The sequence below is a fragment of the Heteronotia binoei genome, chromosome 21 (genome assembly GCF_032191835.1).
Source record: "Heteronotia binoei isolate CCM8104 ecotype False Entrance Well chromosome 21, APGP_CSIRO_Hbin_v1, whole genome shotgun sequence".
Classification (NCBI taxonomy): domain Eukaryota; kingdom Metazoa; phylum Chordata; class Lepidosauria; order Squamata; family Gekkonidae; genus Heteronotia; species Heteronotia binoei.
In genome coordinates, this window is record NC_083243.1 from 109,197,344 (window position 1) to 109,269,432 (window position 72,089).

Consider the following 72,089-nt stretch of genomic DNA (forward strand, 5'->3'; position numbering starts at 1 on the left):
GCTTGAAAACTGTTCGTTTTGGCTGCTTTATGTGTGTTCAGTTTCATTTAGTGGAAGTGCAGTTGCCTGGGGAACCTTTTGAAGGCAGAAAAGGAGGAGGAAATGAAGACTGTATTCAAGGAGACCACATTGCTGTATGTATGTATGTATGTATGTATCTAGATATGTATGTATTTTAGGGAATAGGAAAGTTTCGAGGCTCCACCTCCAAAGTTTCCTGGTATTTCCTGAGATGGATCTGGCAACCCTAGATCCAACTGAGACCTGAACTTGGATATCACAGGGCTAGCAGAGAAGCATTTTCCACACAGGCAAAGATATGACCTGACAGCTCAGCATTGTAGAAAGCAATTTTGTGATTTAAAAACAGAAGCTGATGAGATTTATTGCCAATTTGAATGCAGACTAGACAGATTATTTGCAAGGTAGTTGGAAGAAAGTGTGGCTCTAACAAAAAAGAATGCTGCAAATCTGATTGGATTGGAACAATTCTATAGAGCCATCCCTAAGGAATACAGATCGATAGAGACAAGAAACCTGAGGATGTGGCTAAGGCTGCTGAAATAGTGGACACTCTGATGGATGATCCAAATTTTATTTCAGCGTATGCCAGAAAATACACTTGGCACCCTGTGGAAGAATCTATACTTTAGAAAACAACCTAGGCAAGGCAGGCCTTCCAACCAGGAAACAACTGGAGGAGCTTCATTGTCACAAAAGTTCATTGTTTCAATTAACTGCCGCAAGTTAAGAAAACCTCAAGACCAGGGAAACCTGTAAACACAGTTCCATAAGTGGAGGTAGTGGTGAATGCCCAGGAAAGGAAATAGGAATGCTCCGTGAGATGAAAACCTAAAGATAGTCCTATGTGTATGGCAAGTGACTGGGAGAATAAACACAGAGTGTGAAGCTTGTGAAGATTCTAATATCTCAGTCTCAGGTTCTAATATCAGGAAATTCAGGTGCACGTATGACTCTTGTAAAGCCTGAATTCATGAAGTTGAATAATATTTCCCAGAGAAATAGGCATAAAAGCCTTGTGAGGGCCACAATTCAGCACACCTTTGAACATACAGGACTGCGAAGGAGAATGAGAGGTAGGCGTTTACTCTGCCTTCTCTTTCTTTCTGGGAAATGACTTGGCAGACCATATCCAGAAAGTCAGTGTGGTAAACAGAAGCCAAAAGGTTAAACAGAGTTCTAAGCCAGCAGAGTGGGCAGGCAGTGTAAGCAAAGGTGTCACAAGCCACCAAGAACTAATGTTGCTATGGAAACCAGATTTGGTTGAGGAGAATGCAACCCCTAATGACTGGAACAGCAGGCAGAAAAGACACTCAAAAGAACCATCTTAGAACAATGTCACAGATTGCTGCAAAGCATGCCATATGTGCCAAATTGTGGACAAGCCTGAAGCTAAGAGAAAGGCAAAGTTACAGTCTATGCCTATCTTAAAGATATGCAAAGGAGAGTGATCTGAACCTGACAGAGAATCCTCCAGACATGCATTGGGTGAAGACTGGCTGGAGAAGATCTGCAGACTGCCCACAGGAAGCAATAGAGGAGAAGGAGAACCAAATGTCACAGAGAAGAGCAAGAATATTATGAGAGGTGCAAACCCAAACTCAAGATCAACTGCTACCCAAACACAGCACCCAGGGGCTGCAGTCTGCAAATATTTGAAACTCTTAACTTTGAAAATGAAGGTAATTGCCCACTTACTCTGGGAAGTAAACAAGACATCATTCCAGTATCTACTGCGAACAAATATGCTAATGATTTTTTGTGCATAATTTGTTGATAGTTATTGCTCTTGTTAAACATTGGAACAAATTTTGTACAAAAGTAGGATTAATAGGAGATGATAATTAGTGCCTTGTTTGTTGACCACTGTCAAACACCAGCTTAGGAATTTTGCTTAACCTATCATATGCTAATTTAGGAATATCTAATATTTTATAGACAATTGTGGACTGATAAATTTGATTCTTTGCGATTTCAGGGCATTTTTCATTTACAAAATTAATTTTACTTACTGTAAATTTGGTGGAAGATAGCCAGACCAAATTTAACTAACTCACTAGAAATGGTGACTTAGTTTAATAGTCACTATTGAAAATGTATGCTCAGTCATATGGGTTAAGTTTGGTCTATCCAGTTTGGTGTAGTGGTTAAGAGTGGCAGACTCATAGAATCATAGAGTTGAAGGGACCTCAAGGGTCATCTAGTTGAACCCCCTGCACAATGCAGGAAACTCACAAATACCATGTGCCCCCCCCACCCTAAATTCAAAGAATCCGCATTGCTGTCAGTTGGCCATCCAGCCTCTGTTTAAAAACCTCCAAAGAAGGAAAGCCCACCATTTCCAAAGGAAACCTGTTCCACTGAGGAACTGCTCTAACTGTCAGGAGGTTCTTCCTAATGTTGAGCCGGAAATTCTTTTGATTTAATTTCAACCTGTTGGTTCTGGTACTATCTTCTGGGGCCACAGAAAACAATTCTGCACCATCCTCTATATGACAGCCCTTCAAGTACTTGAAGATGGTGATCCTATCACCTCTCAGCCGCCTCCTCTCCAGGCTAAACATGCCCAGCTCCTTCAACCTTTCTTCATAGGACTTGGTATCCAGAACCCTCACCATCTTTGTTGCCCTCCTGAGGGATTTGCCACAAATCCCTCAGGAAAAGCATATTACCCTTTTCCAAGAGATGTACCCCATCCCCTCTGTAGAGGTCAGGACATTCCACCTTGTCTATAACCTTCTTAAAATGTGGTGCGCAAAACTGAACACAATGCTCCAGGTGAGGTCTTACCAGAGCAGAATAAAGCAATACCATCACTTCATGTGATCTGGACACTATACTTCTGTTAATACAGCCCAAAATTGCATTTGCCTTTTTAGCCACTGCATCACACTGTAGACTCATGTTCAGCGTATGGTCCACTAAGATCCCTAGATCCTTTTCACACATACTACTACTAAGACAAGTCTCCCCCATCCTATAACCATGCATGGGATTTTTCTTACCTAAATGCAAAACTTTACATTTGTCCCTGTTAAAATTAATTTTATTGGTTTTAGCCCAGTTTTCCAGCCTGTCAACATCATCCTGGATCCTGTCTCTGTCTTCTACTTGTATTTGCAGCCCCTCCCAATTTAGTATCATCTGCAAATTTAATAAACATTCCCTCTATTCCTTCATCCAAATCATTGATAAAGATGTTGAACAAAACAGGTCCCAGGTCAGATCCTTGAGGCACTCAACTTGTCACTCCTCTCCAAGAGGATGAGAAACCATTCACAAGCACTCTTTGGGTGCGATTTGTTAACCAGTTACAGATCCACCTAACGGTTACAGGATCCAAACCACATTTTGCCAACTTGTCAACAAGAATAGTATGTGGAACCTTATTAAAAGCCTTACTGAAATCAAGATAAACAATGTCTACAGCATTCCCCTGATCCAGCAAGGTAGTCACTTTCTCAAAAAAAAAAAAAAGAGAGAGATCAGGTTAGTCTGACATGACTTGTTCTTGAGAAACCCATGCTGGCTCTTAGTAATCACAGCCATTCTTTCCAAATGTTCCAGGACTGGCTGTCTGATGATTTGTTCTAAAACTTTTCCAGGAATAGAAGTCAAGCTGATGGGCCAGTAGTTACCTGGATCCTCCTTTTTCCTCTTCTTGAAGATGGCGACATTTGCCCACCTCCAGTCTTCTGGCACCTCACCTGTTCTCCAAGAATTCTCAAAAATAATGGCCAGAGGCTCAAATCTGGAGAACTGGGTTTGATTCCCCACTCCTCCGCAAGCAGCCAGCTGGGTAACCTTTGGTCATCCACAGTTCTCTCAGATCTGCTCTATTAAAAGCAATTCTCTCAGTCACCCCCACCTATCTCATAGGGTGTTTGTTGTGAGGAGAGGAAAGAAAGGAGATTGTAAGCTGCTCTGAGACTGCAAGAAAAGGGCAGGGTATAAATCCAACTATTATTCTTAAAACCAGACAGCTTTGTTTAATGCTGGTTAAAATAAACTTTGTTCTGCATGAATTTATTTCAAATTTCTTTGGTCTTAAAAAGTACCATATTGTTGGTAGTGGGTGATCCACTGTCCAAAAGAAGCATCAGGCACTGTGTTTAAATGGTAAATGTAAAATAGGTTTGCACGACAGTGTTTATTGTGTAACCTTGTTTCCTTTGCAGAAAATGTTTGCTTTTCATTTTCAGCATATGTATTGGTATAGCAAGTTTTTTAAATGTTATGTGTACTTTAACTACTGCTCTTTGTCCAGGAGAAACCTGTTTCAAGTCTCCCATGATACAAGAAGTTATTGAACGTATTGTATCTGATGGGGAGAGCCAAGTCTATCCCTTTTTCATACCTGCCAAATCCCTTTGTGCCCTCATGGGTCTGGATAGAAAGCCAGCAACAGCCATTCAGGCTCTTGAAGCTCTTGGAATGTCCAATTACCCCCCCCCCCAAGTCAGAATAAAGAGGCGGACACAATTATATTGGTGAAACTATGGGCCACTTTATTGAATAACACTGCAACGGCAAGGGCAACGGAACTGCGGCCAGGTCAGGGACAGGGGTCTTCTCAGACCGCTCTCCTGCCTTTTTCAGCGAGTGAGAGACCCAGACCCCCGGCCGGAGCAGTGTGTCACAGCTCCTGTCAGGCAGGCCCAGCAGGGAGGCTCGCACCGAAGGGCCCAGACATCAGACGCGCGTCTCAGTGAAAGGCACCCATCCAATCGAATCTCCAGAACAGTCTGCATTCACACACCTCGGGCCATACCCAAAGGTTGATCCTGCCAGACCCCTAACTCCCCAAACGGGGAAGGCTAACCGGTCCTCCCCAGGCCGCATGGTGCCATAAACCCCGTAAAACCTGCCACAACTAAGGCCAAGTCTCTACTTAGGGCTTAGCAGCCACCGAAAGGCCCAAAGCCAACACAAGCCCTTGCCGCAAATCCCTCAGGAAAAGCATATTACCCTTTTCCAAGAGATGTACCCCATCCCCTCTGTAGAGGTCAGGACATTCCTTAGAAATATCCGGATGGGGCAAATAGTGGCCCAAACCACCCTCCAAAACCTTGCGAATCTCCTTATTCGCTCTGTAACGAGCCCTTTCTAACCCAGCTGGATTCCAAGCACTGCGCCACACCAAGCGCGGAATCATGGCCGACCAAACTATAATGGTACCAGGCCATCTGTTCCTTATGTACTTGAAATCATCTTGGGCCTGCAAGATCAATGCCTTGCCTTTATTCAGCCCGAGATCATTCCCTCCCAGGTGAACAATTAATACCTGTGGAGGAGGGCCCACACACCCATGGAACAAAAGGGGGAGCAAGCCAGTCCACTGAAGACCCCTGCGCCCCCTCCATTCTATCGTAACATGTTTGCTGAGCCCCAGCTGAGAGCCAACAGCAGTTCTCCGAGCTTGATGTGCCGCCCAAAACACATAACTGTGCCCGCAGATGAGAACTCTGCTCCTCCGGCCAGGAACAGCAGCATCTAAAAAGAAAAACAGACAAGTTATAAAACCCAAACCTTAAATCTCTTGAAGCTCTTGGAATGTCCAATTGTTTTGCCTGTCCACCATCCTCTTCAAATGGTTACTGAACACCTTTGCAGCTATGCAGTATCTGTGTGTCATGTAGGGTCACCAGGTCCCCTTACCTTGCCAATGGGAGCCTTTAGGAGGCATTCTGGGGGGTGGACAGGGATGGCCCACCTGCAAATGACATTTTGGACCATTTCTGATAAAACTGGAAGTGGTCCAAAAAACAGGTAGTGGGATGCAGCCATTTGGGTGGTCCGTTTTGCTAGAGAGAAGTGAAAGAGCACTCAAATGGCTGCCAGTAATTTCACACCCATTTTCACTCCCCCCCCTCCACTTCTAATCAGGGGGAGGGGAATACAACTGATCACTAAAAAGGCTTACAGCCGTTAGCCTAAACTGGCTGCAAGCCTTCTCAGCCATCAGGGTTATTGAAGATTTGCAACCACTCAAATGTCTGCTTTGGGGATGGCACTTCCAAGTTTTCAGAACACTTCCTGTTTTAGCAGAAGTGGCCCAAAAATGTCATTTTGGGATGGGATTCCCCCTGTGGCCAGCTAGCTGGCAATGGGAAAGCCCTCCCTAAATTAAAGGATCCCCTGCCTGGACCAGGGATCTGCGATTCCTAGTGCCATGGACCTTCCTGGAGTACCATAGAGGAGAGGAAGAAGAGGACAACCCATCCCTAAGCCCCACCCTGGCAAACCCTTCTTGTGAGGCTGGGGTCTCAGAGTCTCTCCAAAGGGACTCTAAGCCAGCACCAATACCGCTCTTTGAACCAGCAGGGCCCTCAGGTCTGGAGGTCCCAGCATGGGCCTGCCCACAACCTAATCCACCATGGTCTCCTGAACCACCCCAGAAGCAAAAAGAAGTGAAGGGTTAGGGCTGACTAAGGAGTGGGTGCCTCACAGCCTTCTTTTTCCTAAGGAAATGTTAGAGGAGACTGATAAAGTCACCTCATGATCTGGACCTGTGTTCCTTATGAGTAGAGCAGGTGATTCAACTTGTAGGGAACAGAATAACATGGGAACCAGCAGCACCTGGAGGGAAACTATAAGTCTGCTAAGAGGCTGCAGCCAGTATGGGATCAATTTGTCTGCTGTAGGGATGGGCACAGAATGTGAAAATTGTGAGTAATTTCATTTTGTGGTTTATTGATTTGCCCAATTCAGTAGTTTAGTTCATTTTTTTTTCTTTTATTTTCTGAATTAATCATGGTTTGAACCAACAATGACACAGACAGATCACCCAAAAGACAAGCCATTTTATTTTTATTTTGTGCACAGCACCATTTGCCAAATCAATTCCAATTCATAATGAACCATGAATCAGCCATTTTAAGCATGAATTGCAGTTTATCCATCTATTTATGCCCATCCCTAGTCTCTGCAGTTTTGTTGACAACCCCACACTTTTTTTTTTAGCTATTCTTTATACCTGACCCTCAGGGCTACTTACCTAGCCTGAGACCTTGAACTGTGACCTGAGAACCCCTGCTGTCAGACCATGTTAATGGGGCTTGCCTCCTGCCTAGTGGCTAAGACACTGTGGCATTAGACTTTCATTTTCCTGTTGTGATGAAGCTTCATTTCCTTGTTTGGAGGGGACTTTTTCCAAATGTGTAGTAAGTGAGATGATTCTACCTAGAGTCATGAATAGCTGGGCCACATAAACAATGTAAAGCAGGAGTGTCAAACTCATTTGTTATGAGGGCTGGAAACCTTGCTGGGCTGGGCCATGTGTGTCATAAGATGTAATGACAGGCAGCAGAGATATAAACTCTGTAAAGAACACAAACACAAAGAGTTTTTAAAAACCTAAAACATGCTTAAAACGTGAGCACTTGTTCATCTTAAAGGTGCTTTCTTTTTATCTCTCCCATGCAATCCAGGCTCTCTCAATTGCACAGCAGAGCTACTGAGTCAAGCCTCTCTTCCTTCTATTGGTTGAGGCTCCTCCCTCTCCTGGTCCCCTGGGGAAGGAAGAAAAGAGCCAGAGCTTCCTTTGAAGCAAGGTATCCTTCCCCTCCTTCCTCAACAAGGAAGGGGCCTCAGCCAATGGAGAAAATAGAGGCTTTGCTCTGTAGCTCCTGTGTGATTGAGCAAGCTTGGCAAAGCAAGCTGTGATGCAGAAAGAAGCAGATGACAGCCAGTTATTCAGGGAGTATAGGAGTACTTATAGGAGCCCTCTGGGGGCCTGATTTGGCCCCTGGGCTGCATGTTTGACACCCCTGAAAAGGGTGAAATAGGCTTCACCTAAGGCTATGCAAAAATGTGCACATGTGAAGTCACACTGATGACACCAACTTCAGTGAACACCCATAAGTAAGACTTTCTTCTTTAAAGTACAGTGTTCGTAGCTGCTGGCTAATTGATTTGCTCACTCGATGTGTGTGTAATATATACGGCTGGCTGTTGAGCTATGTGCCCTAACAATAGCTTTGTGGGGGAAGGGAAGGGAAACATGGAACATCCATTGGGCTAAAAATATCTATCTGGATGTATATTGACTGTCAGGTGCTTTACTATGCTGCTTGCATTATGAAAAGACTGGGCTTTTTTTAACCAGGAATGCACAGGAACGCATTTCTGGCTGGCTTGGCATCAAGGGGTGTGGCCTAATATGCAAATGAGTTCTTGCTGGGCTTTTCTCACAATATGCCCTGTGTGAAACAATGGTGACATCAGGGGGGGGTCTAATATGCAAATGAGTTCCTGATGGGCTTTTTCTACAAAACAAGCCCTGTGAAAAGAAATCTAATAAGGCCAGCAAGCAGCCAAAATATTGGACAACATCCCCCCCAAGAGAACCCCCCCCCCCGCTGTTTATGACCAGTGAAAAGACTGTGAGCTGTGAAGCATTTCTAGATTAGATCTTCAAAGCAAAGTTGTTTTATATTATGAGGAAAACTCTCAGTTCTCTTTTTCCTCTCCTGTGATTACTCATAGGCACTCACTTGTACTGATACTACTCTTTTAATAGCATATTTTATGTGTTGAAACCACATCACATGTTATCACAAGAATCCTTACACAATTCTTATAAGGATAGCCCAGCATTACTGCAGATTAAATAGCTAAAATTGCTTGTTTAAGATCACCTAGTGAGTTTATGATGGAGGAGAAACATGAACTCATCTCATAGATTACCTTCTTAGCTACTTTCTTTGCAATTGCCTGGAAGTGGTTCATGAAAAGGAGCTTGCTGAAGATAATATTATCAAGACAATATAATGATGAACAAATCACTAATAAGTTCACATTCATATGGGTGTCACAACTAAGCAATGAAATCAGGGAAATCGCTATTCTACACTTTCATTTGAAGGTTTCCTTTACTATTTCTTGTATAACATTAAGAAAACAAAAATCTGTCTTCTTGAATTGTTCTTCACATGCAATCAAAATGAAATACTACATTTTGGTTTTAGAAATAGCTCTTTGCCTGATTCATTTTAGCCTGTTACATTGCATAACCTTTTTGTCTGTGGGAGTTCGACAACTCCAGGGAAAGTGGGAACTACTAAGGGAAGGGGAAGCTATGAGATGATCTGCTTCTTGCACTCAGATTCATGCAACCCAATTGTGATGAATTAATATGAAGATTGCCTCATTTCAAACTCTCATTTATCCGCAAAACTTTCTTAGGAACTTTGGGTTGGTTTTCTTTTCTTAGGTTAATTTACCACACAGGACCAATGTCCTCATATGTCATATTCTGAATTCCTTGAAGGAAAAGTAGATATAAGTATGTAACACTGTGCGTGCATTAACTAGTAATGTATTATCCACTGAAACATGTTTCAGTCAGTTCCATTTATCATGAAATATAGTATAAGTCTTGTTCACACTATACTTCCAGTACCATACTCTTTGTACATTGTTTTAGAGCTTACCTTTAATATTTTTAGTGTGATAAGCAGTGAAAGCAAAGCCTCAGTATAACTGGTGTCAAAATTAAAGTGATTCTGGATTTACTCTGGAAAAGTCAGGATATAAAAAAAAATGCATCCAATCAATTTTGCATGATTTTTGTCTTAATTTTTGTTATTATTCCCTAAATATTAATATATGGATTTTATTTATATTGGTCATTTTATTAAGAGTAGGTTTTCATATTGTGCAATTTCCTTTGAATTGGGGCAGTATTAATATTAAACAAAGTTTTTTGCAACCTTTCCTTATTTTCTCTGCAGCCCGAGCCAACCAGCTTGAGGTGGGAAAAAGAGAAAGGAAAATCAGCTGGATTTCCGATTCCCTCCCTCAGCTGAATTTGCTTCATATCATCAAATATGGAAGCGCACAAAGTTTCCAGTATGGTAGATAAGAATCTATCTTCCAACTGATCAGATGGGGGGGGGGAATTTGTTGGGGACAGAGCAAAATTTCCCCAGCATAAGATCCAAAGACAACTCCCAGCTGAACCCTCATCAGCTGGGAGTTGACTTCTGATGGCCCCAAGTAGTCTGTTTCTACAATTACAGACAAAATCTGGCAGCTGGTTCATCAGTTGGCCGCCTGATCATCACTGGAAAACAGGAAGTGAAATGAATGGCAGGTGTTCAAGCATCATTACAGATAAATAGGGATGAGCACAAATCTTAACAATTTTTGAGGGTTCAGAGTGGCCGCCAAACCAAACCCAAAGGCACCCAGCCTAACTGTGCAAATTTGGTGAGTTCAGTTTCCCCTTTCTCCCTGCTGTGGCAAGCCACAATGGGGAGAAAGATAGGGATTGCCTGGGAAAGGTTAAATGGCTGGCAGCCATTTGAACCAAACAGATTTGAAGCAGGGATAAGTGGCTATTTAAAACTAACAGCTCAGCTATGGACTCTGTGCTGCTCAGCTATTTGGTTTAAATGGCCCTGAACAGCCAAACTAGTCAAAAGTCCAATAAATGTTTGGGGAAGGCTCCTTTCCTGATCATCGGTTTGGGGATTTGAACTGGCCCAAGTTCATGTGAAAATCTGGCTTGTGAGCTAGTTTGTGCCAATCCCTACAGATGAGTGGGTGAAAATAATAGAAAATAATTTGGGAGGAAAATCTTATGTAATATAACATTTTATCTTTTTGTTCCTTCAAGGAGTTCAGGATAGTATACATGTTTATCCCATCTGATTATTACAACATCGCTATCAGGTAGTTTAGGGTAAGACAAAATGATTGTTCAAAAGTCATCCAGAGACCATCATGGGCACATGACGGTTTGAATTCAAGTCTCCTTGATACTAATCTGATCATAACAACTATGCCATGTGTGACGGAACCGGCCCGATTCTGCCTTCAGACCCGGTCCCGTCAGCTCCCTATTGAGTCGCCAACTCCTGGAGGGAGCTATTTCTCCTCCTGCCCCTTGGGCGCGCTGCCACCACCTGCTCAGTCCCGGGGTTCAGATTGAGAGGAACAGGACTCCCAATCCCCCTCTCCAGCTGTGAGGCTAGGCCTCCAGGTCCTCTGCCACCCTGCACTTGGGTTTCACAGAGACCTCAGCGCTTCTTTGGGGCACCCCTGGAGGATTGGCACCTTATCCAACTGCATGCCTTCCCCCTTCCCCGGGGCCCCCTTCTCAACACAGCGTGGTCCAAAGCGGTCTGGGGATCTATGTGGTACAGAGTTTGACTGCCAGCATTTTAAACAGAAAAAACATTTATTTAAAAGAGAAAAGGATAGGAAAAGAAAAACAAAACAAAAACAGTTGCATCTACAAAATTAGCACAGCACAGCAAACAGCATGACAAAGGAAAGGTGTTTATAAACGCTTTCTACTGTCCCTGGTCTAAACTTGTCCTGTCTTGAGAATTACTTACTTGGTCTGCCTGCCCGGGCCCTCCCAGGCAGGAGCCTCCATGCTCACCACATGCTCGCTCGAGCCCCAGTTCAAATCTGCCTTCTCTTCCTGCCTAACACATGCAAGGAACAACAGCACTTCCTGCCTCTCTAGGAGATTTTCCCCCTAGTGTTGTTGGTTTGGCTCTGGAAGGGAGGGGGGGAGTGAGGGGAAGGCTACAAAGCTTGCTGAGGGATTTACTGACCCCTGCCAAATGAAGCACCACCACTGACTAAAATGGCGTTTCTCCACACTTCCCCCTCCTTAAATTCTGAGCCGGAGGGGTTGCCTCCTACAGAGGTGACCCCGTAGCAGAATCCAATCAAACAAGGAGAAACCCATTAACCAAAATATTACACAAACATTCGGGTATTTCTCCAATAATACACAAAGTCCCACAACCTAGGTGTCCATGTCCTTTCTGGACAAAACGTTGCATTGCTGCATGCAGAAGGAATGTGCAGTCTTTAAGATGTACTCCTCCATCTCCCAGGACCACCTCTGGAGTTTGGTGCTCTCCCTTCGTTGCTGCTGTTGCTGGGGTGAGTGGTCCATCAAAGGAGGAAATTCCTGGCCCCATATATGAGGTTGGAAACTGCCCAGTTCCCACAAAGTTGCTTCTTCTTTATCCCTCATTGGTGGAATATTCCCTCTGTCCACTCTGACCTCCCAGAAAACCACCTCTGGGGCTCCAAACAATTGCTGTCCCAGCTTCTTTTTGTCTCCTTCCTTCCTACCTATATGCAACACCATGGGCCTCGCAGAGAATGGCTGTGGTACATTCACCTGCACCACTTGAACTGCCTTTCCCATTTCCTCCATAGCCACCACATAAGTAGCCTCGTCTAGGTCATCCACAATCACATGGGGTCCCTCCCATTCCACTTTCCGTTCACCAGTATGAAGTGGCAGGACATCCATCACCCTATCCCCTGTCTCAGCTTCTGCGAACTCCACTTTCTGGTCCCTTGCCACCTCACACAGTGGTTCCAGCCTAGGGTCACTTTGAACCTCAGACAGGAACATTTCTGGCTCCCCCAGACTTCCTATCATCTGTTCCTTCAAGCCACCCCTAGTCCCACTGTTTCCAGAACACTCAGCCAAAGTTTGATCTGGGATCCCCGTCCCCTCAGTTGGTTTTTCAGTGTCAACCAACTGAGCTCCTTCCTGCCTGGAAGGCTCCACAGCATCCTGCTGCCCTTGCGGAAATTGGCACCCCTCTTCCCATAGGGCACACCCTCTTGCAGGGCTTGAGACAGGCTGGTCCTCCCCCTCCCTGGTTGGTGGTGAGGTGGCTTCCCTAAAGTTGCCTTCCTCCCCCCACCTTCCCCTGAGGGTTTGGCTTGGGTTCTCAGTCCCCTCGGTTGGTTTTTCAGCACTACCCAACTGACCCCCTTCCTGCCTGGAAGGTCCCACAGCTTCCCAGGACTCCTGTCTGCCCTGCTTCAAGACAACCTGTTCTGAGAGCGTCTCGGACGATCCCACTTCCTGATCCACAGCTACTTGGTGAACCGGTTCCAACCTAAGGCCGCTCCGGACCCCCTTCTGGAACCGCTCCCGTCCCCCCAAGCCTTCAGCTATGTGCTCCTCTGAGCCCACATTAGCCTTGCTGCTCTCAGAACCTCCCATGAAATCTCCACTCTCCACCTTGGTCTCTTCAGCATGCACATCCTTTATGCTAGACAGGTTCCTTTCCTTGCTAGGAGCATCCACAGCCTCTTGCTGCACTTGGGGAAAGCTACACCCCTCTTCCCCTTGGGAACACCCTACTCCAGGGCTTGAGACAGGCTGGTCCTCCCCCTCCTGGGTGACTGCCCTCTCTTCATCCTCAGTAACCTGGGCTATTTCCCCCTCCCTGGTTGGTGGTGAGGTGGCTTCCCTAAAGTTGCCTTCCTCCTCCCACTTTCCTCTGAGGGTCTGGCTGCGGGTTACAGCATTGATAGAGTACTGGCCAACCAACAAATCCCGGCCCAATAACACTGGAACTGTTTGTTCCTTCATTACCCCACATTCAGAATAGGATTTACCTTCTTGTGGAGCCAAACCCCTGAACTGCTTTCGGGAGTGGTCTGGCCCCAGTTTAAACCTTTTAAATACAGTGGCTTTATAGGCCGCAAAAGTTATCCCCCCATCTTCCATAGGCATGCTGTAATAGATGGCTGAAAGCTCTCCAGTCAGGTTGCTACAGAGGTAAGACATATAGTCCTCCTCTGCAATCCCCCACTGTTTGGCTGCCCTCTCAAAGTTGGAGAGGTATATGGAGGGGTCTTCTCCCTCTTGGTACACTGCAAAGTCCTTGGGGGTGACTTGGATCTCTTTGCTTAGTTCAGCTTCCAGACGTAGCACCTCAAGCTCATGGCGACGTTGCTCTTCCTGCTCCCGTCGGTGGATCTCAGCTCTCTCTCTTTCCTCCTGTCTGCGGAGCTCAGCTTGTCTCAGCTCCCTCTCTGCTTGTCTTTCCTCTCTCTCTCGTTCCTCCTCTCTGCGGATCTCAGCTCTCTCTTTTTCCTCCTGTCTGCGGATCTCAGCTCCCTCTCTGCTTGTCTTTCCTCTCTCTCTCGTTCCTCCCGTCTGCAGTCTCGGTCCGCCTCGATACGCATTCTCTCCAGTTCCATCTGTAGCCGCAAGGTTGCGTCTGACTGGGTGGGGTGCCCTTCTGCAGGTGCCCCTGCCTGCTGATGATACTCCAACAGGAGGACTTGCATATCTGCTACAGTTAGGTTGTCACACTCCAGCTCTTGTTTTGCGCACTCTTCCTGGAGCTGTGGCTTTGTCATCTTCAGGATTTCCCGCATCTTAGCACGCTCCATCCTAACTAGCTAAACTTTCCCTACTCCAGTTGACCCGAAAATAAAACAAAACCTCTGTTGCTTCCTCTGGGTGCTTGCACGCATCAAAAACCAAAAATGCCTGGCCAATAAAGTTCTCTGTTTGTTCTCATCCCACCGCTGCCACCAAGTGTGACGGAACCGGCCCGATTCTGCCTTCAGACCCGGTCCCGTCAGCTCCCTATTGAGTTGCCAACTCCTGGAGGGAGCTATTTCTCCTCCTGCCCCTTGGGCGCGCTGCCACCACCTGCTCAGTCCCAGGGTTCAGATTGAGAGGAACAGGACTCCCAATCCCCCTCTCCAGCTGTGAGGCTAGGCCTCCAGGTCCTCTGCCACCCTGCACTTGGGTTTCACAGAGACCTCAGCGCTTCTTTGGGGCACCCCTGGAGGATTGGCACCTTATCCAACTGCATGCCTTCCCCCTTCCCCGGGGCCCCCTTCTCAACACAGCGTGGTCCAAAGCGGTCTGGGGATCTATGTGGTACAGAGTTTGACTGCCAGCATTTTAAACAGAAAAAACATTTATTTAAAAGAGAAAAGGATAGGAAAAGAAAAACAAAACAAAAACAGTTGCATCTACAAAATTAGCACAGCACAGCAAACAGCATGACAAAGGAAAGGTGTTTATAAACGCTTTCTACTGTCCCTGGTCTAAACTTGTCCTGTCTTGAGAATTACTTACTTGGTCTGCCTGCCCGGGCCCTCCCAGGCAGGAGCCTCCATGCTCACCACATGCTCGCTCGAGCCCCAGTTCAAATCTGCCTTCTCTTCCTGCCTAACACATGCAAGGAACAACAGCACTTCCTGCCTCTCTAGGAGATTTCCCCCCTAGCGTTGTTGGTTTGGCTCTGGAAGGGAGGGGGGGAGTGAGGGGAAGGCTACAAAGCTTGCTGAGGGATTTACTGACCCCTGCCAAATGAAGCACCACCACTGACTAAAATGGCGTTTCTCCACACCATGCTATCATGCTTGTAGGTTTATTATGTTCAGAGTGGTTTTTTTGGGAAGATTATTCCTATCAGTAGCTTCTTATCGACAGTGATATAGTCTGGGATTAGCCACTTTATCCTAATAGTATTAGAATATCTCTTCTAGCAAAGGCATCTGGAATTGTACTTTTGACTATGACTTGGAATGAGTTCAATAAATTTCTCACAAAGTGCATATTGTTATGGATAAACACACTGCATTTGTGTAGCCATTAGGTTGAACTAGCAGCTACTTTTGTTGGGTGGTTGTAGCTACTAGGAACAGTGTATTCAGCGGCGTCACTAGGGCGGGGCCAAGGGGGCCATTGGCCCTCCCCCAGAGCTCCCTCCCTCCTGCGGGCTCTCCCCACCCTTCTATTAAGGAGGCGGCCAGGGGGAAGGCAGCTCGGACGGCCCGGCTCGGTCTCAGCCTGTTCCATTGGCTGCCCACTTCCCAGAGCGGCGCGCCATGTGGTGCGGGTTGGGGGAGACCCGGGCTGCCGGGCCTGCTTTAGCTTCGCGGGCGCTGCTTCTGGCCCAGTGGCGGCAGCTGCGATCAGCTCAATCGAGGCTGGCCAGCGATGGGGTCTCCCGTTGGGGAGCCTCCTCCTGCTGATCTGTACAGGGACATATGGGTGCGCTACCTGGGTGAGTCGGTGCCCCCTGGGTGCAGGGCGGGGGGGGAGGGTGACTTGAATCAGTTACACCCCAGGGTACTTGTCCCCAGGGTGCAACCCACGCACTTGGCCCCAGGGTGCAACCCACTCTAGTGAGTTGTATTCAACAACAACAGAGGCAGCTGCTGTTTCATTATATAAAGCAACTCAATGGCTGATAACAGACAGGCAGTTTGGAGTGGATGGGAGGTGTCTCAAATCAGGCCGACTCGAAAGAAACATCCTAACCGTCCACACGCTCCAGCATAAGATGCCTTTTTCTCGCATGCGAGGTGCCCTGGCACGGTCAGACAGCTGAAGCACACCATTCCCTTGGAGCAGTTTGGTTTTCTTTTTTTTATACATTTTTAGTGGTTATGTGCATATACGCACACATGCGCACATGCGCTCATGCACTCATGCATTCTGGGTAGTTTGTTTTTTAAAAAGCCGGAAGCGACTTGGGGTGGTTTGGTGGGTTCATACCACCAAAGGACCTCACTTGCACACTTCCACATCCAGACACTGAAGAGATGACTGGCATGTGGCTCAAAAATTTGCTACCATTTTGAAAGTGGTAGCTTTTTGAGCCACTCTGAGGAAACTGGAGGATGGAGTGAGTACAGGATGGGGACAGGTGGCAGATGTTAGTATTGGGAAGGATTTTTCATGTCGGTTTCTGAGGCGTCTCTGAGTTGACCCAAACTGCCTGTCTATTATCAGCCAATGTTAACCTTTCTCCATACAATTGTGTATCATATCAGAATATGTTGAAGAAATTTAGACAGGAAATTTGTCTCCTGAGAGCTTATGCTTCATTCAAGTATGCGGTTCCTTCCCGCCCACGCCGCTTTACGGATGTGGGCGGGGGCTGTTTTTGCCTCCCTGGATGGAGTGGAGGCAAACAAGCCTCCCTCATCCAGGGATGTTGGGGGGGCATGAATTGAGGCTTTTTAAGCCCAGACACGCCTCCTGTGGTGCAGTTTGTCCGGGCTTGGTCGGATCACGCTCCTCCGCTTCACTGTGAGATCGTCGGTCGTTGTTTTGCTTTGATTTTAGGCTGAGTTCTTCCTTTGTCCCCCTCCCCCCCTCCTTCAAATCAGCTGGTTGGCAGACCAGCTGGGATGCACGTTTTTTCTCTCGTCGTCTTGGAAGGGTGGGAGGAACGGGATTCATGTGGGGAAAGGGAGATGGCTCATTTTTTCGTTTGCTACAGCGTCTTGAGGAGCGTGCTTTGGCCCCTCCTGTAGTAGCCTGGGGCAGGCAACGGGACGCTGAGTCTTCTTTAGGAACTGGGTCTTGGATTAGAGCCAGCATGGTGTAGTGGTTAAGTGCCTGGACTCCTTGAGTGGCTGCTGGGGGGGCATGGGGGCAGCCAATACTTTTGGTAATTTTTAGTTGGCTCCCCTGGTTAATACATTGCTGCATTAGCTAGCTGATTGACTCTCCTTGGCCTCACACCCCCTCCTTAATTTTGTTCCTTCTGGGGGGTAGTTATGGGTCCTAAAAAGGGACAAGGGGGTTCCAAAAAGGGCAAACAGCCCCTTAGGGGTGTTAGAAGGCGTACGTCAGTGCCATGCCCTAGGGAAGAGGATGAGCCTCGCACTAGGCTTGCCATAATTGAACACTTGGGTGTGTTGGAAAGGCAGCATGGTTTGGACCCTGTTACGTCTGGGTTGGCTAAGGGTCGTAAAGTGTCAAGGACTTCTACCAGGGCATTTGAGCAGGAGGTTCTGGCTCGTCTATCTTTGTTAGAAAACATGGCCGCTCGGGATGATTCTGCTGGAGGGCCGAGCTGGGAGCCGGCAGACAATGAATCTGAGTCAGAAGTGGAGGGCAATTCTCCGGACAGGGCAGGCCCCTACAGGCCTGGTGGGGTTCCAGCTCCAGTGGTGTTAGCTGTCATTGTCGAGGACCCGGAGGGTAAGTGGAAAATTCAAGGTAACAGTGGTGGTTGGCCCTGGGGGGGTTGGGGCTCCCCCTGCATACAGGGTCCAACTGGCTCCACGGCTATGTTTGGGCCCTGTAGTGTAGGTGGATCCTCTTGCTTCTCTTGCAGTCCTGGGACTTGGGCATCAACGTCTCATGGGCAGCCTTATCCTTGGGGCCTTACTCAGGTCTCTTCACCAGCAGCAGTGCCTTCCACTTTGCAAGGGGTGCCGACGCAGCAGTCAACGGGGACATTGCCATGAGGTCAGCAGACCTATAGTCATTGGCTTGTAGGATGGCCTGCCGCCCAGTGGGGCGGTTGGGGCCTTGCCCCAACACATTATGGTTCAGTCCCCTTTCAATCCCGGCCTTTCGGGGGTATGGCCATGCCTCTTGGTGACCATTTGACAGTGGCTACCAGGGAGAAGATCTTGCGAGGCGACTATGTTAATGTCTTTAGCCTTATTTATAGGGAGCTTGAGAAGAAGGATAAGGACAAGATGGACGAGAAGGACAAGGAGAAGCTCAAAAGGAAGAAGGTTGACAGGAACTGGGCCAATTGGTTGCCTGGATTTTTGATATACGCAGGTGTGATAGCGCGGGCGCAACCTTTACGGGCCGCTCCGCTGTTACAGTACTGTGATATCATTTATAAGGCCTATACGGACTTCTCGGGTGCTGCGTGGCTGCAGGATGATGACGAGTTCAATAGTGGGGATAGGTCAGACAGTGGGCATTTGGTTAGCAAGCAGGCTGGTGTAGTTGGTCCTCGAGCTTCAGCGGGGCAGCTGGTTCAACCCCGGCTACTGTGCTGGGAGTATACATCGCAAGGCATTTGTAACAGAAAAATGTGCAAGTATAAGCACGAGTGCCTGCTGTGTGGGGGTTCGCATGCCTTGTCAGTGTGCAGTAAATCCAAGTCCAGGCCGGGGGGAAGCAACCAGGTGGGGGTAGCGGAACCCAGTCAGCTAACAAAGGGACCCAGCCCCATCAAGCTGAGGGTACTTAATGAGCTTTTGGCTGATTTCCCCAAGGCTGGGGATAGAAAGTATCTTGTAGATGGTTTTCTTTTGGGGTTTCATATTCCATTTCAGGGCCCTAGGGGCCCTTGTATGGCAAAGAATTTACGTTCCATCCAAGGGATGGAGCAGGTTGTTCATGATAAGTTAGGAAGGGAATGTGCGGAGGGCCGAGTTTTGGGCCTGTTTGATAGCCTGCCTATCCCTAACTTAAGGGTATCCCCTTTGGGCGTGGTGCCAAAGAAAGCACCGGGGGAGTTCCGGCTTATTCACCACTTGTCTTTCCCAAAAGGGGGGTCAGTGAATGATGCTATTCCTGACTATTTGTGTTCAGTTCGTTATACCTCCTTTGACCAGGCAGTCAAAGTGGTGTGGAGCTGCGGGTGGGTGCCAAAATGGCTAAGTGTGACATCAAGTTAGCATTTCGCCTTCTTCTGGTTCATCCCGATGAGCTCTCGGGGTTTATGTTCAAGGGCAAATATTACATGGATAGGGCTTTGCCTATGGGTTGCTCTATATCATGTTCTGCCTTTGAGCGTTTTAGCTCCTTTTTGGAATGGGCCCTCCGTAGGAGGGTGGGCTCCGGCAATTCAGTGCATTATTTGGATGATTTTTTGTTTGTGGGTGCAGGAGGGTCTGGTCAGTGTGCCCAGATGCTCCTTTCGTTTCTGCAGTTGGCTGAGGAATTGGGGGTCCCGCTGGCTCACGAGAAGACCGAAGGCCCTTCACGGGTGTTAACCTTCTTGGGTATTGAATTGGACACAGTGAGGCAAGCTTCACAGCTTCCTTCTGATAAGGTTCAAGACCTGTGGTTGAAGCTGGCGGCGTTGAGGGGAAAACACAAGATTTCGTTGTTGGAGCTTCAGCAGATTATGGGCCATCTTAACTTTGAATGCAAGGTTGTGGCTCCTGACAGGGCATTTTTATGGTGACTTTGTGATGCCATGGGCGGGTTACGTTTGCCTCATCATTGGATTAGGATTAGCCGAGGCATGCGTCAAGATTTGAAGGTCTGGGAGCAGTTTTTAGCCTCATCTAACGGTGTTTCATTTTGGTGTGAAGAATTGAGGATCGACGCTGATCTTCAGATCACTTCTGATGCAGTAGGATCTGTGGGGTTTGGGGTTTATTTCCGCGGCCACTGGTGCGTGGAAAGTTGGCCTAATGAGTGGTTGAAGACTGAACTGTGTTGCAACCTTACATTTTTGGAGTTTTTTCCAATAGTGGTGGCGGTTCAGCTATGGGGGACCAAGTTGGCCAATCATGTTGTGCATTTTTGGTGCGACAACTTGGCTGTGGTTCACATTATCAAAACTCTGACCTCCAAATCTGTTTCTGTTATGGGCCTTGTTAGGGCATTTACGTTACATTGTCTGTGTCTCAACATTTTATTTCTTGCTAAGCACGTCCCAGGTGTTTGCAATGGAGTGGCAGATGCTCTGTCTCGCCAGCAGATGGAGCGGTTTCGACAGCTTGCACCAGAGGCCGACCATCGGCTGGCACGGATGCCTCCGGAATGTGGCAGCTTGGAGAGTTGAGGCTGACCGGGCAATGCAATTAGCCCTGGCACCCAGTACCAGGAGGGCTTATACTCGGGCCATCGAACAGTTTCAAGTTTTTAGGGAGCAGGTAGGGTTGGACTTGCAGTGGCCCATTCCGGCTTAGCACCTCATGGAGTTCTCCATTCATTTAAAAGGTAAGGGGCTGGTTGTTAAATCCATTAGGGCAAAGTTGGCAGCATTGTCATTTGACAGCAAGATTAAAGGTTTTGCTGATATCACGGGTGATTTTTGGCTGCGCAAGATGTTAGAGGGTTGGGCTCGTGAGCAAGGCCCTCGGCCAGATACTAGGCACCCCTTTTCGCCTGCAGTTTTAAGGGGCTTACATGCGGTTTGGAAGAGGGTGTGTAAGTCTAAGTTTGAGGCTTTACTGTTTCATGCTGCGGCTTTAATGGCCTTCTTTGGGGCGCTCAGAGTTAGCGAGCTAGTTCTTAGCTCACGCCATAATTCCTCTGGTCAAGCCCTGCAGTCGGGGAATGTCAAATTTGAGGGCGACCAGGTGTCCATTAGGGTACGGAGGTCCAAGACTGATCAAAAGCAGAAAGGTATTGTGATCACCTTGGGCTAGTGCCATGAGCAGTGCATTTGCCCGGTGTTTGCTTTAAAACAGTATGTTGTAGTACGGGGTGAGGAGTTGGGCCCTCTGTTTTGTCATGTTGACAGGTCACCATTGACCAAGTTCCAGTTTTGGACGATCACCTCCAGGGCCCTGGATAAACTGGGGTTGGGAGGTGTCAGATTCGGTACCCATTCTTTCCAGATTGGAGCAGCTTCTACTGCTGCGGCAATGGGGTATCCGGGACCAATGATTCAGTGGGGGGGCCACTGGAGGTCCGCAGCATATAAAAATTATGTTCGCCCATTGGATGCCTGATTGGGTCTTACATGGGCAATTGTTTACTGATGTTCCGTTAAATTGGTTGTTTTTCTATTTCTTAGGTGCTGTGGTGCGGCCTGAACGGTGCAGAATTTTGATCGCTGGCCACAGCATGGTGTTTTGGGCGGCCCACCAATTGGATCCCAGTTGGGGCTCAGCGAGTGGGCCATCTTGAGTGGCAGGGCCGGCAGGGCCTGCAGTGGGCCGGGCTCCTGCCACTCTTGTTCCAGGGGAGGAACGGTCCTCTGCCGCATATTTTGGTTGTCCACCTTGGTGGCAACAACCTTGGTTTGCTGAAAGGGAGGGCCCTTTCGCTGCAGGCCATTGAAGATCTGCAGGTCATGCGGAGCAGGTGCCCCGAAATGCTGATTGTGTGGTCCGCCATTCTTCCTCGCAGGGTCTGGAGGGTGGCATGGGATCCAGCTGGGATCGAAAAGGCCCAGCGCAAGGCTAACAGGGCAATTAAGAAGGCCCTTTGTCAAGGCCTGGGCATTTATTTGCCGCACCCTGCGATAAGGGTTGAGGTGGCGGACCTGTAAGAACATAAGAGAAGCCATGTTAGATCAGGCCAATGGCCCATCCAGTCCAACACTCTGTGTCACACAGTGGCAAAAAATTTATATATATATATATATATATATATATATATATATATATATATATATACACACACACACACACACACACACACACACACACACACACACACTCTGTGGCTAATAGCCACTGATGGACCTCTGCTCCATATTTTTATCTAAACCCCTCTTGAAGGTGGCTTTGCTTGTGACTGCCACCACCTTCTGTGGCAGTGAATTCCACATGTTAATCACCCTTTGGGTGAAATACTTCCTTTTATCCGTTTTAACCTGTCTGCTCAGCAATTTCATCGAATGCCCACGAGTTCTTGTATTGTGAGAAAGGGAGAAAAGTACCTCTTTCTCTACTTTCTCCATCCCATGCATTATCTTGTAAACCTCTATCATGTCACCCCGCAGTCGACGTTTCTCCAAGCCAAAGAGTCCCAAGCGTTTCAACCTTTCTTCATAGGGAAAGTGTTCTAGCCCTTTAATCATTCTAGTTGCCCTTTTCTGGACTTTCTCCAATGCTATAATATCCTTTTTGAGGTGCAGCGACCAGAACTGCACACAGTACTCCAAATCAGACCGCACCATCGATTTATACAGGGGCATTATGGTACTGGCTGATTTGTTTTCAATTCCCTTCCTAATTATTCCCAGCATGGCGTTGGCCTTTTTTATTGCAAATGCACACTGTCTTGACATTTTCAGTGAGTTATCTACCATGACCCCAAGAACGGCAGAGGGGCTGTACAGCTCTTTGCTGGGATGCCCGCTATAGGGTTCCCTTCTCTGGCAGGCTGCTCTGGAATATGGCGCCTTGCCAGCGGAGGGTATACCTGGCCTTTTGTCGGCCTGGCATTAGCTGGTGTTAATCGGCTGATGCCGGGGGCTGGGTGGCTCGCCCTGCTGGACAGGGAAGGGTCAGGGGTTTCCCTTGGCCTGTCCGGCTATTTAGGTTGCCCCATGCCGTGTTACATTCAGTAAAGTTACCCTGTTTGTTACCCATGTATACTGTGTTTGCCTCCTTCTTCCTACTGGGAGGGCAATGCCCAAGATATTTTTGCAACATCTTCTACAAACAGATAGAGCGGGTATGCAAGAAGGGAGGGAGAGGGAAATGCTTGTTCTTCCCCAGAGTAATTAAAGAAAGCTAAAGAATACTGCATTGGAGGCAAAGACATCAGAAGGTTTCTGTTTCTCCCTCAGGACCATGAAAACAAGTAACAGCTCACCATTTGTGCTTCACAAAGGTCCCATGATTTTGGATAAATTGTAGTTTTGTTTATTATCTTCTGCTTAGTTGAAATCCCTGTGCTCTGTGTCAGCTTGATAAAATATGTTTCAGTTGCTGCTTCTGTAATGTTATTTTGTTTTGTTAGGACAGCTGTTGTGTTCCACCCTACTGATGACAGCATTTCCTATCTAAATTAGGAGATTGCTACTTATGTTCACTCTAAAAAGTGTTTTGGAATTTCTTTGGATGGCTTTACAGTCATCACTTTGGAGTGTTTTTTACTTAAATGAAACTATCACATACCCCTCCTATCCTAAGTTTCCTTTCTGCTCTCAGGGCCTATTTCCCACTCTGTTCTTCCTTGCACTCCAAGAGTGAGTACAAGATGGGAACGGGCGGCCAATGTTTTCCATTATTTTCTCTTTTCCTCTCTAGTCTCCCTGCTAATCCTCCCTTAAGACATATATATATATAATTTGTACCCCACCTTTCTGCACAATGGGAACTTGAGGAATTTTATATCACCTGTCTCCATTCTGTCTTCATGGCAGCTCATAGTCACTCAGCAAGCTGCCATGGCAGAGTGGGGATTGAGGTTTCAGCACTCAGCTATACCTGGGTGAATTAATCTCTGGACTACCCACAGGTGACACACATTTATTCTTATCAACAATAGGAATTATAATAGTGGTGTACAGAGGCTTTTGTCATATATTGTTGCATTTAAATTGCCTCTTCTTTCTTGCCTTTCCTATCCTCTTTTGTACTCTAGGAAGGTCATATTTTTGACAGAGGTTCTCCCCACCTTTTTTTGGCGGGGTGGGGGGTGGGGGAGGGATTTGCTGAACACATATCCATGTATATGAAGGACTGAGCAGTCTCATAGAGGATGCCTACACATGCAGGAGTTTCTTTCCCAGGTAACAATTCCCAGCGCATCAATCCCAGAAGCCAAAGAAGTTGGAACTCCACAGCCTTGAGAGAAATATGGATGAGAAGATTTTCAGAAATATCACTAGACTAGGAATAAGGCCTGTTGTGGGGGAAAATACAATGGGCTCTAGAAAGAGGCTCTGAATGGGTGCCCCCCCATCTTTGATGTCTCACCACCCATCCACCCAAGTGAAGGCATTCACTCTGCCCACACTTGGTATCTTCCCAACTACCTACTCCCCTCCAAATACCACCCACCCCAAGCACCTCATCCTCTCAACTACCTCCACACTCTTGGTACTCCACTACTCTTCCACACACATGAGAGCCACTTATCCCTACTCTTGATGTCTTCCCACCAACTTTCGGTCAAACCCCACCCTTGCTGTCTTCTCACCAACCCCAACCATTGGCATTCACTCACCCTCACTCTTGTCTTACCCCCCACCCCACAGCTGAAACAGATGCTGGCTTCCATCTCCACATGTGTTTCTGTGTGCCCCTGTGCACTATTAGATGTTAAAATATAGGACAGGCTCTTTAGTGTTGGATGTTTTAGATTTGTACAGAGTTACCATTATCTTACAGCTTCCTCCAGCTCTTCAGGCCAGCACATAGTTAATGTCTGCTTCCTCCAGACTTCAGTTGAGAGTTTCTGTCTGCTCTGATGGACTCAGCACCAAAGAGAGGTCTTCCTCCTTCCTTCCAGCAGTTTTATCTTCTCCCTTTCCCCTCCCACTGACTAGACCAAGGAAGCTTTTCCTGAAGTCTCCAGATATTTCTTCATGAAGCCTTTCTGGTCTTAATTCCTCCAAGTTTCTGTTTCCTGCCTGGGCTGGGGGCTGCGAGAGATTGATTATCCCATGGTCTAGAGTAGACCTATTAGCATTTGTATGAAGGTGGGCTGAGGATAATCTGGAAAGCAATTGAACTGACTTCCCCACTTCTTGCCTGTTCTCTGCCCAGAGAGGGGGAGGGGGGAAACCTTTTAAAACTCAAGAGTAAAGGTTTTGATTAATTCAAACCTCCAAAGGGAAAAAATGCATTTCTTCTCACCATATGAAAATGCATTTCTCACCATATGTTAATTTTAAGATTTTTCCAGGTGTAAGATCCTTATCTGTGAATGGGTCAAAGACCAGATGAGTGCCAATTATTTGCCAGACCAATCTAGTAGACTTAATTACAGGAAACCAAACCTCAGAATGATTTAAGTGAGCAGAGCTCAAGATTGCACACCTATAAGGGATAGAACTGTGCCATTTCTACATAGATGTGCATTATTGTTATGACTTCATAAAATATTATTTCAGGTGACTTCAAAGTCAATATAATGAAAAGTCTCTTGGAATATGGAATGGCTAGCCATGACTTATCCAGATATTTATTGGCTGTATTATGGCTCTGTTGCATAGCATATGCTTTGCCTGCAGAACTTCTTAGATTCAGCCCCAAGCACCTCTAATTAAATGATCTCAGAGGTCAGTGTTGGGGGAAACTTTTTGCCTGTCTGTGGTGACAGACAACTAAGGGCATCCACAGAAAAAATTCTGAGTGTACCGAGGGGGCAAGTTCTGTTAACTGCAAATCCAGAAGATTTAGGATTCTAGGTGGAGGTAAACACCCTTTCGCCTCTGTGGACACCAATGCAGGGAGCCTCTGCCAATTGCAGTGGAAACTGGTGTGGTTCAGGATAAGATGGACCAATGTTTAGATTTGCTACAGGCATGTTCATATATCCAGATGTTAATGATCTCAGGCCACCAATGAGATCCTTTAGAAAAACCTTCACCATGGCAATACATTCGGAGCTTTGAGATTATGATGATGAGTAAAAGGAATTATCAGAAAATAAAAGACAAACTCATCCAACATAAGGAACATAAAAGTTTGAATGTATTGTGTTTTCCCTCTAAGCCTCAATGAAGCTTATTTTTAATTCAGGAATTAAATATACATACTCATTAATGTAAATGTGAGTTTTCTCCAATTTTGTGGGTTAAATAAGTGGTACATTTAAGTAATTGTTCCTTTATATAATATTGAGATGGAAGATATGTTTCCTGGAAACAAAATACTCTTAATGTAAGTACTTTGTTTCTCTCGCTCCCTTTGAGTCACAAAACTGCACTCTATGGGACATGCCAAGAATGAAATTTCCTTTGTTCATTATGTATATCAGTAGACATGCTCAGCTGAAGAATATTAGCAGAATGGAAAATCTACACTCCGTGTGGTGTGGGGGAACTACAATTAGCTGAGAATCAAATATTTATGGGAGTGACTCTGTTAGATTCTATAGATAGAAAACATTATTTAGAATCCTTAGTTATATTAAATTTCATTATAAATTGTGGGATTACTAAATTGGCCAGAACAATTTATAGAGAATGGGCAGTGAATTAGCATGCAAAATAGTGAATGTTTTTAGTTTAAAAGAATACAAGTTAGGGCCTGCTAATCATCAATTTAAATTGACTGGGCAGAAAAAAACAGCAATGGCAATAAATGTCAGAATTGGAGATTTATGTCTATGTCATAATTGTGCAGAGTAATAAATTAGATTCTGTTGTAATGTTTCATTGGCCTCCTCTAAAGTATGGGTTAAAATAACGTTTTTCTGTATAATGAAGCTGGAATCTACTCTGTTCAAATACTAATACAAAAATACATTAGAATACAGTGGATGTATACCTCTCAAATATGGGTTGACCTAACAACACCCTTTTCTAGGAATAGTTCTGTCAGAGATTTCTACTCTGTTATATTGCATAATATCACATACAGTATTCTGATATATTATTCTAAAAGAGAAATCCAGTGGAATACAATGGATGTATAGCTCTACTTAGTGAGAATTGGTTTAGCATATGTAATGAGATAAGAAACCAATATCCCTGTTCGGTACCGGGGAGGTGCTTGTTCCAAGTTTCATAAGAACTTGTAATTCAGCAATTTCACTTTCCATTTTGTTCTTGAAGTTCCTTTGTGGTAAAGCAGCTACTTTGAGGTCACCCTTTGAATGTCCTGGAGGGATGAAGTGTTCTTCTACAGGTATTTCAATTTTGTAATTCCTTTTGTCATATATGTGTCCATTCATCCTTTGGCATAGGATTTGTCCTGTTTGTCTTATGTAGAGAACTGAAGGGTATTGTTGGTATTTAATGGCATACATAATGTTAGACGATGAGCAAGTGAATGAACCTGAGATGGTGTAATTAATGCTGTTAGGGCCAGTGATTGTGTTGTCGGGGTGTATGTGGTAGCAAAGTTGGCATTTGTGTTTATTGCCAGCCCTGGTACCAGTGTCCATTCTCAAATGAAATGTTGTATTATTGTGGGTGATTAGTTGTTTGAGTTTGGGGAGTTGTCTGTGTGGAAGAAATGGTTTACCCCCCAGTACTCTTCTTAAGAAACCTAATGACAAAGACATCAGCCTCCAATTCTAATGTTTAATGCTTTTGCTGTTGTTTTTCCTCCCAGTCAACCCAAACCAATGATTACCAGACCCCAACTTGTTATTCTTTTAATCTGCTAAAAATAGTCACTATTTTTCATACTAATTCACTGCCCATGATTAGCCTAAGGATGCTGGTGAAGCTTTTGCTCTGTGTTATTGTTGGAGGCTACTATGTTCCATCAGAAGAAAATTTGTTTAAGATGCTAATGAGAAAGGACAGAGCTCTTGAAGAAGACACAAAACTGCTTATATACGAATAGCAAGTCAGGCTCAGGGATCCTTTTCTCCTATACAGAACCTTGTATCTTGTTCTAGAGAAGTCCCATTGGCACCTGTGGAAGAAAGGTGGAAAGAACTCTTTATTTTAATTTGGTATGGTCCTGGGACTGTGTCTATAGAACGTCACATTGGACTGGAATTGCATTTCATCATTCATGGACTGTGACTATATTGTTATATCGTCTTGTATTTCTATATAATAATATACCTGTATGTCATTTGTAAATTGCATGGTCTTGTTGTTTTTGCTCTGTTTAGAAACCATCATGCTTTGTGTTTTGTTGTCTTATTTCTTCCACCCAGTCAACCCAAACTGATTATTACCAGACCCCAATTTGTTATTCTTTTAACTGCTAAAAACATTCACTATTTTGCATACTAATTCACTGTCCATTCTCTATATATGTAGGACTGCTAATTCTATCCCATGCTGTTGTCTGATGAAGTGTGCTTTTAGCACACAAAAACTTACATTCTCAATAAAAGTTTGTTGGTCTTAAAGGTGCTACTGGACTCCAGCTTTGTTCTAACATTACATTCTGTAATGATTTGGGATCCTTTGTGGCAGCAAATTATGGAAAAGAAAATTGACACTCAAATAGCATTTGAAATAAGCAAGTTGCAATTCATGCCCTTAATATTATCAAGATTCTAAAAGAACTCACTTTCATTGTAGAAATAAAAAGGAATGATGAACTTTTGAAGTTTTCTTAACAGAACTAAAAGTGTCAGTCAAATTGTAACTGTGTTAGCTTGACAGATTCTATTATCAGCTATTAAATTGTCTTTGACATTAAGGATCAAAACTGATGGGAGAGTTACAAGAAAATTCTGATTTAAATCTGGAAGAAAGTTAATAATCCGTAGCATATTCCATGATGGGGGGGGGGGGTTCTGTAACATATGGTCTTTCTTTTTGTGAGCAAGGTGATGGCAAATCAATGAGGATGTAGTTGTGTTTTCCCCCTTTCTCAGTCCTGGAGTCAGAGAAGATTGCAATCCCAGGATTCCCAGCATTTTATAATCTTCTGATCATGTTGAATAGCGTAAATTTCCAGAGGCTTTGCAGTATAGCATTTATGTTTGCTGAGCCCACTGCTATGTCCACTGCTATTTTCCTCTTTCACCTTACTCGAAGGTTAGATTTTCTTGCTTCTGAAAGGAGAGGTTTCTAGCAAGAGAGAAATATGTTTCCTTTCTTTGTTTCAAGTATTTCTGTTGAATATTTTTTTATTTTTTATTTTTTTTCCAATATACAATTTTTATTATAATAAAGAAAGAAACAAAAAGACAACAAAACAACTCAGCATTGGAACACAAAGTAACAATAATAACAATAATAACACTAATAACAATCAGACAACAGACCAACATACACCAGATAAACATCATTCCAGAAATCCCCAATCATACAAGGAGCATTGGGGGTCGTCCATTTACAAGTTCTGTTGTTCCAAGTCTACACCTTTTTCTTTCACCCAAAGATAGACTGGATTTCACGTCTCACTACATTTCTGCATATTACCTTCTAGTAGTCTTATAGTCAACATATCCATCTCAGTGGCTTCTAATAATTTTGCGATAAATTCCTCTCTATTTGGATGTTGAATATTTTTTTAAAAAACAACACAGACCTAGATTTTTTTCAAATTTAGTTCCGTTAGTTCTTTCCTTAGTGCTATTCACAAGGCAGGACACAGTCAGTTTGGAGCCAAACTGCTAGTGCTGCAACATGTTCAGCCCAGGACAGAATTACAACTCTCATCATAGTTTCATAAACAGTACTGTTAAGCTGAAGTGTAGAGTTGCCAACCTCGAGATTGTAGTTGGAGATCTCCTGGGATTACAACTGATCTCCAGGAGACAGAGGCCAGCTGACTTGGAGAAAATCGCTGCTTTGGAAAGTGGACTCTATGCATTTGAAGTCCCTCCCCTTCCCAAACCCTGCCCTCCTTAGGCTCCACTCCCAAAACTCTACAGGTATTTCACAACTCAGAGTTGGCTACCCTGCTCAGATGTGATACTGGTGATTCATTATGTAATTCTCAGAGTAGTTACACCCTTCTGAGACCACTGAAGTCAATAGTCTAGGAAGGATATAACTGTTTAGGACTAAAGTGTCCGTTTCATGTTTTCTTCTGGGGGTATCTCCTTAGCTTGCAATATGTCTCCTATGTAGTGGATTATTTAGCTAAGTGGCTCCTCTTTGAAGTCTTAACATTTCTTTCACTTAAAAATGAATTGTGATTGCAAATGGAGTATATTAAAATGAGATCTTTATTTTCCTGCATGATATATTAGGCTACAAAATGCAACAAGGAGTTGTCTCAGGACTGTTTATTCTTTTAATGTTTGAACTAGCAGGGTTTAATATGAGGTCTAGAAAATTAAATCACAGTTGATGATAAAAATGTGTAAAATGCATTGGTAAATAAAATAAAAATAAGATTTTTTTTGCAAAGGTCAGCATTTATAATGCATGCAAATTAATAGAATATTGGCTAGTTAACGCTTTGCAATATAAATCCCAGGCTACAATATTCTGTAAACAATTTTTAAACTCAACCTACAGCTAGTGTTTTGTTTTTAATAAGTTGACCTAAGCAAGAAAACCCATTAATATTCTGGAATTAGCTAAAAGTGAAGCAACTCAAATTGTAATCACAGATGACACACAACAATGCCCTCATAATAGCAATACATGTAATTGTAGTCTCTCCCCCCCACCCCGCCAAGGTAGTAAAATAATCTGAAGGAAAGTAGCTATGGAGGAGAGGACATTCTTTTGAAATAAAGCTTTAAATTTTTATTTTGTCAAAGGAAGTCCTGCCACATGACCTGCAGAGCTCTTGAAAAGTATCATGAATTGCTAGACATTGTGTGCCCTGTCTAGGCTAGCCTGATCTTGTCAGTTCTCTAAAACTAAGCAGGGTTAGCTCCGGTTAGTATTTGGATGGGAGACCACCAAGGAATACCAGGGTTGCTACACAGAGGCTCTCTCTCTCTCGGCTTGGCTTCGCGAACGAAGATTTAAGAAGGGTGCAATAGTCCACGTCTGCTGCAGGCTCGCTGGTGGCTGACAAGACCAATGCGGGACAGGCAGGTCCGGCCACAGTGGCTGCAGGGAAAAGTCTGATTTAGGGTTGGTGCTGTAGCAGTGTGATTCTTCCTCAATCTCCTTTTGTCCTCAAGACCAGCTATGCGTGCGTTCTCAAAGGAAGAGACAGCCTGGTGGATGGTGTGCCTCCATGCTTTGCGATCTGAGGCTAGGTCAGACCACTGGTGATGGTTGATGATACACAGAGGCAGATAATGGCAAACCACCTCTGAATGTCTTGAACCTTGAAAATCCTAAAGTGTCACCATAAGTTGCTAGTGACCCAATGGCAAAAGAATAAGGCATTGTGTACTTGGAGATCTAAAAAGTTTCCAAAGACATCCCTCACCAAAGCTCCTGAATAAACTGATAGTCAGAAAAATAAGAAGATGGGTGTCTCATAGCTTGACAAATGGTTAATCCTTTAAGCGGTGGAAAACCAGTCCAAGTGAGATTAGTAAAATGGAACACAGGCTGTGGCAAATCAAATGCAAGACTGTGATCAGGCAGGCAAAAAGGGACTATGAGGAGCATATTGCAAAAAACATAAAGACCAACAATAAAACTTTCTTCAAATATATTAGAAGTAGGAAAGCAGCCAGGGAGGCAGTGGGGCCCTTGGATGACCATGGGGTAAAAGGATTACTGAAGGAGGATAGGGAAATGGCTGAGAAGCTAAATGAATTTTTTGCCTCCGTCTTCACTGTAGAAGATGAGAACTTTTTGCCCACCCCAGAACCACTAATTTTGGAAGGGGTGTTGAAAGACCTGAGTCAGATTGAGGTGACAAACGAGGAGGTCCTACAACTGATAGACAAATTAAAAACTAATAAGTCACCGGGTCCGGATGGCATACATCCGAGAGTTCTGAAAGAACTCAAAGTTGAACTTGTGGATCTTCTAACAAAAATCTGTAATCTTTCATTGAAATCTGCCTCCGTTCCTGAGGACTGGAAGGTAGCAAATGTCACCCCCATCTTTAAAAAAGGTTCCAGAGGAGATCCGGGAAATTACAGGCCAGTCAGTCTGACTTCAATACCGGGAAAGTTGGTAGAAACCATTATCAAGGACAGAATGAGTAGGCACATTGATGAACACGGGTTATTGAGGAAGACTCAGCATGGGTTCTGCAAGGGAAGATCTTGCCTCACTAACCTGTTGCATTTCTTTGAGGGGGTGAACAAACATGTGGACAAAGGAGACCCGATAGATGTTGTTTACCTTGACTTCCAGAAAGCTTTTGATAAAGTTCCTCATCAAAGGCTCCTTAGAAAGCTTGAGAGTCATGGAGTAAAAGGACAGGTCCTCTTGTGGATCAAAAACTGGCTGAGTAATAGGAAGCAGAGAGTGAGTATAAATGGGCAGTCTTCGCAGTGGAGGACGGTAAGCAGTGGGGTGCCGCAGGGCTTGGTACTGGGTCCCATGCTCTTTAACTTGTTCATAAATGATTTAGAGTTGGGAGTGAGCAGTGAAGTGGCCAAGTTTGCAGATGACACTAAATTGTTCAGGGTGGTGAGAACCAGAGAGGATTGTGAGGAACTCCAAAGGGATCTGTTGAGGCTGGGTGAGTGGGCGTCAACGTGGCAGATGCGGTTCAATGTGGCCAAGTGCAAAGTAATGCACATTGGGGCTAAGAATCCCAGCTACAAATACAAGTTGATGGGGTGTGAACTGGCAGAGACTGACCAAGAGAGAGATCTTCGGGTCATGATAGATAACTCACTGAAAGTGTCAAGACAGTGTGCGTTTGCAATAAAAAAGGCCAACGCCATGCTAGGAATTATTAGGAAGGGAACTGAAAACAAATCAGCCAGTATCATAATACCCCTGTATAAATCGATGGTGCGGTCTCATTTGGAGTACTGTGTGCAGTTCTGGTCGCCGCACCTCAAAAAGGATATTATAGCATTAGAGAAGGTGCAGAGAAGGGCAACTAGAATGATTAAAGGGCTGGAGCACTTTCCCTATGAAGAAAGGTTGAAACGCTTGGGACTCTTTAGCTTGGAGAAACGTCGACTGCGGGGTGACATGATAGAGGTTTACAAGATAATGCATGGGATGGAGAAAGTAGAGAAAGAAGTACTTTTCTCCCTTTCTCACAATACAAGAACTCGTGGGCATTCGATGAAATTGCTGAGCAGACAGGTTAAAACGGATAAAAGGAAGTACTTCTTCACCCAAAGGGTGATTAACATGTGGAATTCACTGCCACAGGAGGTGGTGGCGGCCACAAGTATAGCCACCTTCAAGAGGGGTTTAGATAAAAATATGGAGCACAGGTCCATCAGTGGCTATTAGCCACAGTGTATGTGTGTATATAACATTTTTGCCACTGTGTGACACAGAGTGTTGGACTTGATGGGCCGTTGGCCTGATCCGGCATGGCTTCTCTTGTGTTCTTGTGTTGTGTAATCAGCAGGGGTGGGGTAGAGATAGATTTATTTATTTAAAACTTTACTGTGCCTCCTTTCCATACAATTCATGTTCCCTGAGGTGGAGAACATTAAAGCCTTTTGACAGTAAAAAGCTTTTAATGAGTAGTCTTTATGATGGAGAGAAGTATGTATTGAGAGTGACAGAGTTTGAATGCGTGGGGAGTTCCCCTGTATGAGCAAACTGTAGAGTGCATTCCAGAAACTGTGATAAAGAGACAAACTCCAAACAGCCAGTAAACAGTTGTATTTTGGGTTAAGACGTTAGAGGCAGTCACAGACACTCCAATGGTTCATACACATAAATCAGTCCTTCCAATATACAGTACCAAGCCAATATCCAAGTAGAGAAGTCAAGAATCCAGTCCATACATTACATCAATAGCCATGCAATCCTCCAGAGTAACAGTATTTCAGTCAAGATGTTCCTCCTCACTCACGCACGTCCTTCTGCTCCTTCTTATCACCCACAAATGCTGAGAGCAAGGCTTTCACTATTATAGTGCAGCCATCCAATCCTAACACTGATTGTTACATTAGCTGCACCTGTTACTCTCGTGACTTTAATCTCCCCTGTATAGCCTAGTTGCATAACAATGACTCAGCAGTTATAGTTCCCTTAAAGCAACTTAACACTGACATCCTCCCCTTTATGTAACTAAACATGCTATACAGTTATAGAACTATTCAACATTCATAGTCTATACACATTTCATAACATTGTTGTATCATTGCCTCTTTACTTCAGACCTAGTTTCAAACAGTTTTCTTTGTGCTTTACCACTGTCTGAGCCTTTGTAAAGATGTCAGCAATGTTGTCATTCGTAGCGCAATATTCAAGAGTGATAAACTTATCTTCTAAACACTGTTTCACATTGTGAAACCTGACGTCTGTGTGTTTGGATCTTGCCTTTACACCAGGACTGTTTGATAGCTTGAGAGCTGCCTGATTATCCTCATACACATTAATTGGTTCTACATAATACAAACCAAAGTCAGATAGTAACTGTTTATACCAGGTAAGTTCACTGCACACTGTACTGAGTGCTGAATAATCGGCCTCGCATGTAGAGAGAGCTACGTGTCGCTGTCTCAATGATTTCCATCCCACCAGTATACCACCTAAGAAAATTGCTAGACCAGTGGTTGACTGTCTGGTGTCATGATTGTTGGCAAAACTTGCATCAGCATAAGCATGGATTCTTAGATCCTCAGCAGGTGTTATATACAAGCTGAATTCTAAAGTATGTTTCAGGTATCTAAGAATGTGTTTTGCCGCTATCCAATTGCACTGTCTAGGCTGCTTCACCGCCCTGGCCAATTGGTTGGTTGCCATTGCAATATCAGGCCTGGACCAGTTAGCTATATATAATAGACTACCAATCAGGGACTGATAAATGCTTTGGTCAAATAATGGACTCTGATCATCATTTAAATCAAAATTCTGCAACATAGGACATTGAACTCCTTTGCTTTGGTCCATTTTGTAGCTCTTCAATAACTGAGCTATTTTACCCCTTTGGGAAACTCGATATCCACCATTTACACACTCTATGTCTAAGCCAACATATTGTCTGATGTTGCCCAGATCCCTTATAGTAAACTGGTTGTTCAGAGTTTCAACAATGGTATTCAATATTTTTACATTTTTACAGATGATAGCCAGATCATCAACAAAAACAAGTATAATGCACTTCTGCTCCCCTTTTCCCTTGGTAAAAATGCATGGGTCGGCTACACCCTGTTTGAAACCCAGCTTTTTCAAACTGTCAGTTAAAAACTGGTTCCACTGGTGACCCGATTGTTTTAAACCATACAAAGATTTCTTAAGTTTCCAGCATACATTTACATTTTTATCTCCACCATAGACACCTGGCGGCACCTTCATATACATAGTGTGTTCTAAAGGAGCATGTAAATATGCGGTTTTAACATCCAGGTGTTTAACAAAACAGTTGTGCTTGGCAGCATAAGCCAAAGCGCAATAAATGGATGATGCTTTGAGCGTGGGTGCAAAGGTTTCGTCATAGTCTTGCACAGACTGCAAGTACCCTTGTGCAACAAGCCTAGCCTTGTACTGCACATGACCATCTGCCCCAGATTTTAATTTGTAAACCCATCTACAACCTAAGAGTTTTTGGTTTGGTGGTAACATAACTTCTTCATAGACTTGTAGATTGTTCAACGACTCAAGCTCCGCCTTCATAGCTGCAGTCCAGCCTGCTTGCTGGTCTTGCGACAGGTGCTTGATGCTTTCGTAGCAAGAAGGTTCCGCAAGAACTGCACACGCTTGCCCCGGGCTATAGGGATCTGGAGGACGTGTTTCTCTTGAAGATCGTCTGAGCACTGGCGCTGTTGCTCCTTCTGACACTGCATGCTGGTCCACCGTTTGCTGCTGCTGCTGCTGTGACACTCCAGCTCCAGAAGATGTGGGTGTTACAGGTACTGGCTTGATAGCTCTGCTGCTGGGTGAAGGACTCCGTCTCACGCCTCTAGGTGGTAGCTGCGTATCAGTTTTCACCGCTGTAGGCAGGAACACTGTTGATGACGTTCTCTCCCAGCCCACAGAGTTTTCCAGGAACTTTGCAGAGCAGGATGTTGTTATTTTTTTCTCACCTACTTGAGAAAATCTGTAAGACTGGTGATTATTTGCATAATCCAGAAATAACAACTTCACGGCCTTATTACTCCCTTTTCTTTGGAGCTGCTTTGGGATGTTAACATAAGCTGGTATCCCAAAGATTCTGATATGTTTAATGGAAACTTTTCTCCCATACCACACTTCAGCCGGTATCTTCCCTATTGCTGAAGACCAAGTGTAGTTTAAAACATGGGAAGCGCACATGATACTCTCCCCCCAATAACACATTGGGAGGTTGCTATCTCTAATCATAGAGATACACATATTGTAAAAAGTCTGGTTTCTTCTTTCACAAAATGTGCTTTGTTGTGGGCGGTACGGAGCTGTACGCTGGTGGCTGATCCCATATTTCCTAAACAGAGAAAACATTTGTTCGTTACAAAATTCCGAACCATTATCAGAAATAATAGCACGTGGAACCTTATCTGTTTTTCTCTTGACGAAACGAAGCCAATTGCTGAAAGTTTGGTAAGTCTCTGCCTTTGATCCTAGTAGGAAACAAAAACCGTAGCGAGAATGGTGATCTTCTATACACAAACAATACTTAGCTCCGCCCAAACTTCTGGTTGGAAAAGGTCCAATCAGATTGAGAAATACAAGGTCCAGTATTTCTTCTGTCTGGAATTTTGTTGGAGATACTGTTGGTGCGGCTTTTGATTTTGTTGCCTTGCATATTTCACAGTCAACAAAACAATGACAAGCCTTGGGGGTAATTTCTGCTGCCTGCAGGGTTTTCTTAACAGCTTGGAAATTTATATGCCCCAATCTCCTGTGCCACATATGTATACACTCATCGTGAGGAGGTTTGTTCATACTCACATGGTGTACTACATTTTTCTTTCTCCAGGAAATACAGGTTGTTTTGCCTTTTAGCCACAACAGAGATGCCTTCTGCACAAATCAAGCAGCTTTCAGCTGTAAAAGAGACTTTAAATCCTTGCTCAGTTAAAGCAGAAACAGATAGCATATTGTACTTAATACTTGGCACATGAAGCATTTGCAACTTCCTTTTAAGACTAGGAATTTCAACAAACCCACTGCCAGTTACCTTGGCACAGATTCCATCTGCTAATTTGACACATTGTCCTGAGACGGGGGTGTAGGTGTCGAAAAGGTTCTTGTTTTTTATAATATTCACCGTAGCACTGCTATCTATCAGAAACTGATTGCTGTAAGAAGAAGTGTCAATAACAAGATGTGCATGCCTTCCTCCCTTGGGAGTAACAGGAGACTGTTTCTCTTTAAGACGGTTACATTCCCGTTTGAGATGCTTTGTGCTTTTGCACACATAACATTTTCTCACTGAGTAAACCTTATCAGTAGCTTCATGATTGTCTGCCCCTTTAAAATCCTCCCGGGCAGACTTGGCTGAATGAGCAGGAGACTCCCGGAACATGGCTGCGTCCCTCCTCCTCATGTCCTCATTCAATAACCGGTGAGTGATGTTTGGTACTGTTATCTCAGTTCTTGGCAATATATCCAAGTTGGCTACAAACTGATCATAACTTGTATCCAGGGAACAAAGGATTATATATGCCTGCTGCTGAGGGGAACAAACCACTTCTTTCTCTTGCAGCAGCTGCAAGGTGCGTTGCATGTATTCTAGGTGGTTACTCATATCCCCACCTGCCACATATTTTGCACTAAGAAGTTTCTTCATTAAGTATATATGGGACCCCACACTCTCACTGACATAAAGAGACTTAAGAGCGTCCCAGCATGACTTGGCACTGTTGGAGGTTTTGATATGGATAAGCTGGCCATCTTCCAAGGTAAGACCGATTAGAGCACAAGCTTTATCCTCATTACTTTTATGCTTTGCAATAACAGCTGCGTCATTGGCAGCGTCTAACACAGCTAAGTCGGGTGGATTCATCACATACTCCCACAAACCTTGATACTTGAGTAACATAGTGACCTTCTCAGACCAGGTGCTGTAATTCTCCCCGTTCAGCCTCTTGATAAGGAAACCGGAGACTTGGACACAGGACTCCATTGTGCTGTGAATACAAAATTGCCATGCCCAAATAACGGCTGTTACTCACGAGTAGACCACAGGAACTGTTGGCACTTATAATGCTTACTCTCCAGGAGACCACACTGGGCCCATAACCGATGACAGAGTTTGAATGCGTGGGGAGTTCCCCTGTATGGGCAAACTGTAGAGTGCACTCCAGAAACTGTGATAAAGAGACAAAACTCCAAACAGCCAGTAAACAGTTGTATTTTGGGTTAAGACGTTAGAGGCAGTCACAGACACTCCAATGGTTCATACACATAAATCAGTCCTTCCAATATACAGTACCAAGCCAATATCCAAGTAGAGAAGTCAAGAATCCAGTCCATACATTACATCAATAGCCATGCAATCCTCCAGAGTAACAGTATTTCAGTCAAGATGTTCCTCCTCACTCACGCACGTCCTTCTGCTCCTTCTTATCACCCACAAATGCTGAGAGCAAGGCTTTCACTATTATAGTGCAGCCATCCAATCTAACACTGATTGTTACATTAGCTGCACCTGTTACTCTTGTTACTTTAATCTCCCCTGTATAGCCTAGTTGCATAACAATGACTCAGCAGTTATAGTTCCCTTAAAGCAACTTAACACTGACAGAGAGTCAGTTTGGTGTAGTGGTTAAGTGTGCAGACTCTTATCTGGGAGAACCTGGTTTGATTCTCTATTCCTCCACTTGCAGCTGCTGGAATGGCTTTGGGTTAGCCATAGCTCTTGCAGAAGTTGTCCCTGAAAGGGCAGCTTCTGTGAGAACTCTGTTCGACTATAGGTGTTAGATACTTTAATGACACTATAAGTATAAGATGGGAAAAGCTACCAGGTTTGGTGAATAGTGTTGTTTCTTAATTAGGGGAAATTGGTGAGGGGAAGTGAGTCTGGGTATGGATGAGGTTAATCCAAGGTAAGGAGATGGTTTTCTTGGAAGACCCATTGTCCTAAATTATATCTCTCTCTAGGGTATGGAGGAGGTTGTTAGCTGGCCAGCTGTTATTTCCCACACTTATAAACTAAAGAGTGTTTATAGGTATTCTGTCTATTAACTGCCCCTCAATGAAAGAAGGGGTCCAGCTGCTAACATCAGGATATGCTGACACCAGCCCTGGTTATAATTTAAGATCTGAGATATTTGAGGCACGGGGAAACTTTACCATGATCCTTGCTTTTTTAAAAGACATTACAGTTGGGTTTCAAAACCTGGGGCTATTAATTTTAGTGGGGAACCAATGTGAGGGTCTGGTGCAGCTTTTAAAGAAGATAATGACACCAGCTTTGCCAAGGAAAGACTTCTCCCATTATCCTAAACTCAAGCAAATTGGATAAAGTGGGCCCCTTAATAAAGTGTGTACTGGCATACTATGTGAAGGTGAAAAGGCTCCACCTCAACAAAGCTTTTTTCCACAACCAAATGACACTAAAATTTCAGAGAAGCTGGTGGAATCTGTCTAATGAAGAACTGCCATGTTGCAAGCAAATTGGGCCAAGGGGTCTTATTCTATGGGCCTCTGAACCAGGTGCCCCAAGCTATCTTATTTACAGATAGTCAGACTCACAGCTCTACTGAACCCTGCACCTGGATTGTGCTGGCCAGGAACTGCCTACCTCTGGCTCTGACTTGGAAATTTGGAGAATTGGGGGGGGGGGATGTATGCTGATGGTGAGCCTTTGAATATTACAAACTACACAATTTTTTCAAGTTTGTGTGTATGTTGTAATGGATTTTGTGGAGCCATTCTGGAAAATCATAGTAGCACTTAAATTGTTGTGTATATTTTCAGTTTAGGAATTCCAGAATGCACACCTTTAGAGATAATAAAAGTATTATCTAGCACAGTGTTCCGCTAACTTTTTATGTTCAAGGTACACCTACCAAATCAAGAAATTGTAGAGGTACACCAAAGAAAAAAACCAATGTTTATTTAATACATATTTATTATAAAATTAATATAATATCAAAACATGTTTAATGAGATATGTGAGCCTGCTTAACTGAGTATAGGCGATCAAAATTTGGAGCAATCTTTGATAAGGCTGCTCTCATCTCCTCGTCGATTGTCCTCAAGCATTCTCTTTTTTTTTATTTAATCGTAGTGAGAGTTGAAAACCCCAATTCGCATAAGTAGGTCCTGGCGAATGGTAAGAGAAATGCAATAGCACACTTTGAAAGCAGTGGATACTCTTTTTATATATGCAGCCAAAAATATGCTAGCTCCGTTTCGGAAAATTTTAGTTTTAATGTCCGATCTGTTTTTAGCTCCAAGAATTCTTCCTGCTCGTTTATCAGTAAGTGTCCAAGGGTAATGCTATCTGAGAATGGATTTTGTACCAAGTCCATAGGTTGCAGGTCACACTTAGGAAAATAACTGTTCATTTTTTCTGCTAATAACTCCAAGTGACCTGGGAGGGATTTTAGATCCTAACACCAGCCTGCGAGGGGCAATTGTCTCTGCCTGCACAACTCAATGAAAACAGAGGTCTAGTTTCAGAACACACTTTACAAGCCTCCGTTCATTTATCCCCCAAACTCTGCTAGTCTAGGAGACTATCCAGTATTTTCTGTTTTAGTAAAACAGGGAAGCTCAGGCAACTCACCAAAAAGAACTTTTTGTGAAATGTGGTTCACAAAAGTCCCTGTCACAATAATAGGGGGCAGGGCCGCTCCGAACATTAGGCTCGTCCGAGGAGGGGAGGGGAGAGGGAAAAAAGCCCACAGAGACCCCAACGGCGTTTCCTGCTCACACTCTGCCAGCCTCCAATTGGCCAAGGCCTCCGCCCAGGCCCCCCTCCTCCTACCTTGCCATTCAGCTCAGCTTCAACTGCTCCCTCGGCACAGTTTTTTCTTTTTTACCTATGGTACCTCCCCCCCCTTCCAACACATTCCCAATTTATTTTTCATCCCTGGCTTACTCTCTTTTGCCCCCCCTCTATTTGCAAAATGCATTCCTCCTCCCCCCCTTTACAAACCCCTCCTCCTCTCCCCCCCCCCCCCCCCGCGACTGCAGGGTTTGCAAAATAACAATTGCTCAAAAGGTGACAGGTCGACGGCACTGTAGTGTTACTGACAAAGCAAAGGAAGGGGGGGGGGAGAGAAGAGCACCCCCGCTTGTGCTGCTGGCATCGCTTGGTGGCACCATTCAAACTTCGCACACAGTATCCTCATCCCTCCCCTCCCTCCTCTCTGGGTCCAGCGAGCCGAGGGCCGAAAGATTCCCAGACGGTTTGGCCTCCCTTTGGCAACCGTCTGGGGGAGAGAGAGACCGGGGGGGGGATCTTTTGCAGTTTGGAGGAAGAAGCTTTTTGCATGCATGCTCCAGGCTCGGCGGTGGTGTTGTGTGCACTTTGGAAGGGAGGGGGTGAAAAATGGCAGCGATGCGGAAACGAGTCTAGCTTCTCCCCTGCCCAACCCCTAACACGTAGCCATTCCCTGCTCGCTCTGCAGGATCAGTGGGGAGGGATGGAAGCCAAGGAGGGAGCAGAGGAGCATGAGCAAGAGCCATCAGAGGCTGACGGACTGCTTCGGCGGGCCGCCACACCAGTCCCCTTCAGCATACAGACATGGGACCAGCGCCTAAGAGACCGGCTTAAAGCCATCTACCAGCCCCCCCAACTGCAGGGACCCCCCTCACTCCCAATGAGCCCCACCGCCATAAGCCTTGAAAAGGCTCATTTGGCAGCACCTCCCGCCGGGAGAGTGGCACCCACACCAAACAAACTCCAATCGAGAACAGAGGCATGGAGACAGCAGAGGGAGCCGGTGGAGCTCGCCAGGGGGGTACACCACATGATGATCCACAGCCCCAAAGGGGCACAGGAGTCAACCCTATTCAAACCAGAACAACTAGCGGCTTCCACGTTGGGGGAGCGGCGAATAGACCCCTCCCCCACCTTCCGCATCATGGAGACAGCAATCTACCTTGGGGACTTCTGGCGGGGGGGGGCAGCCAAGGAGGAGCAGGCCCAACAGCCGCAGACACCGCAGAGGAGCATCCATGCCGAAGGCGATGCACAAAGAACAAGTGGGAAGCGGGGGGAAATGCGGCTGGCAAGCGGGTGGTCCTCTGGCGGGGCGCCCCTGGAAAGGGGGGGGGGGGCGGAGACACAGTGCCCTACCGACAGGCAGAGGAGCAGCCAAAAGAGGTGACGAGCCTAGCAGGCACAATAGAGACCATAACTTTCTGACAAAACTTGACATTTTTCCACAGCACACCAACTAATAACCATGGTACACCAGTGTGCCGCGGCACACACTTTGCAGAACACTGATCTAGTACATGGCTTATGTCAAAATCATGATTTGATGAGGATACAAGTCCTGCCTTCCTGGCTCCCCCCTCCCTCCTGGCTCCCCCTCCAACTTGGCTCTTCCCTCCCCCCTGGGTCTGTAAGGGTTGGAGCCATCCCCCTGGAGAGGGCATTTTAATAAGGAGGAGGCAATATGGCTACTGTTGTTTTTTAATGCCGAAATTGCTTGGTGCAAACTTTATTTTTTGGGGGAGCTGTGCTTTTGTACAGGAGGGGTATTGGAAAGTGTGGTTTTGTACAATGTGGGGAAAATGTTTGGTGTGCTTTGAAAACTGTATTTGAAAAGGAGGGAGCTGAAATCACAAATTCCTGCATCACAGACAGAGCAAATGTTTGCAGGGGCTTACAGCAAGCCCCACAACAGGGCAAGAAAAGAAACCAATGGTCCCCCCACAAGGAACAGTACCCTTTTTTAAAAGCAAAGCAGGTGCATGTTTTTCTGTGAAAGAGTTCTCTTTTTGCAAAGAACAGACACCATTTATTTTTTAAAGCCCACATAAAAGCTGAGAGAGACAACTTTACCAAGAGAAATCCCCCCACACTTCCCTCTGCAAGTCACAAACAGCAAAATCGAATCATCTAAGCCCCCAGCAAGCAGACACAAAGCCCTTGTAAAGATCAGTCTTCTTTTAAAAATTTAAGTCAATGCACCCCCACTCTACCTCACCACACTGTAAACATGGCATGGAGCAGGGGCACATTCTAAGCCATGGTGTGTGCTGAGAGAGAGAGACAGAGGGGGTGAGAGAGAGAGATATCTCGTTTGCCCCTCCAGCCAGCCATAGAATGCTTCAGATCCATTTTAAAATACACAGTTTAAGTACAGTTACACAGAGGTTCCTTCGGGGTTTTAGCTCAACCTTGGAAAAGCTGAAAATCCAAACTGAAGCCCCGCCAGGCCCCCTGCAGCTTCCTAAAGCAGGAGAGACAGAGGGAGAAAGAGAGAGTCAGAGAATGGACGTTACTCATCAGGAAAAGCTGAAAAAAATCCACATAGCCAGAGTTTCCCACCCACCCTTTTTCAAAAACAAAGTGCCTGAATGCTTCTCCTACAAACAGCTTTTAAAACAGACTCCATTTTCCCCAACCTTTTCCCCCTAAAAGAAATGAAATGCTAGTCTCCCTGAGATGTGTACTCAAGTCAGGCAGGGAGCTTACTGACTCTGCTAGAGTTTCAACGTGATGCATCAGGTTGAGGAGGAGGGTCTAGATAAGCAGGGGCCAATCAACAGCTTACCAAACAGTGATTACCCTGGCTGAAAAGAGGGCTTTAATCAATGACTGCACATGGCATCACATGATGCAGCTTACCCTTCAGCCTACATTTCTAACACTGAAGAGAAATTCCTCCTCCCCCTTTATTTGCTTCCATCTCTGACTTGTTAAAATAACACACACACACACACACTTTATGAATAAAAATAAGATATTGGATTTATATTCTGCCCACCACACCGTGTCTCAGAGCAGCTCACAGTCTCCTTTAGCTTCCTCCCCCACAACGGAGCCTCCTGCAGCCTGTCGCGTTGCGGCTTGCCTGAAGGGGAAATTTTGCCCCCCCCCCCGCCCAGAGGAGAGCAGATGTTTCGGCATGCTTTCAAGCGCGTCTGGAGGAGGCGGGGCTTTTGCGGCTGTTCTGAAGCCTCCGCGCCCCGTCTCCTCAGTCCTCTCAGTCCTCTCATCGAGCTTGGCTTATAGGGTGCGTGCTTGCACGCTCTTAGCTCGGGGAAAGAGGGGATTAGGCCAGGAGGCCGGGAGCGTTCGGCTGATCGCGGCGGCGGTGGGAAGCGAGGAGCGTCGTGGGACCGTGTTTGGTATTCTGGTGGCTGGATCTGTCGTTCATGAAGGCTCTTGCTCTCTGGTGCCCTCGAGCCTTTTTTCTACGGCACACTCGTTCTCTTTTAGTGGAGTGTCATTTGGGTGGTGGGAGGCTTCAGTGTAGAGGGGCCCCAGTTGCCAGTGCTCCCTTGCTGGGTGCAATTATTGGTCTGGGCGATCTATTTAATTTTTGTTGTTTGGGTGGCCAGTTGAGCAGGGCTGCGGTGATTGTCAGGGTGGGTCGGCCATTTTGTAGGCGGCCATTTGCCTTGGGCACTGGGGTGGTTGTTCTTTCCTGCCCTCTTGTGTTTGGTGGCCATTTTAGGGTGCTTCTTCTTGCTCATACCTTGCTCTTAGGCGGCCATTTTTATGAGGTGGTGAGGCGGCAGCCATTTTAGAGCACATTGGGGCAGCGGCCATTTTAGTGTATAGTGGGGTGGCAGCCATTTCAGAGGTAGGCTTTTCCCCTCCTCTCCCCCCCCTTTTTCTCAGTTAGGATAGTTGAGGAGTGTGTGTGTGTGGGGGGGGTTGGCTGCCTCATCTTTTGGCGTAGAGTAGCTAACTACTTTGCAGCAGGCCTTTCTCCCTTTACTTGCAACTGGTGCTGTGTTCTTCAGTGAGCATGGCGGGGGGTAAAGGTACTGGAAAATCAAAGGGGAAGCAGCCTGCCCCTAAGGCGCCTAAGCCGCCCCTGAAGTGCCCTCCACCCCCTTCGTCTTCTGATGAGGAGGGGGATGATGAAGTGAATGCAGTCATTTTCCAGTGACTGCAAGCATTGGAGCAGGCATTGGGATTTCCACCTTCTCACATGCCTAAGAGGGGGCAGGTTTCTATGCATGTTTTACAAGCAGATATATTGACCCGCTTGTCTCTTCTGGAGGGCAGATCTGCGGCGGCTGCGGCTGGAGGAGCTGCGGGGCCCATTGGCTCTGATGTTGGAGCTGGCCCGTCATCCGGTGTGGTTGGTGCCGGGGCAGCGTTGGTGCCTGCTTTACCTCTTGGTAAGTCTAAGGATGGCTCTTTGCCTCACACTGCACCATTGTGGCCTTGGGGGGCTTGGGAGTCCACTGGTCCTAGTGGGGCGGGTGCTCCGTTAGGTTCAGGGGCTCCTGGAACTTTAGGCTTAGAGCAGCAGAGCAATTGGACGTGGCCACAGGGTCAGTTCGGTCCATTTGGTAATTGGCTCGGGGTGGGGCAGCAGGGGTCAGCTGTGTTATTTAATAAAGTGGCCCATAGTTTCACCAATCTAATTGTGTCTGTCTCTTTATTCCGACTTGGGGGGCAACAAACATTCTGTGAGGCAGGTGGGTGTGAGAGAGCTTTTACAGCAGCTGCCCTTTCAAGAACAAGCTCTGTGAAAGCCACAGCTGACCCAAGGCCATTCCATCAGCTGCAAGTGGCGGAGTGAGGAATCAAACCCACTACACCAAAACTGACTCTGAATAAAACAATTAAAAAAAACACACGTTTCACAATTTTAAAAGTTTGCATAGTGGCTACTAGGTGCTTTTTAAAAATAAAATTAAAGTCTGCATAGAGCTGTGTGGATAACATTTGGCCTAGCCCCCCTGCAGAGCAGGCTCTGGACTGTCTTGGACTGCATAGATAAGAATGGGCGGGGGCCGCCCTGGAGGATAAAAGGGGGGCTTTCAGATGGCTGCATTTTTAAAAGCAGACAGCTTTCCAGGTTTTTTTGTGCAACAAAATTTCATCATGGATCCTCCAAAGCAGCAGCTGTTTGAGGATTCTGAAGGTAGGTGTCATGCCCATGTTTCAATTTTTTTTTAAATGCAAATGGGTGCCAGAATTCTTTTATTTCTCAGTCCACTTATATTTTCTGTCTATAGACAATCGCATTGCCTATGCCACAGGACCATTCCTGCTCTCTGCAGAAGTTCAATAAACCACTGAGGATGAGGGTATGTGCAAGGTTGCCATCCTCCAGGCAGAGAGCTAGGAGAAAACCGTGCTTATATATTACAATTCATCACTAATTAAGCTAACTTAAAATATTTTTTCATACACCATTTACAACACAGAATTAAGCTTTATACTAATACTTTTTTATGAACACACATTGAATAGCTACATGACTTTTACAATATCACCATTGCATTTAGTATAGTTGACATAGCCAAAGCTGAATGGTCCACTGACAAGTGAAAAGACATAGGTCACTCTTTTAACAGTCCAAATTTGCAAGATTACAATGTTGCATACAATATTGTGACACAGTTCTGGTAAACAGTCATGTTTCGATGGCAATTCTTCATCTGACATTAATAACTTTTTCTGGAACTAAATATAAAAATAAATACATATATTAAGATAAATTAATTAAACATACATGTTAGACTACCCCAAATGAATAATATACATCAACAAAATTACTCAACTCACCCAAAACTCTTTTCATTCAAAACACATGTCAATTTCCAAGGCAACAGATCTCATAGGCGGCTAAGCCGAAGTCTGGTAATTACACCTGGAACTAAATGAAGAAATATTCTTAGGATCTATACCCCAGATTGTTTTAACTACTGTAAATTATTGAATATGTATTTTAATAATTATTAATTTTATTGTTCTATGTTTATATGTTGTAAGCCGCCCTGAGCCCGCCTCAATGGGGAGGGCGGGATACAAATCAAATAAATAAATAATAAATACCCCTCTTCAATTCATGTACAAGTGAGGAATTGTTATTTCTTTTAAAAAATTATAAGGAACCTACCCAGTGCACCACAGAATACAAGCCACGTTGCTGGTCAATTACTTAGTAATGGCACTATCAGTTCTCAAAGCAGCAAACACCGCTTCTTCAAGATAAACATTTCCCGCCCCCCCCCCCCCCCGAGGTTGAAATAAAGAGTCAGACGCAATAATTGGATTAAACTAAGGGCCACTTTATTTAATATATTAATAAATGGCAAGGGCTAAACAGAACCTGCGGCCTGGTCAGGGCCAGGGGTCTCAACAGACACCTCCCCTGCCATTTAACGGGTGAGCAATTCAGCCCCTGACTAGAGCTGTACACCACAGCTCACACCAGGCCAGCTCAACAAATAGGCAACAAACCAGGAAGGTCCAACTATGAGTCGGGCAACTCAATGAAAGGAACCTTCCAAGTAAGCCCCAAAGGATGGCCTGCATTCTCCCATCTCGGACTGGCAAACCCAAAGGTCAATCCTGACAGACCCCTAAACCCACCTCTGGTCCTCCCTTAGCTGCATAAGCTCATTAACCATAGAAACCTGCCACAACCAAAGTGACCAACCTATTTAACAGCACCTCCCTACAGCCAAATTCCCAATCCACTGACATGCTATGTAGAGTAAGCAAAAAAACACCCCAGCAGTTCCACCAATCAGCTGGGGATCAAAAAATTCCTACCCAGCCTCCTAATAAGAGGCAACCAGCAAATGCCTACATACCAATCAGGGTGGGAGGGAGGGCCGACCGCCTGACGGAGACTGGCACGAGCGGTGAAGGCGCGCTGCTGCTGCAGTCAGTCCCGCCCCCAAGCACAAGCTCATTGGGCTGCCAATCTTTCTCTCTTCCACCAAGAGTGGCAAATGTGTCCATCCATCCTCACAGCGAGGCTGCAGGCAGTTGGGACGAATTGCCCTCCCCGGTTGAAATAGAGTCAGACGCAATAATTTGATTAAACTAATTTAATTAAACTATTTAATTTATTAATAAATGGCAAGGGCTAAACAGAACCTGTGGCCTGGTCAGGGCCAGCGGTCTCAACAGACACCTCCCCTGCCATTTAACGGGCGAGCAACCCAGCCCCTGGCTAGAGCTGTACACCACAGGCCAGCTCAGCAAATAGGCAACAAACCGGGAAGGTCCAACCATGAGCCGGGCAACTCAATGAAAGGAACTTTCCAGGTAAGCCCCAAAGGACTGTCTGCATTCTCCCACCCTGGGCTGGCAAACCCAAAGGTTGATCCTGATCGACCCATAACCCCACAAAAAGGGGGATGCTTTCTGGTGCTCCCCTAGCTGCATAAGCTCATTAACCACAGAAACCTGCCACCACTAAGGCCAAGTCTGTCAGACAGTGGAATTTCAAAGTAAGTGGACTTCCATTGGTTACAATGTTAAGACTTTATTTGATAATCCAAAGGTTCTGAGCAGGGATACATTGGAACTGATGCTCTCTCCTTGGAGCATAGATATTTTAACTAGGAGTACATCAAAGGCTTTCTAAACAAAACTACATTCCCACACTACAGTGATACATTTCACACGTTTCTTCCCCTTATCTTATTGTGGTTCCCTTTCTCACAGGAACAGCTCTGCTAGCTGCCCCTGAGGCACTTTATCTTCAAAGGGTTCTTGTCTTTGTTAGTACCAAGGACAGGAATTCACAGCAGGATTAGCAACAGTTTTACTTCTACTTTGATATGCAAGATTTCCATTTGGGGTTAGTAGCAAATGTTAGAAAATGGAGTCGGTTAGGTCAAACATCTCATTACATACTGAACACAGCCTTATATCATAACAGTAAAGCTTTCCAGTGTCTGACATACTGCCCCCCCCCCCCCTAAGTTCTTGCTCGGGGTTTGTCTGGGTGCAGTAGATAAAACTTCTTTAGAAGGGAGGGGGCCCGCAGGTCTGATGACTTGACCCATTCATCGCAGCTTGGAGGAAAGTATTTCCAGCGGACTAGATAGTACAATACCCCCCTTTGTATTTTTGAGTCCAGCACCTCCTGCACCTCATGGTGACTCTGACCCTTCACTTGAATAGGAGTGGGCTCTGGAGGGCGGGGGTGCCATGACGTAACTCCAGGGTCTTTCTGAAGAAGACTGCAATGGAAAACAGGATGAATTTTACTAAACATTTTAGGAAGCTCCAATTCTACTGTCACTTTGTTTATCACCCGTTTTATCTTAAACGGTCCCAGAAATTTGTATGCCATTTTTTTACAAGTCTGTGGTAAGGGTAAGTTCTTGGTCGAAAGGAACACACTCTCCCCCACCTTAAAGTCCCATTCTGGAGAATGCTTCTTGTCAAAGTAAGCTTTATAGTCCTTTTCGGCCATTTCTAAATTTTCTTGGATGGCTGTCCAGCCTTTTCTCATGCCTTCCCACCATTGCTGACATGAGGTAGGTGGCACTGTTCCCTCGAGACTAGGTAGCAAGGGAAAAGGCTTTCCTTTGTAGCCATTCACAATCTGAAATGGTAAGGCTTTGGTGGAGCTGTGCAAGCTGTTATTGTACCTGTATTCTGCAAACAGGAGCAGCTCCACCCAGTTAGATTGTTAGTAGTTTACATAGCACCTTAAATACTGTTTGAGAAGACTGTTTATGTGTTCCGTCTGTCCGTCCGTCTGAGCGTGGTAGGCGGAACTTAGTCCTTGCTCTATGCTCGCCATTTTGCAAAACTCCCGCCAGAAGTTGGCAACGAACTGCGGCCCGCGGTCACTAATGACCTTATCAGGGAATGAGTGTCGTCTAACCACGTGCTGGAAAAACAAGTAAGCCAGCTGTCTGACAAAGTCTCTGCTTAGGCCTTAGCACCCACTGGGAGGCCCAAGGCCACCCACAGCCCTTGCCAAAAATCTCCCAAGAAGAGACCATTACCCTCATCCAAAAGATGAAATCCATCACCCCTATAGAAGTGGGGACAACTAATATGAATGTCCGGATGAGGCAAAACTGTCTTCCAAGGCTCTCTGAATTCTTTTATTAGCCTTGCGACTGGCCCTGTCGATGCCCAAAGGGTCCCAAACACCCCGCCAAAAAAGGTGGGGGATCATGGCCGACCAAATTATAATGGTCCCAGGCCATTTCTCCTTGATAGACCTAAAATCCTCCTCTGCATTCAGGGCCAAAGCTGTGCCCTTCGTCAGCCCAAGGTCATTACCTCCCAGGTGTATAACTAAGACCTGGGGAGGAGGGCAAGCACTCCCTTGAAATAACAATGGCAACAGGCCAGGCCAATGAAGGCCCCTGCGTCCCCACCATTCAATGGTAACCCACTGGCTGAGTCCCAGCTGAGAGCCGAATGAAGTACTCCAAGCCTGATGAGCAGTTCAAAACACGTAACTGTGTCCACAGATGAGAACACGGCTCCTCTGGCCAGGAACAACAGCATCTAAAAGGAAAAACAATTAAACTAGCAACAAGAACCACAAACTCCAAGCTAAAACCCCCCATGAAGTTAGGGACTGAGCAGAGGGCAAACATAGGCTTTATAAGCTGCTGAGTGCCAACGGCCCAGATACTGAATGGCCAAGGAAGGACTGCCATTGACATGACAAAAGAAAAATTCCTCCCTATAACCGCGTACTGCCAAATAGGCAGCCAGAGCAGAAACTGGACACAACTCCAGCTCAGAACATGTGCCTAGCTCCAAAACGGTTCCCTTGTGACGCTGGTCAGTCTTGGAATGTCGAAAGGTGATGACCGCCTTACTCTCAACTAACCTCAGGTCCTGTAGTAACAAAGCATTACCAGAAACATCATTTCTGGAGCGTGCCACTAGCTCACTGACTCTAAGGGCCCCAAAGAAGGAAACCAAGAAAGCGGCATGAAACAGTGTGGACTCAAAATAGGATTCACACACTGTGCCCCAAACCCCCTTCAAGCCCCTAAGAATCAAAGGGGAAACAGGCTTCCTAGTGCCAGGATTAGGCCTGGCATCTCTAGCCCAGCCCTCCAGCATCTTTCTCAGATGAAAGTCTGCTGTTTCCTCCTTATATCCCAAAGCCTTACTAGCAAAACCAAGAGCAGACAGGTGTTCCCTAATGGATCGCATGGCCAATCCCTTACTTTTTAAAGCAACACAGTAGTGGAGCAACTGCTCCACCGGGAGGTGCCAAACAATGTGATACCCTACCTCTGACATAAAGTCCTCAAACTGCCGCACGGCACGTTCATAAGACTTCCTGATGCTGTGCACAATGTCTAGGCCTATCGCTCTGCACGTCTTGGCTCTCCAATCACCCATAACTCTTGGGGCATTTGCGCCAGCTCTCTATCAGCTTCTGGGGCCAGCTGACAAAACCTCTCCATCTGTTTACAAGAGAGAGCATCAGCCACCCTGTTATTCACCCTGGGAACATGCTTCACTAAAAACAGTATGTTAAGCCGCAGGCAACACAGAGTGAAGGCCCGCACTAATTTCATAACCCTTTGCGACTTGGATGTAAGGAAATTAATGACATGTACCACAGCCATGTTATCACACCAAAAACAAATAGTGTGATTTTCCGTATAATTCCCCCACAGCCAAACAGCTACCAGGATGGGAAAGAACTCAAGAAACGTAAGATCTCTGTTCAATCCCGCCTTGCCCCACGAATCTGGGCACACATCCACACACCATTGTCCACGGAAATAGACCCCAAAACCTAAGGAACTGGCAGCGTCAGACATGACCTGAAGCTCTGCTTCAAGCTTCATGTCTTCCCTCCAAAGTGAAATCCCATTTAAGGACTCTAAAAACTCCTGCCATACCAATAGGTCTGCCCTCATGCTGCTTGTAACCCACGTTCTATGCTGTGGAAGTCGTAGACGAACCCTTGCATCACAAAGCCTAAGCAAGGAGGCGTGTCCAGGAGCCACAACTTTGCAAGCAAAATTGAGATGCCCTACAAGCTGTTGAAGCTCGACTAAAGTAACCTTCCACTTAAGAAAGAAAGAATCAATCCTCTCCCTCAAATCTGCAATTTTCTCAACTGGTATTCTGGACAATTGTGCCAGAATGTCCAGCTCAATCCCCCCAAAAGTAAATCTTGTGACTGGACCCTCCATTTTTTCCTGTGCCAGTGGAACACCCAGCTCCACCGCCAGCTCAAGAAAGCCAGACATTAACTTTGCATAAAGCCCAATCCCTTCAGCACCCACAAAACGGTAGTCGTCCAAATAGTGAACCACTTTCTGTAAACCCACTTTCTCACGAACAGCCCATTCAAGGAATGTGCTGAAGCGCTCAAAAGCCGCACATGAGAAAGAGCAACCCATAGGCAGAGCTCTATCCATGTAGAATTGCCCCTCGAAGGAAAAACCCATGAGCTCAAAGACAGCCGGACGGACAGGGAGAAGGCGAAAGGCAGATTTAATATCGCATTTAGCCATCTCTGCCCCCTTACCGCAGCGTCGTACAATGCTAACGGCCTGATCAAAGCTGGTGTACCTAACAGAGCATAAATGCTCAGGATGCCATCATTTACTGATGCACCCCTGGGATAGGAGAGATTGTGAATCAAATGAAATTCACCAGCTGCCTTCTTTGGCACCTCTCCCAGAGGGGAAACCCGAAGGTTAGGCACTGGAGGGGTAGAAAACAGGCCCAAAATTCTGCTCTCCGCCAACTCCTTGGCAATCTTACCCCTAACTACTTGCTCCATATCCTTAACAGAACTAAGGTCCCTCAACTGAAATGCAACCCGGGAACCCTGAAAAGGAATCCTAAAACCAAACATAAAACCCTTTAACAGATAAACCCTATCAACATGGTGCGGATATTGGGCAACCATTATCGGACTGGGAGCCTTTTCCAGCTTGGTAATTGCCTCCACCCGCACCCTTTTTCTTTTGGCCCTTACGTGGCCAGGGTCTGGAACAGTTGTTAAAGGAGTGAGAGCCACCACACAAGGAGCATTCATGCTTGTACTGGCAAGCCTTCCTGCTACACACTCCTTGGGAGCCAAACTCCCAGCAAAGCAAGTGGTGTTGAACCACCTGCCCCGCAGAACTGCGGGAAGAAGAGGAAGAAGTCACAGATGCCCTGGCCACCAAATGACCGCTATCAGAGCAGTCGCCCAAATTTGGTTTAGCAAGGGACATGACTTGGAGCGAAAGCTCATGGTGGATATGATCCCACTGAAGGGAAGGGTATAGAGCAGCCCTCATCCTGAACTCCTGGTCATATGGAAGCCAGGCGGGCCTATTAACCATCGTATACCTCTTATAAATAATATCCATATACTGTATAAGTGAAGCACCCATCCAAGGCTGAGCCCGTGCTATCACCCCAGCATATATGAAAACCTAGGCAGCCAATTGGCCCAAGTCCTGTCAACTTTGTTTCTTCAATTTTTCTTTCTCCTTATCATCCAAATCCTCTTTGTCTTTCTTCTCCAGCTCCCAGAACAGAAGGGAGAAGACAGCCACATATTCCCCTTTCAAAATCTTATCTTTCATTGTTGGCAGCAAATGGTCCCCTAAAGGCAGTGCTAAGTCCCCAAAAGGTAAGGTGATGAAAGGGACAGCACCATAAGAGGCACTCAAAGGGGAAGGAAAGCCCCATCCCCCCATCATGGGACCTGACATGCCTTGCTGTCCAGCTGTTAATCACGGCCCATAGGTGGCCAAGCCCAAGCTTGCTGTGCACTCGTGGCAGGGGAGGAGGAGATACCTTGAGCCCCTGTAGCAATGCCGGGAACAGCTGGAGCAGCAGGGTCCCATGGACCCCATGGCCAAGCCAACCCAGTGTATGACTGGCATGTCTCTGGTCTTACCCACAGATCCAATCTGTACCAGCGCTGATCCTGCTCCAGAATCCATAGGAAATGCAGCTGAACCCCCTTGTGCACCACTGGAACTGCCAGCTCCTCCCATGATGTTTCCAGCAGACCTGCCCTCAAGAATAGACAACCTGGTTAAAATACCTGCTTGAAATGCAGCCTTAGAATTTTTCCCCAAGCCTAAGTCTAAACCCTGTGAGGGAGGAATTCCAGAAGCCTCCTCCAGAGCCATAAGCCTTTGCAAAATAGCAGCATTTACCACCTCATCACCCTCCTCATCCAAAGATGATAAAGGGGGAGTTGGCTTCTTAGGCGGGGCCCTAGAAATCTTAGGTGTGGGATGTTTTCCCTTGGAATTCCCCGTCCCTTTTTTCCCAGGCATTTTAACAATACAGGTTTGCACTACTAAGAGCAAAAAAACTGCCAAAAATTCCACTAAAATGGCCGCTCCTGCACAGCACCTAAAATGGCTGCCGCCTTCTTCAGCAAGAAAGCTCCCAGGAACAACAGCAAAGCTGCAGCCAAAATGGCCCCTTCTGCACAGCTCCCAAAATGGCTGCCCTCTGATTAAAAAAGACAGCCACAAAGGGGACATAAAAATGGCTGCTTCAACACTATAGCTAAATTACCCCCCAAAAAAGTTTTTGGGTAGAGGCCTTTCACATCACCCACTACCTGATCCAATACCAACAAGGGAAAAAGTGGCTTCTACAATACTGCCCCCACACCCAACCCCCAGAGGAGTTTGTACTCCACACTAGCAAAAAGAAACACCTTTTTAAAAAGAGGGGGGGAGAGGGGGGGAGGGTTAAACCGGCCGTATAATGGAGATACGCCAATCCAATCCATGTCCTCACGTTCACCAGAGAGCTAACAGCAGCCCCGATCCTCAACAACATGCTGCAGTTAAAATCAAGCTCACAGGCTTTATCAGCGACCTGATCTCCACTGAAAAGCCTGAATGTCGGGAACCCAAAGGAAACTGATATGAAGCAGGAGCAAGCTAAAAGCACTCCTGCCCTGCCTTATCAGCTACTCGATTAGCCCCTGATCTTTCTTAAAATGTCCAAAAGCCGGAAGAAAAGGGGAACTGACAAGACCAGAGGCAGCAAGCAAAAATGCTCCTGCCCAGCCATCTAATCTTTGCTTAAGGAATGCCTAAAAAACAACTGAAACTGATAAGATCTAAGCAGGAGCAAGCTAAAAGCTCTCCTGCCTAGACCGATCGCCAGACAGAGACTGGCACAAGCGGGGAAGGTGCACTGCTGCTGCAGCCAGCCCCGCCCCAAGCACAAGCCCATTGGGCTGTCAAACTTCCTCTCTTCCCCCAAGGGTGGCAAATGTGTCCCTCCGTCCTTACAGTGAGGCTGCAGGCGGTTGGGACGAATTCCAGCTGGAAAGACTCTTCGCTCTTAAAGTGAACTCACAATTTAAAGAAAAGGGGAAAGATCCTTTGCTGCATTCAGACCATGAGGAGCAACAGTTCTGAATTTATGAATAAAAATGATTGGTTTTGTAAGAGTAATTTGGGCACCTCCTCAATATCAAAAGGGTTAGAAAATTGCAGTGTTATTACCTCACCCAACTATTCATGACTATGGGGAGGATTACTGTGCAGAAGCAAAAATATCCCCAAAGCAGAAAAAGAATCAGATGGTGGTGATGTAAGGTGATCCAAGGCTCAGTTAATGAGTGATGGCAGTTATCAAACACAGTATAAGTTTAATTCCTGAATATAACTGTGACACTTCCCCAAATAGATTATATTGCCTCACTGATTTAATGAAGACTGTTTTGAGCTGGACACAAAAGTAATATGCCACCAACTGAACCAAGACTGCCCCTAAATAATCTTTCCTCCTGGAGGCTACACCCCTTTTTATCCTCTTCTGGAAACATTCTTATTGCTCCTCCCTTTTGGCTTTTCAGGTGACATACCTGGCTCATCCCTTTGTTCCCTACCCTGTTTCCAAGACTAAGAAGAAGAAAAATGATTTTGACCCAAGCCTCTTGTTCTATAAATCAACAGAATCTGTCCCCAAATTAAACCTGTGCCTACTAAGGACTATCTTTGTCATGTGGACAATGAAGTCTTGATACTGTACATCCATCACATATCTCTGCTGCTCTTCCTCTTGTGAGATATCTGCTGCCTGGATGCTTGAGTCCCAGCATCAAGACTGAGGACCTATGCCGGGGCTAGAATTGAAAAGTAGCTATGTCCCCAGATACACATTTCTGCCTTGCACTCTTTGCCCAAAGACCTCTGCTTTTGAAGGGGCATGTTGCCTGATATGTGAGTGGGGTATTTGTCTCCTTTCAGTGGGCTTTCTAGTGTCAGGTTATTTCTGCTGAATGCCTAATCCAATATAATCAAGGTGAAATAGACACAGACACTTTAAAAAGTAGTGCATGCATTCATATAAATGCATAAAACACTGTTTTGTCAGACAAAATGCAGAGCATTGTACTTCAGAGCAGAAAAAAAGTTTGAAAGAAGGGCAATTAAACCATGTCAGTATTCTGATCTATGGCAACCTTGAACAGAGTTTTCTACATTCTGGATTAATAAGACCTAGGACATTTCAACAATGTCATGAGAAGCATTACAGATTGCAATTGTAATAGATCAAGATGGCCTATTAACTAGTCTCCAAGATTTAGTGACTAATTACAATTCTCCCTTCATAATCAGTACATTTTAGAGTGTTAGGTGTTTAATCTGAACTGAGAATATGAACAAAATATTGGTTAGAGTTTTCTGTACTATAATTTTGAGCTGTAATTTTTGAGAAATAAGTACTGTTCTTTTTAACCACATGTTCAAATAAAATTCGTTTAAAAAGATCGGCCCCTTCCCAGCCGGGCCGACTTCGCCGGCTAGAGGCTGGGGGCCGCTGTTGCCCTCCCGGAAGGAGGGAAGGCTGGCCCACTACGCCAGTTTGGTGTAGTGGTTAAGTGTGTGGACTCTTATCTGGGAGAACCGGGTTTGATTCCCCACTCCTCCACTTGCACCTGCTGGAATGGCCTTGGGTCAGCCATAGCTCTGGCAGAAGTTGTCCTTGAAAGGGCAGCTGCTGGGGGAAACCTCTCCAGCCCCACCCACCTCACAGGGTGTTTGTTGTGGGGGAGGAAGGTAGATTGTGAGCCGCTCTGAGACTCTTCGGAGTGGAGGGCGGGATATAAATCCAATATCTTCTTCTTCTTCATCATCTCCGGCATCCAGGGATGTCTTGTTGGGCGTGGCGTTGGGGCTATAAAGGCCCCAGCCCCACCCAAACCCATGCACTTGGTCTTCGGCTCTTGGAGGGAGAACACCTGTTGAGCTGCTTTGATCACGTGGGGGCCTGAGCACGGCGGCGCGTGCAAGCAGCATTGGAGGACGTGTGCGAGGTGTTGCCGGCTTCTGCGCAAGCGGCGGTTTTTCTCTTGAGTGCTGGTGTCCTAGCTGGAGCCAAGTTGGAGGGTGCTTTTAGAGGAAGGCTAGAGAGGGGTTGTTCTGTGCGGACGCCAGGCCGGTGGCCTAGTCACCTCCCCCCCTGCCCCCCATGGGGGCAGGAGTTCCAGCTGACTACAAGTTGGGGGGGTGCTTTTGGGAGTAGGCAGGAGAGGGGTCATTGGGCGCGGAAGCCAGGCTGGAGGCCTATTCAACCCCCCCCATTAGGGCAGGAAGGGTTGATTAATAGGGTAGTAGGGCTTAGTTCTGGTGCCTGCCCGCCCCCCCCAAGCACACATACAGCAGTTCTGTTGTGCAGAGTGGTTAAGCTGCAGGCCTGCAGTCCTAAACTCTGTTCATGACCTGAGTCGATCCCGGGGGAAGCTGAGTTCAAGTAGCCAGGTCAGGGTGCTCTTTTTATATTAATTTCAGAACATTGGTTGCCCGTGCGTGGGGAGCTCGGTTACTTGAGGGGTGGTCAGGTAAAAGGGCATTTAGTAAGGGGGGATGGCTCCCAAGAAGGGTCAGGGCCCCTCTAAGGAAAAACAGCCCGCTAGAAAGAGGGGGCAGCAAGCTAGGCCGCCTGGTGACTTGGGTGAGGAGGCCCAGCTATGGCAGGCCATCATTGGACAGCTGGACGCTTTGGAGCAACAGAGGGGTGCTGTAGGGGCTCCCACATGGGAAGGGCACCGTAAGGCAACAGGCCATTCATCCAAGTTGACTTTTGAAAAGGAGGCGTTGGCTCGCCTTTCTGCGTTACAGGGCATGGTCGTCTGCTTGGATATGCAGCAGGAATTGGATCTGGAAGTGGAGGTGGACACGAGAGAGGCCCACGGCGGAGAGCCTGTGGATCCTGGCACAGGAGGGGTGGTGGTGAAGACAACCCCAGTGGTGGCGGTTGCTGTTACCCCTTTGGGGGTAGCTGGTAAGTCCCCATTGCAACATCAGCTTCCGACTTGGACATGGGGCCTCCCCCAGCCGTCGGTTATCCACAGTACACCAGGTATGGCGGTGTCATCGCCTGGGCAGTTGGCCCATTCTGGGCAATACAGTCAGGCAGGACCTTCTTGGGCTTGGGGTGCACCTTGTACCCTGCTTCAAAGCCAGAATGCGGTCAGTTCTGCCTCACAGCCCCCATTGCAGTCGGTGACTACGCCGGCGTCGCAAGGCACCTCTACTTCACAGGCAGTGCTGCGTGTGCTGCCGTTGGGGGGGCAGCAGCAGTTGCTGCAACAAGGGGGATGGCTGGGGCATTCTTGGGGTGTGTGGCACTATCCACCGAATCCTTATGGGTCCATACCATTCCAAGTCCTGCCATATGGCGACACCGCATTGCCCTTGGGTGATCATTTGGCAATGGCCACCCGGGAGAAAATACTGAGGGGTGAATATGTGGACGTTTTCAGTCTCCTATTTAGAGAACTAGAAAAGAAAGACAACGAGGAGCTAGATGTCAAGGAGAAGGAGAAGCTGAAACGTAGAAAGGTGGACAGGACTTGGGCCAATTGGCTGCCAGGTTTCCTGATTTATGCAGGGGTGATAGCAAGGGCATAACCTTTATGGGCTGCAGCCCTTTTCCAATATTGTAACATAGTGCACCGTGCATATACGGACTTCGTCGGGGCTGCATGGTTGCAATATGACGAGGCCTTCAGAATGAGGGTTGCAGTCAATCCCAGTCTTCCCTGGGATCAAATTAATCAGCAGCTCTGGCTGCAGTTGATGTCCCTGGTGAAGCCCAATACAGGTGATAGGGCGTATAGTGGGCATTTGGTGCACAGGCAGCAGAACACAGTTGGTGCCCGCAGTTCAGCGGGCCAGTCAGTTCAATCCCGGCTGTTATGCTGGGAATTTACCTCCAAGGGCATGTGTGCTAGAAAAGCCTGTAAATTCAAACACGAGTGCCCACTATGCGGAGGGTTGCATGCCTTCTCAGCCTGCAGCAGGTCAAAAACCAAGGGGAATGCCAAGCGCCCCAGTGGCGGGAGCAATCTGCAGCCGCCTGGAAAAGGGGCCCAGCCCCATACGTCTGAAGGTACTTAGACGGTGGTTGGGCAATATTCCTTGGTTGTCGACAGGACCTATTTACTGGAGGGATTTAGTTTTGGATTTAGGATTCCATATCAGGGACCTAAAGTCCCTTGTATGGCCCCTAACCTTCATTCAGTGGTTGGGATGGAACATGTGGTTAGGGTGAAAATAGCCAAGGAATGTTCGGAGGGGAGGGTACTTGGCCCCTTTGACTCTCCACCAGTGCCTAATTTAAGGGTGTCTCCCTTAGGGGTGGTGCCAAAAAAGGCGCCAGGGGAATACCGTTTGATACACCACTTGTCATACCCCAAGTGAACGATGCCATACCCCAAGTGAACGGTTGTTCTCTGTTCAGTCAGGTATTCTTCCTTTGACCAAGCGGTCAAAGTGGTACGGGGTTATAGTGTGGGGGCTGAAATGGCAAAATGCAACATTAAGTCAGCGTTTTGCCTGTTGCCAGTACACCTGGAAGATTTTGAATTCCTGGGCTTCTCCTTTGAGGGAAAATATTACATGGATAGGGCCCTACCCATGGGATGCTTGGTATTTTGCGCCACTTTTGAGCGGTTTAGTTCCTTTGTGGAATGGGCGCTTCGGATTAAGTCTGGGTTGAACAACACAGTGCATTACCTGGATGACTACCTTTTCATGGGCCCAGCAGGGTCTGGGCAATGCGCCAGGTTGTTATGGTCATTTGAGGACCTGGCAGGGGAACTAGGGGTCCCATTGGCCCATGAAAAAACAGAGGGGCCCAGCTCAGTGATTACCTTTTTAGGCATCGAGCTGGACACTATTCAGCAAGCTTCATGGCTGCCTGCCGATAAAGTGGAGGGTCTAAGGGATTGTTTAGCATCTCTTAAGAAGCAGTGCAAGGTGTCACTTTTGGAGCTGCAGCAGTTAGTGGGGCACCTCAACTTTGCATGCAAAGTTGTTGCGCCTGGTAGGGCCTTTTTGAGGCGGCTATGTGACGCCATGGGGTCCCTGTAGCTTCCTCATCATAGAGTTCGGATGAACACAGGTATGCAGAGGGACCTGGAGGTTTGGGAGGAATTTTTGGAATCCTTTAATGGGATTTCATTTTGGCGGGAGGATTTGAAGATAGAAGCGGAGCTTCAAATTTCCTCTGATGCAGCGGGGGCCACTTGTTTCGGGGTATATTTCCAGAAACACTGGTGCGCTGAGCAGTGGCCCATTGCGTGGTTGGCCACTGGACTCTGTTGGGACCTCACCTTTTTGGAGTTCTTTCCCATGGTAGTGGCGGTTTGGCTTTGGGAAGAGCAGCTGGCCAACCACACAGTTCATTTCTGGTGTGATAACATGGCTGTTGTACATGTTATCAATTCCCTGTCATCCAAGTCTCCAGCAATTATGAATCTTGTGCGGGCATTCATGTTGCGATGTCTTCGTTTGAACATTCTGTTCCTGGCAAGGCATTTTCTGGGAGTGTGCAACGAGGTGACAAACGCTCTATCTCGTCAACAGATTGAGCATTTTTGCCAGCTCGCTCCGGATGCGGATCTGCAGCCAGCGCGAATGCCACTGGACCTTTGGCAGCTTGGGAAGCTGAAGCCGGTAGGGCAGTTTGATTAGCTCTGGCACCGAGCACTTGGAAAACTTATGATACGGTGGTGGCGCAATTCTGGGTTTTTAGGAACCTGGCGGGGCTTTCGGATAGCTGGCTGGTCCCAGTGGCTCAAATATTGCAATTCTGCATTAATCAGAAGGGCAAAGGGTTGGGGCTCAAGTCAATTAAGGGACAATTGGCTGCACTGTCATTTATAAATAAATCACAGGGCCTTGCTGAGGGCACTGGCAACTTCAGAGTTAGGAAGATGCTGGAAGGTTGGGCATGGGAACGCAGGCCGCGGGTGGATGCCCGGCAGCCCATATCTCCTTCAGTGTTGAATGGGCTTTATAGGGTTTGGCCTGACATATATTTATCTTCCTTCAAGGCCGCACTTTTTCATGCGGCCTCTTTGGTGGCCTTTTTCGGCGCACTGTGGATGCAGTTGGTGGTGCAGTCGAAAAAGGATACCTCTGAGCGGGTGCTTCAGGCTAAGGACATCAAATTTGAAGGGGGGCAAGCTCGGGTGACAGTAAGCCGGTCCAAGACAGACCAGCATCAGAGAGGCACAGTAATTACAATTGGGCGGTGTGTTTCACCGGAGCTGTGCCCCGTCACTGCATTGGAGCGGTATATATCGCTCAGGGGAGAGGTCAATGGCCCCTTGTTTTGCCATAGTGGGGGTTCCCCCCTAACTAAATATCAATTTTGGGCAATGACCGGTAAAGCACTGGCGAAGTTGGGGTTAGGGGGGGAGTTAAATTTGGTACACATTCGTTCCGAATTGGTGCCACATCCACCGCGGCAGCTATAGGCTACACCCCTCTGGCCATACAGTGGTTGGGCCATTGGTGATCGTCTACCTATAGGTCATATGTGCACCCGTTGGCCTTTCAGTGAGATCATGGGGGTGGGGGGTGGGCAGGTAGTAGTTATGTTGCCGGTTGGCATGTATTTTCTGGGTTATGACTCTTTTCTGTTTTTCAGGTGCTGTGGCTCGAAGGGAGAGGCGTCGAATCCTCATCTGCGGGCCTAGGTGGAGGTGGAGTTCGAGCCTGGCCGCTCAGCACCAGCCAGAGTATTGGGCTTGTGCTGGAGGCAGGGTGGCTTGCCCTCTAAGGACAAGGTGGGGTCCTGTGGTTGACCCCAGGGCTTGTCCTGTTAGGCCTATACCCCTTGCCGTTCTAGTTGATTAAGTTACTTTAATAAAGCAGCCCGGTTTATCCAACATACTGTGTCAGCCTCTTTATTCCGACTGGGGGGGCAAATATAAATGCTCAGACATAGTGCATTTGTGGAGGAAGAGAGTTCTAGATTTCAGGAAAGCACACAGATCTTCAACATATATAGATGTATATGTGATATACCATAGCATTATGAAGACATCTCCCTATCCTTATCCTATGCTGAAAGCATTACATCTCAAAGGTATTAACTGTATAATGCATAGTTAAAGGTAAGATACAAGAGTTTTTCCCTCTAACATCTTCCCAGTAATCCTTTTAAAAATATGATTTATGTGCATCCCTGAACCCCATTTCTCCTTTCCCAAGAACAAAAGAAAAATAAATAACATTTAATTATCTGAGGAAAGCCATCCAGACTAGCACAAATGATTTAAGAGAGTAATGTGGAAAATACTTGACCAGGGATAGAGAGAAGATTGAAAAGAAACTCAAAGTATTTCTCCATCTAGGATAAAGGATTGAGTTAATGGCAGTATCTGGGCTGGCCCTATCCCCAGTTTCCTACAGCAATTATTCAGGTAGACTTCCTCCCAAAGGAACTATAAACAGGCAAAATGGTCTGAAGCTCTCTGTGAGATGTATTCACAGCAAACGGAAAAATAATACTAAGTTGCACAAATTCTGAGTCAATTTACAAATTCCCAGGATGTTCTCTTGATATAGGTTCATTTTGCTGGAGAAAACTGTTTTCCCTTGTGGGTGAGAACTTATGAAACTGTTGTGCATGAAAATAAACAAGATTTTTGCCCAAGTTTCAGAAGCTAAAACAATCTAAACATGCTTTCATTGGTGGAAGATGCCCAATATAATACAAAGCTTCTGTTTTATAATTTTTATTGATTTTAACTACAAAAAGAAGAAGCACAAGCACAGATACATTAAAGAGGGGAAGGGGTGTACACAGAATGGGAAAAACAGAAACAAGGAAGAATACAAATATATCAGTTATAATTCTACCTCCAAATAAAATACCCAATTTTTTCTACCTGGAAGTATGAAGTTCTCCATATATTTTATCATCTTTGTCTTTCATTATAATTTTTTTACTAAATTATTACTTGAAATACAAGTCTAAATAATTCTTTAACATATAAAAGTATAAAAAAGTCAGCAGTCTCAACACAAAACTGGCTGGCTGAGCTTAACCATATTGAAAGCACAGACTAACTTGTTAGTTTAACAGTATCATCATTAAAATAAGCATATAAATTTCATGTCTTTATCCTTAACAAGCTAAAAGAAATACAACATAGTAATTTATTTATCTCAGTATAGACAGTTTCTCCAGACAAGCGTACTAAAAGTAGATCTGCCAGATTAGAAAGTAATTGTGCTGTATGCCTTCTTAACAATTGATCCAAATTAACTATTTATTTATATAACATTTTAAAGACCCTTCTTCCTTAAAATTCTTCCATCCTTTAACTCTTATATCCCTATTGCTCTAGGAAAAGCAACTTAATATAACCCAAAAATCTCACTTGACTTTTAAAAATCACATATCAGTTCTTATTAAGAGTCCCATATCCAACTACCCAGAAAGAGAGAGAATTCAAAAACCCTTCTTCCTAAAAAAAAAAAAATCTATATCCTGATTTATGGCTAAGATGCACCTTCTCTCTCCTTAATACAATCTAAGACAAATATCTTTATCCTTAACAAGCTAAAAATCAAACACAATAATTTATCTATCTCATTATAGACAATTTCTTCAGACAAACCAACTAAAAGCGGATCTACCAAATTACAATATAATTGTGCTGGCTACCTTCTTAACACTTGATCCAAATTAACTATTTATTTATATAACATTTTTGTAAAACTTTTCCATCTTTAAAATCTTACCTACCCTTCTGAAATTGCATATCAATTCTTATTAAAAAATTCCATATCTAATTGCCCACAGTGGGAACAACAATTCAAAAATCTTTCTTTCTCAAAGATTTTCACATCATAGTTTTGTTGCTTACTTTAACCATATTAAAAATACGGACTAGCTTGTTGGTTTAACAATATCATCATTATAATAAGCATAAGAAACAAATATCTTTATCTATTAAAAGCAAATTTACCAGATTACAAAATCATTATGCTATCTGCATTCTTAAAAGTTAATCTAAGTTAATTATTTTTACATAAAATTCTTTTCAAAACTTTTCAGTCCTTTAGCTTCTATATCCATATTACTCAAGGAGAAACAACTTATTATAGCACCCAAATCTCAGCCTTTTAAAATCGCATATCAGTTCTTATTACAAGTTCCATATCAGACTATCCACGAAGAGAGAGCTAGTTCAAAAACCCTTCTTCCTGAAAAATTTCCACATCATGATTTTTTGGTTAAGATGCACCTTCATTCTCTCAGTAAAAGTGGGAAGAATTCCACAGCCTTTGTTCCTCTCAACATAACTTCAATCAGTCTTGATTTCCGATCTTTCTTTTTAACTGCACCATTGGTTTTCTTTTGTTCATTTCCCAGTGGATCACTCTCCCTTTTCAATTCCACAGACATCACCAGGTTCTCTTTAACACTCTGCTTGTATAGATTTGAGATTTCGCTAGCTTTCAGCACAAAAGCTCCCATTTGTTTCTTAATCAACTCTGTTAATGAACCAAGATCCTGGTTCAGAGAATTTATGCTGCTTAAAATGTCTTTTTTATAAAAGATTTCGCTTGGCGAAGCCATTTTTCTGTCAACAAGCTCAGTCTATTAATCCAAGTTGAAAAGTAGCTCAGAGACCCAGATAGCCCGTCTTTCCAAATCTCCTCCAGCTGAAGTTTTGAGTGTTAGCATTTCAATTTCAGTCAGACGACAAAGAGAAATCTCTCTATAATATATCTTGGTTTTGTTCAGATCATATTGCAGTCAAGTAATAGCCTCTTTAACAGATATCCAATTATAGTCCAGGTAGATTTACGTATCAATATTCAGATTAATTCAAATTATTTCCAATGTTTAAAGATGTTCTTTAACTTTTTGAAGCCTCACTCACAGGGAAAGTGGAGATGTAATCGACCTCTTACCCTTCCTTTGAACTGACCCGCTTGTTGTTATGTAAAACGACCCATTAGCCAGTAGTATTGAAAGCACACTTACTTGACATGTAGAATTGTCATGCTTGAGGTAGAAAAGCGATAGATCAGAAGCTTATTGAAAAAAAGAAAAGCAAGCTGTTGGGTGTTCACCTCATTCTGCTGTATTGGCTATCATGGCGGGGGGAGCTTCAGGGCATACAAGAAGAACAGGAACAGCAGCTGCTGTGCCCCTGTCTTGCTGTAAAAGTCCCATGCTGAACGTAGACCCCTTCAGGGTCTCTTTGGGGGTGTCACATCTGTGGCACCTCTCCACCTGCCTGATTCAGAGGGGCCACAGGCAAGACAACTCGCAGACCCTGCTGAGCTTAAGGCAACATAACCCAGAAGTCCATAATACAAAGCTTCTGAAGGGATACATTGGCCTATGTCCAACTATACATTCTGAAACAGACACTGAGGTTTTCTTAAGAGGGGACAGTAATTTCTACTGATTGCATGCTGCAGACCTGCACTGTGCTGTTCCTGAGGGTCCATGTTGCCCTTGTGGAGAATTCAGTGGCCTGCAGTAGCCAAGTGGGATCTGCAGGAATCACCTTTAAAAGGAATCTTTAGTGTTCTTCATTCTTAAACGTGTGATTTGACAGGTGCAGGTTCAGGAGTGTATAGAATGGATCCTGTGCGAGCTAGAGATATCAAAAGTTGCAAGGGACCTCCTTTGATGCTCCTCTACATGATTGTTTTGCTTTGAAGTTCAGTAAACATTTAGATTGAGTGGAGACAGTCTGTCTAGAAACACATCCATTCACAAACCAGCACGAACCTCCACAAACACCTTGAAAGTTTGCCCTGGTTGACCTGCCACAAACTTCACTTTGTGAATCACAAACTGGCCAAAATTTGTCACAAATGGTTCATGCCCATCCCTAATAGCAAGTGTATTTCTAGTTCACACTACATTCACATGAATATAGGCATCTTGGAGCATTTTGAAACATGAAAAAGAATTGCAGATTTATACCCCACCCTTCTCTCTGGATCAGAGACTCAGAGCGGCTTACAATCTTCCATATCTTCTCCCCCCACAACAGACACCCTGTGAGGTGGGTGGGGCTAAGAGGGCTCTCACAGCAGCTGCCCTTTCAAGGACAACCTCTGCCAGAGCTATGGCTGACCCAAGGCCATTCCAGCAGGTGCATGTGGAGGAGTGGGGAATCAAACCCAGTTCTCCCAGATAAGTCCACACACTTCACCACTACTCCAAACTGGCTCTCATGAAGAGGGTGAAAAACTTCTATGAAGAACAGCTAAAGAAGCTCAGTCTCTCTTCTGCTTCTACTACATGCCATGCATCCTGGGTATTAGTCTCAGTTAGGCTCCAATATGTAGTATGGTGTAAATTCAAAGTGTAGAGATTAAAGATATAGAATCTGATTCATCTGGATTTGGTTCATCAGGTCCATCCTTGTTCTTTAGCACACTCACCTTCAATAGCAGTTTGCATAATAACATGTAACTTATCACAAATTCCCCCTGCCTGCTACTCTGAAGTGATCTGTAATATGATGCAATATAGAAGAAAGGTTACTTAAGAGTTATCACCTCTTCTTGGGCTGCAAAGAACAATTCTGAAAACTAAGTCTTAAAAGTGGGGGAACTTGAGTACAATCTATTCAATCTGTTCTCTTTGGCTTTTCCAGCTGGTTAAAGAAACTGTGAGGAAATGTATACAAGATTAAAATGACATGTTTGTGTGTGTATGTGTCTATGCAGAATAAATGCTGAAAGATGGAGAAAGAACAGTAGTGTTGTAGTAATGAAATAAATTAGAGAAAGCCTGGAAAACAGTGTATAGTAAAGAAATAAGGCACCATCAGACTACTGCATTCAAAATCAGTAAGACGGTCCCAGAGGAAGGATTATAAGGATCCGAAATGAGAACGGACTGGTTTTGCATTGTCGAACTGTGTTGTTTGGAAAGAACCTGATATCATTTTATGGACAGTAGTGAAGTTGTGTGCTTCGGATGGTGTTTGTCACTGAAATTTACATTGTAATACTATGTTGTGAAAGTATTGCAATTATATTTTGATATTGTTTTGTAACACAGAGAGTATCTTTTCTGTCATTTCCCCAGTGATTGGATCATAAGAAACACAGTTCTACAAATATAGTTTCTTTTCATCATTTTATTCTCAAAATGTAGGCATGTGCTTCATTAGTTGCGGATTCATTGTTTCAAAAATGTCTCTAGTCCTAGATTGCTATGCACTATTACAGCTGTTCACTGAGCTAAGTATAGATATTACTCATGTAATATGCTTTTAAGTGGCATTCTCCTCAGCAACTTCTGATCCACAAAATAGGGGAGTTAACAAGAGGCTATAAAAATACAGAAGCAAAAATTCTGGTGAGACAAAATTAACAAAGGTATCTGAATAAAGAGTTATATTGTGGTAAGTGAGGTTTGTTACCTCTGCAATACTTTCTGTCTGGTTAAAAGGACATAAAATAAGTCCTTTTAACCAGACAGAAAGTATTGCAGAGGTAAAATGAGAGTAAGAAAATTGGTTTGTATGCAAAATGCAGTTTATTTTACAGTTTAATGCAATTCTGATTGAATCTACCAGTTTAGTTAAATGGAACTTTGTTCTGTTATTTTATCATCATTGCATCAATTTACTATGAAAATTGAAATAAGAAATTAAGTATTAAGATCATATAAGGCGGGAAAACACAGAAATTGAGGAATTTTGTATGATGATAGCTCAATTCATATTCCATTGCATTTATTCTTCATTACGGAATTAGTACAAAACTCTGTGCCATTGTCTGAGTTCTCCAGAAATCTTTATCAAGTAGAATTAAAAAACCCCACACAAATAGGGGGGGGGGTGAAAGAAAATGTTTCAGATGATGTTCAATGTCTGCATTCTATTTTGAATAATTACCAGGTAGTTGTTCTGGTTACTCCTTCATCCTTATGTGAAGAAAATGCAAAATGGAAGCATCCAACTAAAGTTAGATAATTGCAATTAAATAAATGTTTCTGAGACAAAATGGAGCACTGTTTTTTTTTTAAAAAAGGCCTTAGTGCAGAAGAAGAAAATGCTGCTCCCTTGCCCCCATCTGAAAGCACCAGGGACTAATGTGGATTAAACTAAGCTTTAGGGATGGGCACAGACCAGAAAATGCTGGTTCAGTTCACGAACAGAACTGAACCAGTTCCCGGACCAGTTCACGAACCGAACCATAGCTTGGTTTGAGAACCAGTTCACGAACTGGTCCAGTTTTTTAAAAGCCCCACACAGGGCTCTAAGGCTCCAAAAATGGCAGGTTGTCTCCAGATCACTCTCTTCAATGTACCCACCAAGTTTGGTCCACATTGGACTTTGGTGGGGCTGAGTTACAGACCCCTAAAAATGGTCATTCAGTGCAATGCTTTTCAAAGGGATGTCACCTCTGCTGGTTCGGGAGAGACAAAAACTGACCTGAGTGAGCTAGAGGCCTTCAATGCACATAATTCCTCCCTGGGGTTACCCTCCACATGGCCCAGATGTTAGAGGCATGTCAGATTTGGGGGAATCCAAGTAGCAGATCACCAACCAAGATGTCTCCAGGAAACTGTTTTGGGGGGAGTTGTCCTGCGCCATTTTGAGACACTACAGTGTGGACCTGGTTAAGCTACAGGCATCAGACTCCCAGACCTCCTCAGGGACCACCCACATGGCTGCAGGTGGCTGTGCCTTCCTGGGACCAGCCACCCAACCCTGGTGACATGATAATTGATTGGGGCCAAATCTTCCATCCTACCTGGGAAGGTGACAGGGACAACCAAGCCTGGCAACTGGGACTCACTGCACAGCTGTGGGAGGGGACACTGGTAGACTAGCTAAAGGAATGGGTGGGAATATGTGGCAGAGGAGAAAGAATGCTTTTTTGGAGGAGCAGAAAGGGTACCCACAGCCGGGGAAGAGGGCAGTTAGCCAACACCCCCCCCCCAGAAATCTGTAGATAGTTTGGGTGCCTGAATGGAAAAGGAGAGAGAATACCCCCAGGCAGAGACTCAAGTGATGCAGGAAGAAATGGGGTACTTTTTGGAGGAGCAGAAAGGGGACCCCACAGTCCGCATGCAGAGAAAGGCAGTTTTCAGAACCCACAAAAGTGAACAGTCCACCCCCAAATCAAATCAAAAACATTTTTTAAAAGAAAAAAATCTATCCATGTTTTGCACTCCTCACAGCAAAGAAAAAGGCGGGCAGGCAGGGGCGGGGGGGGGGGGGGAGAAGAAATGTAGCTCTGAATGCAAAGAAAGGAGAAGAGAGAGGCGATGCTTTTTCTCTGACAGTTTGTATAGAGGCCAGGAGATTTAGCAGGTTTCTCCACCCACCCCAGTAATTCCCCCCACCTCATTCCACCAAAATATATTCTTTCACACACAAGGAGAACAAGACTTGCAAAAACCAGATGCAAACAGAGGACAGGAATGTGCCTCCATCCCCTCCACATCCTGAGGAAGTCAGATCGATGCCTGTCATTGGAAATCAGACTTGCCTGTCAGCTTCAGACTGTCACTATTGGTCCCTTTATGGCTGGAAATATCCCACCCATACCCACTTTTCAGCGTGAAACTCCATGGGTGAAGTTTCTTTGCCAAGAATGCACAAGAGGTTCCGGACCGGGCAGAAAGTTCGGAGACTTCCTGGTCTGAACATGTGACTTTCAAACCAAGCTATCCGAACCTCGAACAAGGTAAAGTCCAGGCCAGATTTTGTTTGGTGTTTGGGTCTGTGCCCATCCCTACAAAGCTTTATTAAAACATTAAACAGCTGAACTACAATTTATTAACTTTTCTCCTCAGCAAATACTCCTTGATTTTATTTCAAAACATCACCAATTGCTTACTGCTGCTTAACTTGTTTCTCTAAAATTGCTAACATGTTCAGCACACCATATATAACTTTAGCTTTGAGCTATTCCTTGCATTTCAGAAGCTGCCACAAGTAGAAACATTCATTTCTTTATTTATTGTCACAGCCTACTTATGGTTGATCATGCAGGGTTTTCAAGAGAAGAGACACTGAGCAATGGTTTGCCATTGCCTGCCTCTCTGTAATGACCCTGGTATTTCTTGGTAGTCTTTCATCTAAATATTAACCAGGGTCAACACTGCTTAGCTTCCAGGATCTGGTTAGTCTAGAGTAGCCTCAGCTATCTTGGTCCTACATTATCTGTGGTAGAAGTTAATAGGATTTGTCCTGTATACACAACTGCTCATAGCAATTATATATAGTTAAAAAAACAGACAACACTTTTTCTTCTTAAAATATTCACTCTAGTGTTGTCTTTCAGATTCTTGGAGAGATGAACAAATCTAACCATAATTTAGCATTTAGAAATTCCAGAATGGGTTCATGTTCTGTTTGCCAGTTTTCAGCTCTTTAGTATATTTACATATTTACCCCTTCTGCATTAGTTATGTGCATGCATAGGCATTGATAACACACTGCAAAATGCCATCTTGCTGTGACCTTATTTATGGCTGCATTAAAATTCTTTTTATGCAGTGCTTTACATCTGCAAAGAATATCCCCTATGCCTTGATAAAACACCATAGAAAAAGGTTGCTACAACTATGCAAATAATCAGTTATTATTTTTGCCATGTTTTATTAGTGTACATAGATGTATTAGTACCAGGGGTTGTTTTAATAATAATAATAATAATATTTAATTTGTATCCTGCCCTCCCCGCCAAAGCAGGCTCAGGGTGGCTCACAACACAGGCATTTCAACAATTAAAATATACATATTATAACTTAACCATTTATAAAATTAATCATCATTATAATTAAAAACATTCTAGGATTAAATTAATATATAAAACTTGGTGTTATGCATCATATAGTTTTTCCATGGCAATGGTATTCATTCATCAGTATGCTGTAGGATCATTAAGTAAAGGCCAGCTGAAAAAGAGCAGTCTTAAAGGCCCTGCAGAACTGAGCAAGGTTCTGCAAGGCCCACACCTCTTCTGGCAATTGGTTCCACCAGTGTGGGGCTGAGATCGAGAAGGACCTTTCTCCAGTAACTTTCAGTTTGGCCTCCTTCAGCCCGGTGATTATCAATAAATTTTGAGCACCAGATTGCAATACCCTCTGGGGAATATATGGGGAGAGACGGTCCCTAAGGTAGGCAAGTCCTTGGCCATATAGGCCTTTAAAGGTAATAACCAGCACCTTGTACCAAATCCAGTACACTATTGGCAACCAGTGCAGTTCCTGCAGCCCCGGCTGTATGTGCTCCCATCTAGGGAACCCCAATAACAGCCTGGCCGCTGCATTCCCCACTAGCTGCAGTTTCCGGGTTTGGCACAGGGGCAGCCCCATGTAGAGGGTATTACAGTAATCTAGCCTCAAAGTGACCATCACATGGATCACTGTTGCTAGGTCGCCGCGCTCCAGGAAAGGGACCAACTGCTTCACCCACCTAAGTTGAAAAAAAAGCAGATTTAGCAGTGGCTGCTATCTGGGCCTCCATTGTCAAGGCAGGCTCCAGCAGCACTCTCAAGCTCTTAACCTTGCATGCCATTTGCAATGGCTCACTGTCAAATGCTGGTAGGGGGATTTCCCTACCCAGACCACCACAACTCAGGCAAAGGACCTCTGTCTTTGCCGGGTTCAACTTCAACCTACTCAGCCTGAGCCAACCTGCTACAGCTTGCAACGCCAGGTCTAGGTTTTTTGGGACACAGTCAGGCCAGCTGCCCATCAGTAGATAGAGTTGGGTGTCATCAACATATTGGTGACAGTCCAACCCATACCTCTGGACAATCTGGGCAAGAGAGCACATGTAGATGTTGAATAACATCGGGGAGAGTACCACCCCCTGTGGCACCCCACAATGAAGCAGTTGCCTCTGGGACAGTTCACCCCAATCACCACCCTTTGTCCCCGACCATCAAGGAAAGGGGAAAGCCATTGCAAGGCCAACTCCTGAATTCCCATCTCAGCGAGGCGGCGGGTCAGCAACTGATGGTCGACTGTATTGAACGCAGCTGATAGGTCTAACAACATCAGTACCGCCGAACTGCCTTGATCCAGATGTCACTGGAGGTCATCCACTAGGGTGACCAGCACTGTCTCCATCGCATGGCCTGGGCGAAAGCTGGACTGGTGGGGATCTAAAACGGAAGCATCATCCAGAAAACTCTGTAACTGTAATGCTACTGCCCTCTCAGTAATTTTACCTGAAAAGGGTAAATTCGAGTTTTGCCGATAAT